This window comes from Miscanthus floridulus, chromosome 19, assembly GCF_019320115.1.
Source record: "Miscanthus floridulus cultivar M001 chromosome 19, ASM1932011v1, whole genome shotgun sequence".
NCBI classification, from domain to species: Eukaryota; Viridiplantae; Streptophyta; class Magnoliopsida; order Poales; family Poaceae; genus Miscanthus; species Miscanthus floridulus.
The window spans coordinates 104,855,746-104,927,834 of record NC_089598.1 but is presented as its reverse complement, the minus strand read 5'-3'; the positions used below and the strand labels follow the sequence as shown (position 1 = coordinate 104,927,834).

At 48.9% G+C, this 72,089-nt stretch overlaps 2 protein-coding genes across 2 annotated transcripts; both read left to right on the top strand.

Annotated features, from left to right (window-relative positions):
• Positions 1 to 46,093: 46,093 nt before the first annotated feature.
• On the top strand, positions 46,094 to 48,257 carry LOC136529548 (beta-1,2-xylosyltransferase XYXT1-like). The gene is made up of 2 exons (XM_066522626.1): positions 46,094 to 46,543; positions 46,635 to 48,257. Exons 1-2 carry the CDS (start codon positions 46,390 to 46,392, stop codon positions 47,984 to 47,986), a joined length of 1,506 nt encoding a protein of 501 aa, XP_066378723.1. The 5' UTR covers positions 46,094 to 46,389; the 3' UTR covers positions 47,987 to 48,257.
• A 2,209-nt stretch (positions 48,258 to 50,466) lies between these two features.
• On the top strand, positions 50,467 to 51,144 carry LOC136526534 (uncharacterized). The gene is made up of 2 exons (XM_066519171.1): positions 50,467 to 50,928; positions 50,971 to 51,144. The coding sequence occupies exons 1-2, from the start codon at positions 50,467 to 50,469 to the stop codon at positions 51,142 to 51,144; spliced, it is 636 nt and encodes a 211-aa protein (XP_066375268.1).
• Positions 51,145 to 72,089: the final 20,945 nt, after the last annotated feature.

Genomic DNA, 72,089 nt, shown 5'->3' with positions numbered 1-72,089 from the left:
AAGACTATTGCTTAAAACAGGCGGAAAACGAAACTGCAGGCCACCTTTACTCCCGGGTGGGAAGCCAACCCGGGAGTAAAGGTGGGCTACAGTTTCGTGGCCCGCCAAAAAAACCCTTTACTCCCAGTGCGTGTTACCAACCGAACACGCACTGTCGATGAAATATGGTCGGCAGTCTACCTAGGGGTATGCCCAAGGTAGTAGATTATCGGCAGACAGATGCGCAAGCCCCAAACAAGACGGTGACGCAAGACAGACACGAGGTTTTATCCAGGTTCGGCCGCCAAGAAGGCGTAATACCTACGTCCTGCGTCTGATTTGTATTGCTGTATGTCAATGAGAGATATTTTTTAGAGGGGTCCCCTGCCCGCCTTATATAGTCCGGGGGGTAGGGTTACAGATCTGGAAACTAATCCTAGTCAGTTACAATTGCCATATGTGGCCGGATAAGGATTCCTATTCTAACCGACCAGGATCCTGCTTGGTCGCCAAATCCGTCTTGATTCCTTGTACGGGACTCCGACCAGGTTAACTGGGCCGCATGTCATCTTTCGGGTGGACTAAACCTATCGATCCGGGCCAGCCCAAGCTTAGCCGTAAGGGTATAGGGGTTAATACCCCCACAGCTAGTCCCCGAGCGCCATGTATTCTGATGCGACACGCCATTTCAACCTTCTCCGAACAGTGAGGCTTGAGTTCTTGACATCTCCGACCACCGTTGTCGCCGGAGAAGTAGGTTGTCCGAAGAATGTATGGTGCTCTTAAGAAGAAAGAAAAAGATTTCCGTCCCGGGAAGTGTGCCCACTTGTATTTCTGAAAAGAAATGTAAGTGCGTCTTGAAGCGTAGCGTCCCTAAACATCAGAAGCGTAGGGGTCGAAAAACAAACACATTCACCGCAAGGTGAAGTGTGCCCACTTAGTCCCCGAGCCTGGTAGTAGGTGACGTAGGCACGTGGTGCCGGGGTCTAAAAAGAATCCATAGTTTAGTGAAAAACCGAATTGCCGTACAGGCAAAACATGATGCACCGGCAGGTGCATCGTACCGACGTAGTCCCCGAGCTTGCTGGAAGGCAAAGTATGAGCCTTGTAGCATGGTCTAAAGAAAAGTCTCTTAACTGTATGTGAGTACAAATCACATGTAGCCAAGGAGAACCATTATTCAAGCAGTGGTCGAGGTAGTCCCCGAGCATACTAATAATCCTCATAATCATTCAAAACATAGGGGCCGATTTAAACAAACACATTCACCGCAAGGTGAAGTGTGCCCACTTAGTCCCCGAGCCTGGTAGTAGGTGACGCAGGCACGTGGTGCCAGGGTCTAAAAAAGAAATTCCACTGAAGTTAAGAATCCAATTGCCATACAGGCAAAACAAGATACACCGGCAGGTGCATCGTACCGACGTAGTACCCGATCTTGCTGGAAGGCAAAGTATGAGCCTTGTAGCGAGGTCTAAAGAAAAGTCTCTTAACTGTATGTGAGTACAGATCACATGTAGCCAAGGAGAACCATTATTCAAGCAGTGGTCGGGGCAGTCCCCGGGTATACTAATAATCCTCATAATCATTCAAAACATAGGGGTCGATTTAAACAAACACATTCACCGCAAGGTGAAGTGTGCCCACTTAGTCCCCGAGCCTGGTAGTAGGTGATGCAGGCATGTGGTGCCAGGGTCTAAAAAAGAAATTCCACTGAAGTTAAGAATCCAATTGCCATACAGGCAAAACAAGATACACCGGCAGGTGCATCGTACCGACGTAGTACCCGAGCTTGCTGGAAGGCAAAGTATGAGCCTTGTAGCGAGGTCTAAAGAAAAGTCTCTTAACTGTATGTGAGTACAGATCACATGTAGCCAAGGAGAACCATTATTCAAGCAGTGGTCGGGGCAGTCCCCGGGTGCGGCCATGGTCAGAGCGGACCCCGAGCACAAAAGTGGTCTGGGCAGTATCCAAGCACAGTAGTGGTCTGGGCAGTCCCCGAGCACATTAGTGGTCTGGGCAGTCCCCGAGCACATTAGTGGTCTGGGCAGTATCCAAACACAGTAATGGTCAAGGCAAATCCACGATCACTTGCGCTGCTTGTACTATTATTTGGTGTACTTATTTTTCTCTATTCTCTGCCAAGGCCAGTCTGACACGTCTGGTCAAAAAAGTAAATAGGTATAGTACGTCATTCTATCTTTTCTTTTTTTTTTGCAAACAGTCGGTTGACACCTGTATTGAGGTGTGTCAGTGTGGGCCCCCTTACACCATCAACGAAGAGGCGCGTACACTGTTGACGAAGGAGCGCGTTTATTGGCGCAGATTTCGAGGTTGTGTGAACAACCGTCTGCGGCGCATGCGCACGACTCCCAATATTCTTGGGCGAACGAAACGACGGTGCTCTTTGTTTTATATAATGTAGATCTGGTAAGTTACTCATACCGTTCCCCATTGTCATCCGCTGCCGCAACCTTCTTCTTCCTCCTACTGAACCCTATTCCCCCAAAAATCATCACCAATCCCCTCAGTCTCCCGCATCCACCCACTTAGTAAGGACGAACTAATGGCGAAGAGAGACGCCCAGAAGAAAGGCGGGGTCATGGCGAAGGAATGGTGGAAGTCGCGGAGCAATGAGCAGACCATCGAGGACCTCGTCGCCATGGGAGTGCTCCACAATAAGGCACTTGCAGGATGGCGTGCACCGGAAGGAGAAAGCTTCCCCGATCCACAACCAGGTGAGATTGTGGTCTTTGAAGATTTGTTCAAACGGGGTTTTGGGATTCCAGTGCACCCTTTCCTTCAGGGTCTCTGCTTGTACTACGAGATTGGGATTTGCAATCTGCATCCCAACTCGATTCTTCTTGTCTCCACCTTCATCCATCTCTGCGAGGCTTATGGTGGCTTCCAGCCCCATTTCGACCTCTTTCGCCACCTATTCTGTCTTCAGAAGAAAGGGAGCGGTGGCTCGAAGATCGCCGGAGGCGTCTACCTGAACCTACGTGACGGCATGAAGGCTCAATACCTGCACTACCCCTGGAACACCTCATTGGACGAGTGGTACAAGAAGTGGTTCTACATCCGTGAAGAGCCAAACACCATCACTCTGTGCAATGTGGGACTGATTCTAGAGAAGAAGAGCAGCTGGTCGGAGAGGCCTGAGAACTTGGAGCAGATCACCGAACTGCTCGGGACGATCCTGTGGGGAAGGCTTGATGGCCCGAGCGTTGTCGGCAACTTCATCAGCCGAAGAATTCAGCCCTGCTAGAAAAGGATTCACCCTGGCTTCGAGTACCAAGGAGGCGCTGATCCGACGAGGACCAGGAAGGAGCCGCTCGACAAGATGGAAATCAAGGCCAGGATTGGAGAGCTGTTCAACCTGGCCGATCCCAATTATGTTGCACTGAGCGCCATCGAACACGCCTTCAAGCTGGCTCGACCTCCCCCAAAGGTAAATGACGCCTCCTTTTAACTGTAGAGTCATGTTGTATCAAGAAAATAACTATCTTTTCCTTCATTTTGTGTCTCAGTGTAATGGCCGTGACCGGGCAGGAGTGTTCGTGTCGCCTCCCCCCGGTGTAGAATGGCCGCAAGCTACCGAGCCAGCCGCCCAGACCAGCGCTAGGACCGACAACATTCACTGGGTGGTACTCGAGACCGTAGAGGATGCCTCGACCAGAGTCGCTGGCAAGCGTCCGGCTGCCAGCAAACGTCGTCAAGCCATCTTCCCCCTGTCGGACGACGAAGCAGAGGATGCGGACATCTTCCGGCTCGTCCCCCGAAAGAGGAGAAGGCAGGTGGGACAGACGGAGCAGGGTGGCTCCTCTAGGCCAGCAGTGGTCACAGCACCTACCACTGCAGCACAGAGGATGGACGAAGGGAACATGCCGCATCATACTCCGACGCCCGTATCGGAGGAAGAACAAGTCCCGGTGGAAACTATCGAGCAAGCGGAGCAGGGGCGGTCGAGGAGGCGTTCCTTCGCCACATCCTTCCACAAGTCAAAACTGTAAGTATCTATATTTTTGATGCAAGCTTTGCATTTTGCATTGGATGCTATTATCTTCTGAATTTGTGTCTGAATGCATTAGATCGGCGTCCACCGAAAACCTCGACCAGCTAGCTGGGTGCGGAACGTCCTCACCAACAACGGCTGGACAAACTGCTCAGCAACCAGCCGTGGAGGAGCCCATGGCAGGGACTCCACCTGGGCCTCAGCAGGCGGACGACCAGGCGCCAGTCCCCGAGCAGCTGGTCGAGAAGACAACCGAGCAGAATACAAGTGCTCCAAGCACGAACCCTAATGAGGCGGATAACACAGCGCCAAGGGAGCTAGATCCACCCGAGGGGCAGCAGCCAGAAGTTGCCCAGAACATGGCTGCTGACGCGACGGCTCGTGGGAAAGCCATGGTGGTCGTGGAGTCTGCGAACTCCAGACCAGTGCCGCCTCCCGAACAGGAGGCTGAAGAGGATGAAGTGGAAGAAATCCTAGGCCGTCCCCAAGATAGGCGACAACATGTATATGTGTCGCGCTATCGGAACGACGAATGGGTCATGCACGAGGAAATCCCAGAGGTCGAAGAGACCTTAAGAGTCGAACGGGCGGCCAAGCGCCTGGTGACAGAAGTCTAGGTATATTTGGCTTTAGTCCTTGACCCTGTTGTGTAGTCGAACTGTCTGACATAGCTTGTCTGTATGCAGGACTTGATGAAAACTGCAAGATACCGAAAAAGGTGCTTCGACCAGATAGAAGGAATCACGACGACCAATAAGGAGCTGACGGCTGAAGTGGAACGCCTACGGCGCCAACTTGAAGCCGCCGACCAGGAGAGGACAGACCAAGAAGCACAGAACCAAAACCTGGTTGGCTAGCTCATAAACAAAGAGCGGGAGAAAACAGGTAAGTTTTCACCGTAACATAGCAAGTGTAGGACTTTGTGTTATTTTGTTCTTAGCAGTAATAGCTGTAATGCAGGTTTAGAAGCTGAAGTGACCCGCCTCCAGGGGGAGAACAGCCGTGCGCTTGCAGAATGTGGTCGCCTGAAGGAGGACAACGAGAAACTGGCACGCCGCCAGTCGGAACTCCAAGACCATACTAACAGAATGAAGGACGACCTGAAAAGTAAGCACTCCAGACCACCATTCTCATTCGATTGCCCACATTGCCTTGTCGTGTCATCACGTTTGATGTCTTGTACTGTTTGCAGTTTTGAAAGTCAATGCCAAGAGGCACCTGGAGGCCGTGATCAAGGAGCGTGACGACTGGAAAGCACAATGCCTTAAGGCCACCGAGGAACGGGACACGTGGAACAAGCGGTGCCAAGAAATGGCAACTGGCATTGTGCCCGTCCTCGACCTTATCGATCCGGCGCTCATAGAGGAAGAGCTAAGGACGCCTCAGCTCGGACTGGTCGAGAGATGCAAGCAAGCATGGGGATGGTTCCAAGACTTCGTGAAGGAGGCGGGTGAGTACACGGGTGCCCATGTGCTAAGCATGGTGCGTGCTCACTACCCCCTGATCGATCTCAAATGCTTGGAAGCTGGGTACCCGAAGGAGATAGACCCAGACAAGGCCGAAGAGCTTCGGACGGCCCAGCTGGACTTGTCGTCAAAGATAATTGGCGATATTAACCTGTGCGGAGGTGGGACAGCACCTGTGCAGGGTATGCCATCGACAAGCCAGCTGGAAATGCCATCAGCTGCAAGCCAACCAACGAAGCCTGCGGTCTCAACCAGCCAGGCACCGGCGGGGCCATCCCCTTCAGCTTGACTAGCTCAAAAGTCCCCGAGACTCGAGTAGGGTATCAGAGGCGGCGAGCAGTAAATGCCATGTGCCCCGACCAGCCAATGTAATAGGCTTAGAGCTGTAGAAGGAGGACATAGTTGTGTTATTGTAAACTTGAGCCTTTTCAGGCAAGCTTGTAATAACGTAACTGTATATCATTATAAGCTTGTTTGTTTTATACAAAATGCACTTTAAGCTTGAAATTTTTTGTTGGTGTAACTAAGTGGGAACGTGTTAACGTTCTGTTTAGTTGTACCGTTTTGCTCGACACGTCATCCTGAAAAGTTTGTGTGGCCCTAGTCTGGCATGTGGTCGGAGTATGAGGTACTATGACCTGTGCACATGTGGACGCAGACAAGTCAGACTAGGGGGGACCTGCCGATCACCCGCAACGTAGAGAGCGGATCCCGTGCACGTGTTGGGAGGAACCGGAGACAGGGCCTGCTCCGAAAACCGTAGAAGGAGTGGTGGTCGGCTTGTACTGGCTTAAGTTAGAATAACCATAAAATTCGGAGTGACACATTAGAGTGGTCGAAAAAATCATAGTTGCTTTAGTAAAGTAAATCGAAAATACAAGTAGAGTACATATCTCAGTAGTTAAGCATAGAAGCGTCTAAGCTTGTCGATGTGCCATGAGTTCGGTACGTCCGTGTCGTCTAGATGAGCTAACCTGTAAGATGTTGGACGTGTGACTTCCTTGATCATGAAGGGTCCCTCCCATGGGGTTGCGAGTTTGTGGACACCAGCCTGGTTCGTCTTCCACTTCAGGACTAAGTCCTCGACCATGAAGAAACGCTCTTTAATGTTCTTGTTGTAGTACCTGCGCAAAACAGCAAGGTATTTGGCCATGCGTACGCAAGAATTAAGCCTTTTCTCTTCTGCGCTGTTGACTTCTAGCTCCCGTACTTTGTTGACCTTGCCTTCGTCGAAGTTCTCTACCCGTGCTGATCTGAAAGCTATATCTGGTGGGAGGACTGCCTCAGCGCCGTAAACCATAAAGTATGGTGAGACGTCGGTGTTATGACTGGGCTGAGTTCGGAGGCCCCAGACAACGGCTGGTAACTCCTTGAGCCATCTTCCAGGAGCTTTATCGTTTTCTCTGTACATCCTCTTCTTCAATGCGTCCAAGATCATGCCATTTGCCCGCTCGACTTGTCCATTAGCTCTAGGATGCGCCACCGAGACATATTTTACAACTATGCTCCTTTCATCGTAGAAGTCCCAAAAAGCGTTCCTGGTGAACTGAGTACCCAGATCAGTAATGATGCTGTTGGGCACGCCGAAATGGTGGATGACTTGGTCGAGGAATGTGACAGCTTTCTCTGAGGATGCCTGTACCAGAGGCATGTATTCTATCCACTTAGAAAACTTATCAATTAGCACGAAGACGCATGTAAATTTCCCAGGAGCTGGTTTGAAAGGCCCGATCATGTCCAGTCCCCAGCATGCGAAGGGCCAAGAGGCTGGAATCGTCTGGATCTCATGTGCTGGTACATGGATTCTCTTGGAGAAGAACTGACAACCCTCACAGCGGCGGACTAGTTTCTCTGCGTCGGCCACTGCTGACGGCCAATAGAAACCTGCTCGGAAAGCCTTACCGACCAGTGTTCTTGAGGCCGTGTGGTTGCCGCAGGAGCCAGAGTGGATTTGGTCTAGGAGATGCTCGCCTTCCTCCTGGGTTATACACTTCATCAAGATTTCCTCCTTAGCGTTTTTGCGCCATAACTTGCCATCGATGAGCAGATACTGCTTACTACGACGCATCAGGCGCTCATTTTCTGTTCGATCGACATAACCGCTACCATCTGTCAAGTACTTGATGAAAGGTGTTCTCCAGTCCGGCTCATGAGTGGTCAGAAGCGGCTCGGTTGTGCTCGGCGCCGGAACCGTAGCCACTAATTGCTGGTCTGAAACTTTGTCGGTTGTTGAATCTTTGTCTTCAATGGAAGGCGTGAGCAGGTCTTGGACGAATACGCCATGTGGGATTTTGGCTCGGGATGATCCTAACTTTGACAACGCATCCGCTTCCTGGTTCTTGTCCCGGACCACGTGTATGTACTCGATGCCATAGAACCTGCCTTCCAGCTTTCTTATCAACTTGCAATATGCGTCCATCTTTTCACTGGTCGTGTCCCAGTCCTTGTTGAGTTGGTTGATGACCAGAGCCAAATCTCCGTAGACATAGAGACGTTTAACTCCAAGCTCAACCGCAATGCGTAGACCATGCAGGCATGCTTCATACTCGGCGGCATTATTAGATGCTGGGAAATAAATCCTGAGGACGTACCGGAGCTGCTCCTTGGATGGTGATACGAAAAGAACTCCTGCTCCCGCACCGTCAATGTTGAGAGAACCGTCGAAGTACATCGTCCAATATTCGTCGGATCCCAGAGAGGCAGGCGTGCTTAAGTCTGTCCACTCGACGATGAAATCGACAAGTGCCTAAGACTTGATTGTAGTACGGCTTGCAAATTCCAAGGAAAGGGAGCATAGCTCCATTGCCCATTTGACGATGCGCCCGTTCGCATCCTTATTGCGAATGATGTCCCCCAAAGGATACTCGGTTATGACCACCACACGATATCCGTCGAAGTAATGTCTCAACTTTCGGGATGTTATCAGTATGGCATAGAGCAGTTTCTGAATCTGTGGGTACCTGGTCTTGGATTCGTTGAGTACCTCACTAATGAAATAAATTGGCCGCTGTACCTTGTAGGCGTGGCCCGGCTCGTCGCGCTCGACCACCAGTGTAGTGGAAACCACCCGATCGGTTGCCGCAATGTAAAGTAGGAGAGTTTCGTCTTCTCTGGGAGCGGTAAGTACTGGAGGTGATGTGAGGTATTATTTCAGCTGCGTGAAGGCAGCGTCTGCTTCCTCCGACCACTCAAACTTCTCGGACGCTTTGAGCAGTTTGAAGAACGGTAGTCCTTTTTCTCCTAATCTTGATATGAAACGGCTTAGAGCAGCCATGCAGCCAGTGAGCTTTTGGACATCCTTCACTTTTTTTGGGGGCTTCATGTCTAAGACAGCTTTGACTTTCTCCGGGTTAGGGCGTATGCCATCGTAACTGACAACGTTGCCGAGCAATATGCCAGAAGGGACACCAAAGATACACTTCTTTGGGTTTAATTTCCATTGGAACGTATTAAGGGCTGCGAAGGTGCGTTCCAGATTGTCAACAAGGGTATGTGCTTCCTTGGTTTTGACAACTACATCGTCGACGTAAGCCTCGACGAGGCCGTCTTTTATCTCGTCATTGAGGCAGGCCTGTATAGCGCGTTGGTAGGTAGCACCGGCGTTTTTGAGCCCGAACGACATAGTCATGTAGCAGTAGGCGCCGAAAGGCGTGATGAAAGATGTCTTGATCTGGTCGTCCTTTTTGAGAGCGATCTGGTGATAATCAGAGTAGCAATCGAGAAAGGAAAGCAGCTCGCAACCGGCGGTTGAATCTACGACCTTGTCTATGCGAGGTAAACCAAAGGGGTCCTTAGGGCAGTGTTTGTTGAGATCAGTGTAATCAACGCACATTCTCCATTCATTATTCTTTTTGCGTACAAGAACCGGGTTGGCTAACCATTCCGGATGATACACTTCTTTGATAAATCCGGCTGCCAAAAGCCGTGTAACTTCTACCCTAATCACCTCCTTTTTGTCGTGAGCGAACCGTCGTAGCTTCTGCTTGATTGGTTTGGCTTTGCTGTTGACATTTAAGGAGTGCTCAATCAAGTCCTGAGGTACACCGGGCATGTCGGAAGGTTTCCATGCAAACACATCCACGTTGCCCCTCAAGAACCTGACGAGCGCGTCTTCCTATTTAGGATCCAGGTCAGCCCCGATGATGGCCGTTTTGCTGGGATCGCCCTCGACCAGCTGGATCGTCTTATGCTCCTTGGATCTGATGTTCTTGCGCGGAGCCTCGAGCTCTGGGATCTCCAGGTGGTCGGCCGGGGTCTTCTTAGCGTCGAGCATGGTCTCGGCCATGCGAATAGAGAGGTCGTGGGCCTCTGCTATTTTGAAGCTGTCGTCCTCGCAGGTATAAGCTGCGTATACGTTGCCCCTGAGGGTTAAAACTCCTTTCTCAGTAGGCATCTTGAGCACCAGATACCTGTAATGAGGTATGGCCATGAACTTGGTGAGCGACGGTCGACCAAGAATAGCATGGTAGGTGCCGTCGAAATCAGCGACCACGAAGTTGACGTAGTCGGTGCGGAAGTGGTCTGGAGTCCCAAACTGCATAGGTAGCGTGATCTGCCCGAGAGGTGTGGAGCTCTGTCCGGGGAGAACGCCCTAGAACTGTGCCTCGTACGGCTTCAGGTCCGCCTAGGCTATTTTCAGAGCGGGCAGGCTGTTCTTGAACAGTATATCAATGGAGCTGCCGCCATCGATTAGTACCCTGTCGAATTGAACCTTGTTGATACAAGGATCGAGGACCAGGGGAAAACACCCTGGCTCGGGTATGGCGGCCCATTGGTCCTTCCTGCTGAAGCAGATTTCATGGTGAGACCACGGAGGAAGCCGCGGATCAGTGAGAAGGTTGTTGGTCTTTGCCACGTTCAAGCAAGCGCGGGCGAGCAGCTTGCGTTCTCGTTTGGTCTCAATGGACACCTTGCCGCCGATGATGGTGTGCACGCGATCAGTCGGCTTGACATATTTATGACGAGGATCTGCATCATCGTCGTTGTTATCCTTGTTGCGCTGTTCCCCCGCGTCGTTAGGCTTGTCGGACGTATCCGGAGCCTGTTGACGCGTGTAGATAGTCTTGAGGACGCGGCAGTTCTCCATGGTGTGGTTCGACTTGGGATGGAGCTGGCAGGGTCCCTTCAATGCTTTGGCGTAGTCGTCCTCGTAGTTTCGACGTCTGCTGCCCTTTTTCACAGTATTGACCTCGCCGTCGTCTTCCCGAGCGCGCTTGCTCCTGTAATCGTCACGGCGGTTGCGCCGCTGATTACGTTGATCACGGTGGTCGCGGGAGTCGTTGCACTGGTTGCGGCGGTCAAAATTGTCGTTCCGACCACGATTGCCATGGTAATCGTCGTGGTGTGGGGGGTGGTCGGAGCGTGGAACCCTTGCTGCTTCTTCAACGATTATCTTTTTAGCGTCGTCAGCGTCCGCATATTTCTTAGCGGTGGCCAAAAGCGCTGTGACCGATTTGGGTCTCTTCCGGAGGAGCTTGTCTCTTAGGGCGTCGTGGAAGCGGAGGCCGGTGATGAAAGCCTCGATTGCTTTGTTGTCGGATATTGATGGGACCTTGATGCGCATCTCCGAGAAACGCCAAACATACTCGCGTAGTGGTTCATCCTTTCGATCTCAGATCCGTTGCAGATCATACTTGTTGCCGGGTTGTTCACAAGTAGCGATGAAGTTGTCGATGAAGGCCTGCCTGAGCTCCTGCCAAGAGTCAAAATAGTTCGCTGGCAAGCTAACCAGCCATTGGTGACCTGCATGACCAACAGCGACTGGGAAGTAGTTAGACATGACGTGCTCGTCAGCCATGGCTGAGCGGCACGCGGTTTCGTAGAGCATGACCCATAATTCAGGGTTTTCCTTGCCATCGTACTTCTGAAGCTTCTCAAGCTTGAAATTCTTGGGCCATATGACTTGGCGCAGGTGTGGAGTGAACTGCTTCAGACCCGGTGGACCGTGGGTGGTGTCATACTCCATACGGCGATAGCTTTCATGGGATACATGATCGTCGGCTCTCTGGTTGATGCGAGCACGCAGATCGTGTCCACCGAGGTAATGGCGAAGATCGTTATTGCCATCGCGGCGATCTCGATTGCCATCTGGATTAGCCCTGCGACCGTGGTTATCACGGCGATTGTCGCGGTTATCTTGGCGGTTGTCGCCTCGAACATCGTGGCGGTTATCCTCCCGGCGGCGGTTGTCGTCCCGACCACCATCATGACCACCATTTTCGCCTTGACGGTTGTTTGATGGGTCGTTATTGCGTGAGCCACGTTGGTTGAGTGGCTGTGAGCGACTTGAGTATTGGCGGCTGTGGCTTGATTCGACAGAAACGGATGGAGCCCGGGCCTGGTTCATCTCTACGGTCTGAGCCATAGCAGCCATCAGGTAAGCTTGTATGTCATCACGGATTACTTGAGTCTCGGGAGTGTTGGGCAGCCGCTGCATTGTCACCATGGCTATGGCTATGTTGGCGCTTGGGGTCTTGAAGACTTGTTTGTCCCCCACCCTGTCGAAAGCATTGTTGAGGTCACGCGGTTGGACCCTTATGTGTCGTGCCTCCTGGTCTGCTTCAGCTTCGGTTTGCCGGCGATTAAACCGGTCAATATTGCGTGCTTCGCGTGCAGTCTTTTCTTGTTCTGTTTCGCCAACTGCTGGTGGCTCGTCGTTGCTGACAACATGGATCAAATCCCCTCGTCTTGGCGGGAAAGACGGAAATTGGGGGAAACTCGGGGCGTGGTCTGGTAGATCCAGATCGTATTTGACGCCTTCATCTTCGTGACGCTGAAGCTCGGTGTGGACAGATGCGTTGGACGCGATGCCGGATGAGGAGCTGGAGTCACCCTCTCGGACTGTGTGGACGGATCCTTCCTGATAATCTTCAATCCGGACCATGTTGACGATGTTGCATGGCTTCGGCCGAGATCGGTGTACAGGACACAGATCCGAGCGGTGTCGCAGGTTGTACGCGTAGCTAGAGGCAGCGTTTTGCTGGCCATAGGGCTGGACCTGGTGGTTCTCCGTCGGGGCTTCGTACTCGCAGAGTCGGAGACCCGTCGCGATGTCTGGCCGGTGATGAGCGAAACGCCCCTCAGGAGTTGATACGACCACAAGATCTGTTCCAAGTCGTACAGGACGACTGGTCCGAGCTGGTCGGATAGATCTGTTGTGGAGAGCTGTTACCTGCTCGTTAGGTTGGATTTGAATCGTACTTACCAAAGCCAGGGTTTCAGCGAGTTGGATGCCGACCCGATCAACGGAGTCGAGCAGGTCGGTGTTGTCGATCTGCTTCCCTCTGTAGCGGGGAAGCAGATGACGGGTTGTTGGCGTGGCTGTAGGCGTGGTCGGAGCCAGATGTCCCATGGCTGGAGCCAGGTCCATCGTGGTCGGAGCCGTGTTCACCGTGGTCGGAGCCGTGTTCACCATGGTCGGAGCCATGTTCACCGTGGTCGGAGCCGTAGCCGATCAGGTGAAGTAGTCGTCGGTGCAGGCTGAATCCATGCCTCCCCCGCGGTCATGGCGATGGAGTCGTCGGAGCTGGTGGTCCAGGTGATCTGGCCGACGGTGAACGTGAGGCCGTTGGGCGTAGCCATGGAGCCGGAGATGATGACCATCTTGTTTGCTTGGAGAGCAGTACGCACACCCCCTACCTGGCGCGCCACTGTCGACGAAATATGGTCGGCAGTCTACCTAGGGGTATGCCCAAGGTAGTAGATTATCGGTAGACAGATGCGCAAGCCCCAAACAAGACGGTGACGCAAGACAAACACGAGGTTTTATCCAGGTTCGGCCGCTAAGAAGGTGTAATACCTACGTCCTGCGTCTGATTTGTATTGCTGTATGTCAATGAGAGATATTTTTTAGAGGGGTCCCCTGCCCGCCTTATATAGTCCGGGGGGCAGGGTTACAGATCTGGAAACTAATCCTAGTCAGTTATAATTGCCATATGTGGCCGGATAAGGATTCCTATTCTAACCGACCAGGATCCTGCTTGGTCACCAAATCCGTCTTGATTCCTTGTGCGGGACTCCGACCAGGTTAACTGGGCCGCACGTCATCTTTCGGGTGGACTGAACCCATTGATCCGGGCCAGCTCAAGCTTAGCCGTAAGGGTATAGGGGTTAATACCCCCACACGCACCGGGAGTTAAGGTACCTTTACTCCCGGTTGGTAACTCGCACCAGGAGTAAAGACCCTTTACTCCCGGCTGGTGGCTGGCACCGGAAGTAATTCTCTCTGGTATATAACCGCCAGCGCCTGGCGCAGATCGATCCGCTCGTCTTCTTCCTCATCGAACACCGCCGCCCTCTTCTTCCTCGCGCCGCCGTCCATTCGCCTTCCGTGACACCGCCGCCCTCTTCTTCCTCGTGCGGCCTCCACCACGCGCGCCTGTGCCCCTCCTCCACGCGTGCCCATGCCCCTCCTCCGCGCGCGCCCATGCCCCTCCTCCGCGCCCTCCTCCACACATGTTTGAGGCCCTCCACTGCCAAGCTCGAGGTGATCAGTTCGTCTCTCTGTACATTCTCAGACGGTGGCCGGAAAACTTCAAAAAATGTTATATTTTGCTGTGATACCGAATAGATCTAAAACGTAGAAATTTGTTCTCCTGAACTGAAAACATTTCTCTTTTGAAAGTAGAACATTGTTTCATGAATCTAGAACATTGCCTTTGCTCAATACAAGAATTTTTTCTATCTTCATAGATCAATGTTTGTTAACGAAATTTTATCCAAATATATTCATGTAGGGTCTTTTTTTTGAAGGATTTGTTGTAGGATATATAATGGTCAAATAGGAACTCAATTTGGATACCCAGTTTGTAAACTAAGCGTTTTTTAGTTTATAAAAAATATCACATGTGATGATGTAAGCAGTTTTGGTTGGACTTGCATGCATGGCTACAGACAATTTGGGCCACAAGAAAGAAAAGTCCAAAAAGAAGATAAATTCTTATCATTTCGGAAATAGTAATGGTTATATTAGCAATAAGACACATATACTTACATTTCATAATGACTTATACTTACATTATCAGCATAGAATTTTCTCATATGATGAATGACTACATGGTTCACATGGTACATAGGATCACAACATCACGCACCGACACCGCCCCGGCCCGCCTCACGTCGTCGTCGTCAGCACACCGGCCACCGCGCCAACATATATATATACGTCATTTGTATTCATATGCATGTATATATACGTCACGGAGCACCGCCGCCCTCGTTCGCCCATGCGTTTCTATGTATACGGCGGAGCACCGCCGCCCTCGTTCACCCATATGTACAGACATATATACGGCAGAGTGGAGCACCGCCACTCTTGTCACACCGCCCTCTCTCGCGGCCTAGTCGATCAACATTCGTATTATTGTTATCGTTAACGCTAAACAATCACACCAGGGCGAACCGCGCTGTTAATGTCACCGACGTGGTTCGCCCTAGTCACCAACGCAATTCGCCCTCGGCCGTTTATGTATAGCCCTAATTCGCCCTAGTACCGACACAGTTCGCCCTAGTGTGGCGAATTGCGTCCGTGACCGAGAGGCAAGATTTAATAATGCATATTGTTTGTAGATTTTACGCATGTAAGCAAAGATTTGACGTACTATATATTGGTTTTGTTTTTTGAAGCTAGATGGCTAACCCGAGAAACATGGATGAGGAGGAATTGATGATGAATTTGATCAACACTGGCACTCAAGTTGCCGGCGATGATGGTGCTAAAAATAACGTGCAAGAGGATGCAGATGACGGGAGTCAGTACTTAGCTCTTGAACAAAATGAGCAACAACATATTGGCCAAGTATATATTTTTTATTATTAGCTATATATATTATCATATGTCTTATGTGTGCTCATGTCATTAAAAATAATGTTTATGTTTTGTAGCCCTCTGGATCGACATCAACAACTACAACAAAGAGTAAAAATGTTCGAGGTCCCAAAAAGCCATTGGAGGGCCGCTTCATCATCTCGGAGTTCAATGTGGATACAGGAGAACTGGGGGGCCGAATAAAATGAAATTTGTGCACCACTGTGGTTACCTTGTACGGGACCGGCTCTCGATTAGTACCCATGAATGGAAGAAGAAGACCAATGCTCCTCATATCAGTTTTGTCTCTGATCGTGACAAGACATTAATTTGGAAAGATGTCTTGGTACATTTCACGCTCCAAACAGATGGTTATGATGATATAATAGATGGTGATGAATTAAAGGAGCGAGTTAGGGATTGGGTAATGAAGAAGATGGCCACCCAATTTCAGACTTGGAAGAAACACCTATACACGACGTATGTCAAGAAGAACATAGCACTAGATTTTACTGTCCTAGGCCCAATCTCAAAGCAGAGGCCCTATTGGGATGAGTTTGTATAGTACAAGACTTCGGAAGAGGGTGTGAGTCGGGTGATAAAGAACCAACGTAATGCCCAACAGAAGACATACCACCATAACTTGAGATCAGGTGGCTACCCGACTGCCATTAAGAAGTGGAACAAAATGGAAGCAGACCTTCTTGCCAAGGGTATCAGACCAGAATCACTCGAGTGGGAAGAACGTGCAAAGAATTGTTTTTCGCTCATGGGGAAACACTAGACCAGGAGATAGGGAAGTGCGTTTATGGCGCAAGACTGCAAGAAGCAGTAGAAAGATTGTTTTATGCTCAGAGAGCTACTGCTAGTGGTGCATTCAGGCCCAATAGAGAGAAGGATGAGCTGACATACGCCATCGGGACTATTGAACATGGTGGCCGAACTAGAGGCAAAGGAAGTGTCTCGTGAGAGCATGAATTCCCTTAGGATAGACCTTCCTATAGAAGCCGCCAGAGAAAGAAGGAAGAAGAGGCACAACGGCTCTAGAGGTTGGAGGAAGCGATGCATGAAGCACAGGAGCGGGAAAAAAACCTTGAAGCGAGAATGCAGGAGGAAATCAGAAGGCAAGTGCAAATAGCAGTGAGTGCAAGCAAATAGGCATCAGAGCCAGGAATCAACATTAGCCAATCTGTTCAGTTGAAAAGCAGCTGCGCTTCCACGGAGATACCAAATGAAGGGGACATAGGACCACACTTCCCTATGGATGACGTCACTGAACCTTGTACAACGTGTGAGCTACACATTCTGAAGGGGAATTCCACAATCAAGGTGGCTATCGATCTTGTTAATCCTATCGACCGAACCAAGACACCAAGGATTCATGAGAATATAATCCAAGAAGGATATGCTACCATCTCGGTAGATAAAGCTGAAAAAGGTTTTAGTGATTTGCCTCTTGACATTCCTGGAGGTGATGGCGAGAAGACTCTAGGAGAAGTGGAGAAGACATTCATTCTATGGCGCAAGCGCTACATCATCATTCCAGGGATGTCGGCTCCACCTCCTCCTAAACTACCTCACCATAGGTACGTGCGGATGAAAACACTACATCATTAATTTGTATTGGCTTAAATAATTAACAATCTGCTCATAATAATATGTCATTCCTTTTTTGTAGCAGATCCTCTCCCAACCTAAATCCAATTGTTCAATCGCCAGATCATAATAGTGCTCTGTACGATGACATTGTGTTGGAAGGCGAGGCTGCATCCACACCATCTCCAAGGAGGTCTCCAACGCCGCAGCCGCCACCTCCACGGAGGTCTCCAACACCTCCAAGGAGGTCTCCAACGCCTCCCCCGCCTCCACCTACTAAGAAGCCTAGCAAGAGGCCAGCCCCTCAAACAAAGAACCAGTCCCCGCCTGCAAAGAAAGCCACCGTGAAACCAAGGGCTATTCCCAAAATAATATCTGAGGAGAAGGAAGAAGAAACTGATGCATATAAAAAAGATATGTCTAGATTCTATGACAAACTTAAAAAGAATCAAGAAGCAAGGAGAAACCCGGAGAAACCATACTTCTTCGTAGCTCCAGATATTCTAAGAAAAAGGGTGGCTTCTTACCAGCAACAACAGCGGGAATCTCGTAAGCCGTCCAAATCAATGTTATCGGACTATGACCGCACTCTCACCAAGTCAATTGAGGCGGCACAGAAAAAGAAGTGGGCAGGGAAAGGAGTTGCCCAACTTGGACAACAAGTGCACCAATCAGTCCCCCCGCTAGTTGTTGGTAATGAATATGGTTCGAATTTAGGATTAATGCATCAGGCAAACATACCTCCGGATGTCGATTTGGATCACCTTGGTGAATTTATTGATGAGACTGGTCTCGACCTTTACCAGATGTTTGGTGATGGAAACATTGAGAGTGCGGCGGAGGTTGATATTTGGAAGAAAAAATTTGTACTAGGCCAGAGTCTATACAACCCTCAAGCCTTATCTGATCTGGGGATGCAAATATACCTGTTAAACAAGTGGTACATGCAGGCATCTACCGGTGGAGACTTCTGCATTGGTGTCAGAATTAGAGACGAACATTGGTTTCGTGGCAATGATGTTATATATGTTGACTTTGCAGAATTTCATCAACTATGCCACCTGACCTCTCTGGACAAAGTTATCATTAACTGCTATTGCCTGTAAGTAATAATTCTTTTTGATCTATTATTAAACTCATCATATGTGTGTATATGCATATAAATTATCCTAACAAGTACTATATATATGTAGATTTACAATGACAGAGCTCAGAAAGGAAGGCTGCAATGAAATTGGTTTTGTTGATCCCCATATAGTATTCAAAGACCCAATTACTCCAAAGACTAATTGGAAGTCTGAGTCAGAGAGTAACCTCATAAACTTCTTAGTGAACCAACGCCACAAGAAGGATATACTCTTTCCCTATAACTTCAAGTGAGTGTTAATAATGTCGATAATCCTTAATGGCTCATATGTTGATTCTAGTTAATTAATGAGTGTTATGCGTTATATCCTATAAACACATGCAGCAATCACTGGATATTGATGGACATCGATCTGGTGAAAAGTCACTTGATAATCTATGACTCGATGAGAAAACCACAATAAGACTACCAAGATATGATAGATATTATCCAGAGGTAATTTCGGGATCTCTAGCAACTATATATACACACAAACATGATGATTAACTATATCTAATGACGTGACAAATTTTTTATTGGGCAGTGTTTGGAAAACCTTTATTGAGAAGCAACACATGAAAAAATGCAAAGCGCCACTGAATGTAATCCCTTTGAAAGTAAGTCCCCTGAATCGCATTATCTTTATTAATTAAACATATAGCTTTCACCGGATCACCAGATTGGATGACAAATCTTTTTCTCGTAAAGTGGTGTCTGAGGCAGGAACAGGGGAACAACTACTGTGGTTACTATGTTTGCAAGTTTATCAAGGTGGTCTCCCAAAGAACTCCTACAGAGAGACTCAAAGTACGTTAAAAATATACTATATATTCATTTAATTATTATTATTGATTGTGTTACTATGTCTTTATATATATATATATATGTACATATATTAATTTATTTTCCTTTAATTCAAACCTGTAGACTCGATGGTTGGAGGAAAAGGTCATACGGCAAGACCAAATCAAAGCAATTCAAGAGTCTATAGCCGGATTTTTTAATGAGCAGGTCATCGATTCCAAGGGCGAGTTCTACTTCGACCCAACACTGCCATGGAAGCCAAGCTAGAGGATGAGAGGAAACTTGTTATATCACAACAACTGTAATGCAATCTTTTTGTAATATATGCACATGAAATAATATAATGTAAAATACACATATGCATGCATGCATGTAAATATATATATGATGCATGCATGCATATATATATATATATATATATATATATATATATATATATATATATATTCTATGCTTGAATTGTATGATTTAATACGTTCATTGTGCTTGAACCGAAACATACTATGCGCACGTATAAATGTATAATTAGCAGCATACAATACGACTTCGAAAACCTATTTTGAAAAGAAAAGAAAAAAGGAATAAAACCTTTAGTCCCGGTTCGTATTACCAACCGGAACTAAAGGTGCCGGCCATCGTGGCATGTCAGGAGGCACCTTTAGTCCCGGTTGGTAATACGAACCGAGACTAAAGGTCCTCCTTTAGTCCCGGTTCCTGACCCGGGACTAAAGGACCCCCCTTTAGTCCTGGATGCTTGCTCCCGGGTGGGGAACCGGGACTAGAGGGGTTCCCCACCGGGAGTAAAGCTCTGTTCTCTACCAGTGGGCCGTGCGGGTGCTGGCATGGTACGGAGGCGGGCCGCTGGGCCATGGGCCGTGCTTAGGCCTAGGAAAAATCTCCCCATGCCATTCGGCATGACCCAACATGCCGAGCGTGCCTAAGATGCTGGGCCCAACATGGCCCGAAGCACGAACAGGCCATGCCGTGCCGTGCTAGCCTAGCCCGGCCCAAGTCCAATCGGGACCCTCATGTACATACATCTGTAATAGCAGGCCGGCGGTCGTTGGGGAGTGGCAATGGAGAACGAGCCACTGCACTGCAGGACCCGGGCCCACCCCGACGACTGCACGTGGCTCCAACCCATGGAGCAGCTGAATCAGTCAGAGCACCGACTACGCCTGCCATTGTAAGCGTCACCGCTTCCTTTGTTTCTTCTTTCGCTTGCTTGGCTCACTCGCTCGCTACCATTCTTGATTGCTCTCTGATTTGAAGGAATAAGTTTCGCCCTCAGTTTCATTTAATGTATTCAAAAATCTGATTTAGCAGCAAGATTTAGGCCCTGTTCACTTGTCTTATGAGCCATACTATTTCAGCGAGTGTTTTTCTCTCACAACAAATCAGCGAACAGTATTTTCAGCCATGACTTTTCAGCAAAGCCAATAGGACCTTAGCGCTCATATCCAAACATATGAGAGGGGTAAACACACCATGCCTTTAGTAAGGCTGCATTTTTCTGCTAATTTTCTTTGTGGGAGTTCTGATAATTGGTATGGGATTGTCAGTTGTCAGCACAAGTTGCATGTGAGCTCTGAAAATTCAGCAGCTGGTACGAGACGACGATGGCCGTATCTCCTCAGTGTGGTACTAGTGGTTTTCATCTTTTTTACTGCTCTACCAGACACAACTACACAAGCATGCCGAATTTTCGACATCCATCCATCTTTTTAAGCTGCTATTTAAGCATAGAGAACGACATGATGAAATGTAGTGCAGCACCACCAAACACCCAACATATGAAGCCAACCCGGTCGGCACCTTTGTACATATAATGCACTAGTCCTTCCTTCACTGCATGCATGGTTTTTTTAAAGCGGCAGGAGCTCTGCTATTTAATTAAGAAGGAAATAGTTTATATTTACTAGAGGAGCAAAGGGCGCAGGGCACACCCAAATCAACCATAGAGACTGTTAGTCACTGCACAAGGCCTAACATGAGCAAAGACCAAAAATTCTAGCCACTAATGAGTTTGAAAATAGTGTGCCCTTTTATGGAGATCTACTATCTCTTTCATCTTTCCCGCGATTTGGAGGGTCGTGGAAAGGACGTTCTCAAATATCCTTCGGGTTCGCTCTTTCCAAAAGGTTGCATGCATGGCTTTCATTCAGGTGTTCACACCAACCATGATTAGATCATGTCAAGGCAGATGATCAACACCGAAAATTTTATTAGAGTGAGAGGTGTGTTAGTTTATTCAATCATAGACTAGGCAGATGCTCAACATTGAACAATTTATTAGTGAGAGGGTGTTTGGTGCAGATTGTTGAATTTCTGAATTCCCTTACCAATAAAAAAATAAAGGGCCACATGTAACTAGTATTGGGATGAGGAGCCTTATGTGCATTCATAAGTTACACTATGACACTATAGAGACAACATCTGAAATTTGTTGGTACAAGCTTCAAAGTTAATCTCTCCAATATGTTGTACCAAGCCTCAAATGATGCTTGACTCCTCTCAAATATTCTGTACCAAATCTCTCACAATTCGTCACCAAGAGCAAACGTAACTATGGCGACAGTGTGAGACGATCTGATGATGTTGCGTTGCAGTAATAATAAATTCCGCATGATGAGCTGACACGTAATGATCAAGTATTCCAGTTTCCTGCTAAAATGTGCCAATCCCTTCTCCGTTCTTTTTTTTAAATACGTAGGTAGCTCACTCGCTTGACACCATAATGCAGACCTCTATGCTGTGGCTGTGCTCGGCCACCGCCACAATTGCAAGATCGTTGTGCTCATGGGCTCACAGCTCACTGCAGCTTGGATCATTGAAGGTCCTTCCCTCTATGTGCACTTTTCTTTTCTTCTCAAGAGTTAGCTGTCTACATTAGGCATATCAATTTGTTTCATGGTCACGTATGCATGGATGCTCGATCGCATTACATTGTCGATTTGGTTTTCAACATCTTTTTTGTACAGCATGGGGTTAATATAAAGGTTGACTTCAATGCTGACAACGGTTCCTGTAGGTAGATATAACGATCTGTATGCAGCAGCCCACCTGGTAAGGCTTTCTTCCCTCTGGTTTTTTTTTCCTTTTTCGATTATCCTCTTTCTTTCCGGTTGACAAACTTAACCTATGCTATTGTTGTGTTTACCTAGTGTATCTAGACCGAGAGGGAGCTTATCAGGCGCTATAGTGACATTCTCCCTGTTAGACCTAAAGCAGGATCTCTAGGCATAAATCTCGCGAGTTCTCTTTACTGTGAATGCAATATCGAGGTTAGAGGGATAGAGGAATAGAAGAAGAATGTGTCGAACCTGACACTGCAGAGGGAGATGGTCCAGAAGCCGCCATCTCATTCGTCGGTGAAGTATACGCACGGGCAGCGACGTTTGGGGAAGAGGGCGATGAAGTCGTCGACGTCGGTGGAGCAGGGCGGCGCGGTGCGGCTGGTGGCTTCCCGTCACTGGCTGCGCCCCTCTCTGATTGGATTAGGGTTTAGATTTTGGTGGAGAGCTCGGCTCAGGCAAACCTCGTACTCAGAGCCATCGCCCCCACCTCTATATATAGTGCAGTGTGATAGGGACCCTCTAGCCATAGTGAGTTGGGCGCCCCCAATCAGGATGCGGATCAAAGGCCCAACTGAGCCGTTGGGCCCCATTTGGGATTAGAGATCAATCTAACAATCTCTCCCTTGATCTCCTACCATCTTTCAATTCATATCATTTATTTTTGTTCATTCCATTACAGATTAGCGCATAGAGCATGTTTCATCGTCACGGTCAATTATCGATAGATTTAACAACTACAACACACCATTCTGTTCTGAAATAGATACTTAACTGTGGGCATTCTTTTATCTAGGAATTATAGGCTTTCCCTTAAACCCATGTCGGCTACATGTTCTTTGAACACTTTGGGTGGTAAGCCTTTTGTAAGCGGACCCGCGAGCATCTTTTCGGTACTTATATGCTCAAGACTTATGACATGATCCCAGACTTTATCTTTTACAATATAATACTTTATGTCAATGTGTTTGGCAGCACCACTTGACTTATTGTTGTGAGCATACTGTACTGTCGGATTATTATCGCAGTATAACTTAAGTGGTCTATAGATGTCGTCAACCACCTTCAAACCGTGTATGAACTTCTTTAGCCAGTTCACCTGCCCCGTTGCCTCATAACACACTACAAACTCGGCATACATTGTGGATGATGTCGTGACGGTTTGCTTTGAGCTTTTCCATGAAATAGCTCCCCCTGCGAGAGTGAATACATATCTAGACGTGGATTTTCTATCATCTCCTGTATAATCAGAATCTGAATATCTCAATATATGGAGTGAATCTGATCTTCTATATGTCATCATGAGGCTTTTCGTTCCTTGCAAATAACGCAAGACTTTCTTTACTAATTTCCAGTGTTCTGTTCTAGGATTGCTGTGGATTATGCCAAGTAACCCGGTAACAAATACCAAGTCAGGGCGCGTACATACTTGAGCATATTACAAGCTTCCGACAGCTAAAGCATATGGAACCATTTTCATTTGATCGATCTCATACTGATTCCTGGGGCATTGAAAATCCCCATATTTGTCGCCCTTGACTATAGGAGCAGATGAGGGACTACATTTGTGCATATTGAATTTCTTTAAGATCTTTTCTATGTATGCCTTTTGTGACAGTCCTAATACCCCTTTACTTCTATCTCGGTGAATCTCGATCCCTAGAACGAACGAAGCTTCACCAAGATCTTTCATATCAAATTTTGAGAACAAAAACTTCTTTGTCTCCAGTAGTAGACTGACATCACTACCTCCAAGTAAGATATCATCCACATACATGACAAGGAGGATAAACTTCCCATTCGTAAACTTTGCATAGACACAATTATCCTCTACATTCTCTTTAAACCCAAAATTCCTTATTGTCTGATCAAACTTCAAGTACCACTATCTTGAAGCTTGTTTTAATCCATAAATGGATTTCTTTAGGCGGCATCCCATTCGTTCTTTTTCTTCCATGACAAAACCTTTTGGTTGTGCTATGTAAACATTTTTCTCCAAGTCCTCATTGAGAAATACCGTCTTTACATCCATCTGATGTAATTCTAAATCGTAATGTGCCACTAATGCCATTATGATTCTGAAGGAATCCTTATATGAGATTGGAGAAAAGGTCTCATTGTAATCAATGTCTTCTCTTTGCGTAAAGTCTTTTGCCATAAGTCGCGCTTTATATCTCTCTATATTCTCTTGAGAGTCAAGTTTTGTTTTATAGACCCATTTACAGCCTACTATTTTGACTTCTTTAGGAATTATTTCCAAGTCCCAAACTTTATTGGCATTCATAGATTTTATTTCATCTTCCATGGCCTCAAGCCACTTTGATGAATTATCACTTCTCATGGCTTCTTCAAATGAGGTGGGATCATCCTCCATTTGAAATTTCTTAGTGTTGTATACTTCATAGTCAGCAGGAATAGTTGATTTTCTAACTCTTTGAGACCTTCTAGGGGCCTCCACATTTGGCACATCTTCTGTTTGAGGCTGTTGTTGCTCCCCATCATGTGTGACAATAGGTTCTATAGGATCCTGAAGAACAGGTTCCTCATCGTCATTCATTATTGCCACAGGCGAAATAACAACAGGTGCTGGCACCATAGTATTTTGCATTATCGGTGCAACGACAGCAGGTAGTGAGAAAAATAGCTTATGAATCATCGGAGTGGGTGCATACACCCGCTTCTCTTCAAGGTCAATTTCTCGAGCTACCGTGCTTTCCCTCATCATTTCATCCTCTAGGAAGACAGCGTGTCTCATTTCTATAAACTTTGTATGTCTGTCGGGACAGTAGAAATAAAAACCTTTTGACTTTTCTAGGTAGTCAATGAAATAACAACTTACTATTTTAGGATCTAGCTTCCCAATGTTTGGGTTAAATACTTTAGCCTCAGCAGGACTCCCCCCCACACGTAAGTGGTTTAATGAGGGTACTCTTCCTGTCCACAACTCATACGGTATTTTGGGCACCGACTTACTTGGTACTCTATTGAGAATATGAATGGCGGTTTTTAACGCCTCTATCCACAGGCTCAACGGTAAGGTGGAGTAATTTATCATACTACGCACCATATCCATCAGGGTATGATTATGTCTTTCAGCTACTCCATTCTGCTGAGGTTCGCCCGATGTAGAATACTAGGCTACTATGTCATTCTCCTGTAAGAACCTTGCAAAAGGTCCAGAAACTTGGCCATATGGGGTATGCCGACCGTAGTACTCCCCCCACGGTCCGACCTGATTATCTTAATCTTAAAATTGTGTTGGTTTTCAACTTCTGCCTTAAATATCTTAAATTTATCCAATGCTTCTGTTCTTTCTTTGATTGAATAAATGTAGCCATAACGGGAGTAATCATCTGTGAATGTTATGAACGAATCATAACCATCCATACTCTTTACAGGAAACGGACCACAAATGTCTGTGTGAATAATCTGTAAAATTTCTACGCTTCGTTTGGCATCTTTCTTAATTTTTTTATATACTTTCCTTTTATGCATTCTCTGCATTGTTGTAAATTTGAGAACTCTAATGGAGGAAGAATATCATTCTTAACTAGTCTTTCTATTCTCTCCCTCGAAATATGGCCTAAACGACAGTGCCATAATTTTGACTACGCATCGTGAGCTCTCTTTCATTTTCTGTTTACATCCACAGACGAGGATGCATTCTCATTTGTCGCACGCAATGTTCCCATCATCGCATACAACATTGACATCATCACTCAGTGATAACAAATAAAGTTCATTTTGTAAGATAGCAAGACCAACACATGCATTATTAAATGTTATCTTACATTTGCCATTTCTAAAATGGCAATCATATCCATCATTGTCCAAGCATGAAACACTAATCAAGTTTCTCTGTAAAGAGGGAACATAAAGTACATCTCTAAATAAAAGTGTGAAGCCATCAGCAAGCTCTAGAGAAAGATCGCCAACGGCTTCAACATCTGCTCAGATTAATGGCTCAAAGAAAATAGAAAAGAGATTTTTTCTATGGGCTCAAAGAAAATAGAAATTTTGCCACAGAAAAAATCTCTTTTCTATTTTCTTTGAGCCATTAATCTATTTCTAGGAAATAAACATTTACTAGAAAAAGAAAAACAAAAAACTGATTCAATTCTTCACTGTACGCTCGGTCCAGCAGCAAAAGCCGGTCGTGCCTGCTCTGCTTGCGCGCGCGCTGTGCCTCCCAGGCAGCAACCTAGGCCTGGGCCGCCAAAGCCGTGCGACTGCACCCGCCCGCCTAGGCCGATCATTGGCCTAATCGATCTACGCCGTCCATCTTAATCCGACGGCCACGTGCGCGTTTCGCTCGAAATAAAAGCCGATGCCGCGGCGACCCCGGGGAAACCCTAACCCATTCTCTGCTGCTCTCTCTCTCTCTTTGCCTCACTCTGTTCTCTCCTCAGCGTAGCAGCCGCGAGCACCAAAGTGGTTTGGGCGGCGGTGCCCTGATCCCCTCCAAAACCCTAGATCTAACTTGGCCACTTCTCCTCCTCCTCTGTCTCGGTCCCGCGACGGCACGGAGTGAGACGATGACGGCGCCGTTGCCGGCGCGCGCACTCCCTAGCTGGTGAGCGCGCCACCGTCGAGTGGCCTGGCCATGGCGCCCTTTGCCCGAGCACCCACCCGCGCGCCGATGAGGCGGCAGCACGGTGCGGCGGTGAGGTAGGCCTCTTCCCCTTCCCCTTTTCTTTTCTTTGATTTTTCTTTCTTCTCTTCTCGGATCTATCCGATTTAGGGTTGAGGATGGGGTTAGGATCGAGATTAGGGTTTGGTTAGGGTTAGGGTTTTGTTCACTATTCTTCTTCCCCGAGTTTGATTCACGGGTTAGGGTTCGGCTTCACGTGCCGAGACCCTTTTTTCTTTTTCTCTGTTCTTCACCCGATTAGGGTTAGGGTTCGGTGACCCTCTTCTCTTCCCAGATCTAGACAGATCTGATCTCTTTCTTACCCCTGATATGATCTACATCTAGACATAGGGTTCTGATAGGCTAGATCTACACCTAGTTAGGCTCTGGTACCATTGTTAGACCTAAAGCAGGATCACTAGGCATAATCTAGCTCTTTACCGTGAATGCAATATCGAGGGTAGAGGGGTAGAGGAATAGAAGAAGAACATGTCGAACCTGACACCGCAGAGGGAGATGGTCCAGAAGCCGCCATCTCGTTTGTCGGTGAAGTCTGCGCACGGGCAGCGACGTTCGGGGAAGAGGGCGATGAAGTCGTCGATGTCGGGGAGCGGGGTGGCGCGGCTGGTGGCTTCCCGTCACTGGCTGTGCCCCTCTCTGATCGGGATTAGGGTTTAGGTTTCGGTGGAGAGCTTGGCTCAGGTGAACCTCGTACTCAGAGCCGCCGGCCCCCACCTCTATATATAGCGCAGTGTGACAGGGGCCCTCCAGCCATAGTGGGCTGGGCGCCCCTGATCAGGGCGCGGATCAAAGGCCCAACTAGGTCGTTGGGTCTAGTTTGGGATTATAGATCAATCTAACACTCCTCTAGATTGTTGGTTGAGCCAAGAAATAAAGAACTGCGCAAGGGTTCTGATAGAATCAGACGGTGAATATCCTGCTGCAGCTGCAGCCTTGCTGGTATGTTACAAACTGTACTACTCATATGTCTTACCAAACTGTATGTGCATGGACTATCTAATCTAATCCTGATAATAATTGTTTGTTGATGTTAACCCTTTTTTTGTGTGTGTACACAACTGCATGCCAATGATGGTTCCAATGTACTTTTTATCAGGCCATCACGGCAGAGCCTAAGCTGTTGTGTGAGATGTTAAGTCATGGTGTTGAAAGATATGCAACACCACTCTTTTTATCAGGCCGTCTGATTCGGCTGTCTGCCTTCGGTGTTATGCTCTACAAAGGAAGTTATCAATCTGTCGTCTCCGCTGTGGTATGCGCCTATTCCTGTCTCTGTCTTAACAATAATAAAGCTAACACTCCCTCTATACCAAAATAAATACATTTCTAGCTATGTATATAGACAAATGTTGTCCAGTTACATAGCTAGAATTACATTTTTTGAATGAGCCGGGAGAGAGAGAGAGAGAGAGTATATACTTGCTCAATTTCTGGTATTATTATCCTTTTTTATTTGATGCTGACACACTTCTTGTAACCAATTGCAAACATGATGTGTTCAAGAATCTCACATTGGCGTCTAACTTCCTTCTTGACTCATTTGGTCCACGCCAATGCGATACTGTGAACATGATTAGTTTGCATCATGTTTATGCGAATCGGCTACGTGTTGCAAATGATTTTGCTCGCGGAACTACTGGTAATGCTGGCACTTTTACTACTGGCTCAACGGAGGAACCAATTGGGCATGGTCTCAGTAAAAAAATCAATATATATTTTGTTCCTCCTCTTGATGCATAAATTGTTGCATCAGATTAGTGACGTTTGATTGAGTATTGTCTTCTGTTGATTGGTCTGGTACTGTTGGAGAAGACCTATTGCTAGCATACAATGCCGAGTTCTGGAAGGATCGGAGTGTCAAACTACTACAAGAACTAATGAGGGGCGTGAAAGTGAAACTTATCTTATTCGTCGTCAGCGTCTTGCTTTGTGTTTGTGATGACTTCTTAAGAAAGAAGTATGGGCATGTTTGGCAGAATGTTTGAGCATGAAGGCCAATCGTCGCTGGCCTACGTGCCAATTCAGCCAGTTATGGCTACAATAAGTCGAAGTTGGCGTAGTTGTAGCTCAGATTCTTAAACCTAGATCTTGGCTGTTCGCACGGAGGGAGGTTTTGTGGTATCATTTTTTGGTCACCTTCCTAGACCCTGTGCGCTCAGTGTGAATGCAAGGGATGGATTTTGTTTTCAAACTTGATAAGTATCTGAAACTATTGTAATTTTGTTGTTTTTTAGTAATGAAATTCGGTTTGTACATTGTGGATTTTTTTTGGCAAAATGATATTTTTTTATTGAAATGTAATTGGTTTACATGTGCAAATTCGTTTGCACAAAGGACTCGGTTGTTTCTTTTCTCATTTGGAATAATTAGCTGTTTGGGTAACAGAAAAAGAACAAGTGCTACAAATTCATCCAGCATTCCTCCAAACCATCCAGATTCCTCCAGAAATGTCAGAAAATGGACATAACAACGCTGCTGAATACGCAGCGCCTTACACTGCTCTCCCAAATGGTCCATGAAGACTACAGTGACTACTAGACATAGTCGCACTGAGCCAGTAAGCACAACCATCCCGTGGAGCACTGAAACTTCAAATCAGAACTTGAAATTGGCACAATGGAACTCCTCAAAGCTGAACAAATTTCATATCCAATCTCGGTAGGAGCCAGAGAAAAAGTTTTGCATGTCAGATTATTCTGTTTTGACATGGTTTCTTTGAATAGAAGCCAAAAAGAAAAATTCACATGCTCAGATTGTTCTCCTGCTCGAGTACAAGAACACAAGTAATGTTTGTAAATAGTTCATCATCAATGGTTCAAGTAACTATTATCAGCAAACGGTAGTGTGCCACTTCATACTCCTCGGCCAATAAATGCTTCAGTTTCAGTTTTGCAAGGTCTTGAGTCTTTGACACATTGCAGGTAATAACCTACAAAATATAGAGTTATAAAATACACGGTGTATCATCTAAAGCAACATACTTGGTTATGGTAAAACATAAGTTCAATTTTGCTTGCTAGATGTATTCAATTTTGTTTACTAGATATAGATGTATTCACAGTGTATCATCTAAAGCAACAGACTTGGTTCTCGAAGGCAAACCAAACAATGGTTAGAGGATCCCCCGGTGCATCCATGCGAGTGATAAGCCTGACACTTGACCTTCCAAAAAAAAGCCTGACACTTATAAACCTTCCTGGACTATGCAGTACTAAAAAATGACAATGCAGAACTATATGCATGGTCAGTGTCATTTTCTTTTTTATTCCATGTGCAGAATTACAGAATGACAATGTAGGTTGTCATTTTAGTTCAGATATATGCATGAGTTAGACACTAAAATAAAATCCAAACTGTATGTTCAGAAATAATGGCGATCTGAACAGAGCTATGATGGGAAGATTTGGGACCTAACGTGGGTGAAGTTAGATACAGTCGTATGTTCAGTTGATCGGGAGCACCTCTTCCCAAATTGTTTTCTGCAACTGAAAGAGTGCTTCCTCTGATGGCTCAGATCATTGCACTTCTATCCAGATCAGAGTAGAAAACAAACAGTCCTGCTTGCGGACATGGCCAGCACTCCTCTCCTGATCCCTACTTGCATTGTTTGCAGAAGGTCAGAACGCTGCATCGATCGACGCAAATTCATAATCGTGGCCACTTGGCAAATGGTGATACAGTACTTCAGCTACTACTCTGACACCCCAGATGCTAGTCAAACTTCCTATTCTAATCGTCGTCAACCATACAATATGATACTGCAAATTTGACACAAATAAAAGACTACTCCTATCACACCTGTTTTAGTTTATGTTTTAAAATAAAACTCCACTGCATTGCCGATGGCTGAGGGGCTCTACTCTCTAGAGCCAGCCAGCAGCAGGTACACGCGCAGGCCGCTAGCTGGATGTGTCTCCATGTTCATCCAAGAGTTTTTTTTTGTGAATCATGTTCATCCAAGAACTTAGAGCTTTATCATCTCTTAATCCTAAATTCCTAATCCCATTTGTGTTCTTGTGCACGTCATAGCCTGTCGGTTCGACTGTGTTTTTTCGGCTTTTGCGAGCTTTGCTCATCGGTTTTGTAATCTCTCGAGATAGCTCACTGTTGTTTAGAATTGTTGTGCTGTCATGGCCGGACAGGCAGCAAAAGACACAGTTTCGAGTCGTAATATATGTATGCGGCGAAAGGGACGAGTGAAGAAGCCATGTACAACCACTATGATGACGCAAATCACACTTACTCGCTACTTAAGTAATAGGCCATTAGGCCTAACTAATACTAGTAGTAATTGACAGGTGCTCACTCCTGAATGATAAGCTGCCAAACACTTTGGCATAAAGTGTACAGTCCTATTTGGGAGAAGAGGGGAGTGTTTGGCTCGACTTGTCTCAACTTGTTTCAGCTTATTCTCTCACAGAACATTATTAAATCAGCCAAAACCAGCCGGAACAAACTAGTACACAATAGTCTTGTGTATCAGCTGAACGGGCTGATAATTGGTGTTGAAACTAGAGGTTTCAACCTGCGTGGCGAAGACCAAGGCCTCCGTCCGTCTGACGGCCGGCCTCGGGCGGAGGCTCGGGGTACGAACGACAGGGGGGATAGTGGTGAGTAAGGGGATGATGTGAAAAACTATGGTTTCATTAACTCGTTCACCAACCATCCTCCATGGTTACAAGTGTCCCCTATTTATAGGACTCAACTACCACATAACAGAATTTATTACAATGCCCCTCAACTGCTACAGTACATTCCTGGAATATTCTGCTGCTAGCCTCTTATTCGCGGGGCAGTCCTGCCACACCGTTTCCAAGTAATGGGCCTCCATGAGCAGTCGGCCCACTGTAGCTTGGTCTTCGGCCCAAAGGCCTGGCTCCCCGGCGCCGGCCTTCATCCCCCATGGCGCGCCGCTCCCTCGGCGGGTCTCCGCCGGACGGTCGGAGACGTTCTCTGCGGGTATCCGCCCGGCCGCGCGGGGGCCATGGTTCTCGTCGCCGGCCTCCGCGTTCATGGGCGTGCCGTTGCCTTAGAGAGTCCCCGCCGGTCCGGGCGGAGGCGTCACCAGCTGGTCTCCGCCGTGCCGCTGGCCTCCGTCCTCAGTGGCGCGTTGTCGCCTTAGAGGATCCCCGCCGGTCTGGGCAGAGGCATCACCAGCAGGTCTCCGCCCGGCTCGGGGGCGCGCCGTCGCCTTGGAGGGTCCCCGCCGGTCCAGACGGAGACATCATCCGTAGGTCTCCGCCCGGCCGCACAGGGGCCATGCTGGCGCGCTTGCGCTGACCGCGAGCACCCGCGCTTGAATACCTGCGCACACTTAGGCAAGATCGTTTGTTTGATTAGTTTAGAGATAAGGCCGCCTCCGCCCGTAATACCGGAGACGCCCGCCTGAGCAGTCGGCGGGATGCGTGCCTGGCCTTGGCGGAGTCCGTGATGACCCCTCGAGCATGGTCGGGAAATTTCCTAGTCAGCGCCCGGTCTCCGCCCTGAGACGCTCGAAGATGCCTTGGCGACACCCCGCTGCCAGGGGCCTTCGCCACCCGCCTAAGCCATGTTACAACAGTTCCCCCCTTTTGAGACCATGGTTCGCTGGAGCGCGCCGTGAGCTCAAAACGCCTTAGCCGAAGGCGTCTACGGGGGCGGAGGCCGCCTTCGGTGTCTTCGAGCGAGGCCTCGCTACTTCCCCCCTGGCCCGCTCTGGCATAGCCGTTGGTCTCGTCGAGAGTAGCCGTTGGGTGGCAAATGTAGCCGTTGCCCAACGTCGCGGCCGTTTTCGCTGTGTCAGTGTCCGTTGCGTTCCCCATGATTTTTTCGGAGATGACCGTTGTGCAGCGGGCGAAACTTCTGGAGATGACCGTTGTGTGGCGGGAGTTGGGCCGCCTGCCCACTGCCTATATAAGGGTGCTTTTGGCGGCGGGGTCCCCCCCCCCACACCGCTCACTCGCTTTCATTGTGTTCGAGAAAACGCTCTCTGCCCTCTTCGTTTTCGCCTCTTGCTGCCCTTGCTCGTTCCGTCTTTCTGTTCGTGTCTCGCGCTTAGGTTGCAGTCGCAGTGGCTTTCCTTTCCGCCTCCGCCCAAACTCGTCGGCCCGCCTTCTCCGGACCCTACCGCCACCTTCTCGGCGTTAGGGCCATCGGCTGGGGTGCACGCTTTGAGGAGTGCATGCTAGCCTCCGCCTCCATGTTGGAGTTGGAAAAGCTGGTGGAGGAGGACTTGGGGAGCGTCTCTGCGTCTATCAGAGACCTAGTCGCCACGGACTCCGGAGACATGGCGATAAAATCTTGGGACTTCGGCCTGTCCTCTATTACTAAGGAGGCAATCACGGAGATGCTGAAGGAGTCGTGTTTTCCTTCTTCCAGGGTGAAGATCCCTCCGCCGGGTCAGACTGTCCTGGAGCCAGAGGAAGGATACGCGGTGGTCTTTTGGGACTTCTTCACCTGCGGCCTCCGGTTTCCTTACATTCCCTTCCTTCGCCGGGTGTTGGAGACCTTCAATGTTCAGCTTCATCATCTGACTCCCACTGCTTTCCTGACACTTAGCAAATTTTGCTAGGCATGCGTCTCTTATGGAGCCGAGCCGGATGTGGACACCTTTTGCATGTACTATGAACTACAGAAGCAGCCGAAGAAGAAGAAGGAGGTGCGAGATGGTAAGGAGGTGGAAGTGGCCTATCAGTACGGTAGTTGCACTTTCATGTCTAAGAGGAACCAAGGCGTGGACCGCCTGGAGATCTCTTTTTGCCAGAAGGGCAAGTGGGCCCATGTCTGGCTCGAGCAATGGTTCTACGTGAAGACTTATGGGGTCCGCAGCACAACCGAGGATGGCGAGGAAGTCTCGGAGTATCCACTGACTTCTCGGATGGAGGAGATGGTGCCACACACGCGCGTGGATCCGCCGGAGGAGGTGTCTCCGACGTGGGAGGCCTGTGATTGGGCTTTTGTGGCAGCATGCCGCTACTCTGGTGGTCGCGATCTAGTGGAGGAGATCATGGCCTCCAACTACTGGCCCTTGGGCAAAAACAACCTAGCTTTTCAGCTGGAACAGGTCAAGGTTCCTATTTTAGGGCCGGAGGCTAGGATTCCGTTCCCCCGCCTCGGTCGGTCTTTGGGGGAGGGGGTGACGGAGGACGGTTTCATCTCCAAAGTCGAGGAGGCCACCATAGGATTGGTTGGCAAGATTTCCGAGTGTGAGTACACGTCTCGGATGGCCGTGGTAGGCACCATGCCACGGCTCAATCAAGTTTTTGAGGAGGTCGGTATCATATACCGAGAGTGTGAGGTTCCTGCTAAGGTCCTGGCCTCGATTGAAAAGAAGAAGAAAGCCTACGCAAAGAATGTTACAACGGAGGCCGAGTCCAAAAAGAGAAAGGGCGCCGCCGTATCTCGGGTGCTTGCAAAAAAGAAAAAGAAAAGTGGAGCCCCGCTGATCGCGCCGGCCTTGTCTTCCGCTGGCAGTGTGGGCGCTGCCTCCACTGGCAGCGAAGACGTTGAGACCTCCTCCGCCCTGTCAGCGGATGCTCGAGTTGCGAGCGGAGGGGATCGTGGCTCTCCCGTAGCTCCGGTGTGCCCGACGAGCGTGGCGGTGAGCGGTGCCGGGCGTCCGGAGACTGGCGTTGTCCCGGCGTGCTCCTCGCATGGTGCTACGAGCGTCGGCGAACGGCCAGAGGATAGCGCTGCCGAGCCTATGCTTGACGTTCTTGGCGGGCTATGCTCAAGCTCTAAAGAGGACACGGAGGCCATCATGCGGCGTGTTCCTTCGCCCTCTACCACTGTCGCGCTTTCGCCTGCACTTGCGGCCGACGTAGGGCGGCCGGAGGCCGCTCTTGCTGAGGAGGCTCTGGTGGCTCAGCCTTCTTCGAGCCCTCCGCCCACCGGGCCACTGGCTAGGGAAGTCCGCCCCCTTGGGCCTTCGTCACACGATACGGCGGAGACTTCTGCTCAGAGGGCACGGCAAGCTGCTCTACCCGAGCTCTTTATGAGTAAGCTCGTTTGGTGCACATCCTTGTGTTTATTGTCTTCGCCCAGTTCATTCCTTTGCGTGTCGTGCTAAGTGCCAATACTATGCACCTGCTGCTTTGCAGGTGATGTCATGGCTGGACTTCTCACCCCAGAGGAGCGAGCAACCGCCGCTGGTGCTAGGTTCGGTCCAGGGCAACCGGGGCTGACGGCGCCAGGTCCGAGTAAGTAAAAATGTTTTCATTTTGATCGTCATCTGGTCTATTTGTGATTTGCCCTCCGACCTAAGCTGCTGTTGTGTGTTTTTTTTACGTAGGCTCCTCCGACACTTCTATCTCAGGTTGGGAGGAGTGTTATCTTGCCGTTCTTGGAGACGTCGGAGGTGGTCTTTGGCTGTTGGTGCGTTTAATGTGAGATTTGCTTTTCTCACCTCATTGTTTCTTGTTTGTTTGTTCTTCTTTGAACAGATCGCTTCAAACAATGTCTGAGGGATATGGATTTCTTCCAGCTTCTTCGCGTTCACCTGGAACACTAGAGCCTGGTGCGCCACCGGTGGTTTTGTCCCTTTCGTTGTTTTATTATTTTTTGTGTACGCTCGTTTCTAGACTTGTTCTTGATTCCGCTGTTGATCGCTTTGGGTTTTTTTTATCGTAGGGGTATCACACGGGCGTTGTTATGGAAGAGTGTTGCACCCGCGAGGTCTCCAATCGTGACACCGCGATCAAAGCACTCAAGGTGGAAATCGAGCGCCTGGAAGGTGAAAAAGTGGGTCTGTCGGACTCTCTCACAGCTCTCCGCCTGTCTCTGACGGAGAAAGAGCGAGAAAAGGATGGCTTGAGGGTTGATCTTGCCAAGGCCTGGGAGGCGGAGGTTTTGTCCGCCGAGCAGGCTCGTAGGGCGAATGAGCTGGCCGAGGGTCTCTGGCGAGAGCTTGCCTCCGAGAAGGAGTCCACAGCAGCGGTGAGGGAGCAACTTTCTCTGACGACGAGGCGTTTGGACTCGGTCAAAGGGGTCCTTGCTGCGACCGTTGGTCACTACCGGGCCACCGTTGCCGAGCTTGGAGGCGAGACCTCCGCTCCTCTGGAAGAAGACAACGTGTACGCCCTCGCTTCCTGGCTAAAGCGTCATCTTGCGAAGCTCCCTGGTCTGATCAACGGTTGCACGAACTATGGGGCACTAGCGGGAGTGGCGAACTATGCCAAACTTTTGGCACGCGGTGGGTGTATGCACACCAAAAATATTCCGGAGGGGGCGCTGCCTGGTCCGGAGGAGCTCGGTGAGACCTCTCTTGGCTTGCGAAAAACCTTGAGAAATTTCATCGGGCATTTTTGGGCTCCATTTGGGAGATCTGCTGCCCGGAAATTGGCGGAGGACAAGAGGGCGAAGGTACTTACAGTTTTTGTAGTTGACCTTTTTCTCCTTTTTTTCATTGCTTTTGCCCCTGACATTCTAGCCTACGCTGCAGGATGCGCAGAAGGGCCTTGCGGGTAGGCCTTCGTTGGTTCCACGCTCGGCGACTGCGGTTGGTGCCTCTGCCGCTGGTGGCACTCCGGGGGGATCTACCATCGGCGGAGTCGGTGGTCGGAGGCCGCAGGCACCGTCTCCGCCCACCGCTGATGTGAGCTCCGCTCCAGGGACTTCCGCCGCTGCTGATGCGCCGGAGGTCTAGGCTCTTTGTAGCATTTAGATGTTCTGGCGTGTACCTCACAGTCCAACTGGGCTTTTGTGAATAAAGTTTATTTTATTCTGAATGGTTTTGTGCAAAATTTTAATCTTGCGTAGGTTCCGAATCGGGAGCCTTCGCAAGATGTTGCTCCTTTGACTCTCTACAATGACGGTATTTACGTGAGCGGAGAGCTTTGGGAGTATTGGCGTTCGGCCTTCCCCCGTAGTGTTGCGCACGATGTATTTGAGTCGGTTAGGTTTGACATAGACGATGAGCGCACGGGGTTTACTCGCGCGCTCGCTTGGCGCGGACCTCCGCCACAGTAGTTAAGATTTTATTTCAAGTTGGTGTCCTGTAAGAATGTTTCTCGATGCTTTATGGAATGCAAGACAGGTTCACTTTCTTGATTGTTTGTGCGGTGGCTTGAGCCCGTCGTGGTTGTTTACATATCTCGTCTAGTCCCGAGCTCGCGCATCGTTGTCCTTTGCTTGGGCGATGGAGCGTGATACAGAGGTGGTGGCCAGGACCTTCGCCCCATTTTTCTCATTCTCTGTGTTTGCTTGATGGCCGGGGTGGAAGTCTCCGCAGCTTTTCGTCCGGCGGAGGCGTACTTGAAGTCTGCCTGGCGAGGTTTGCCGATTCAACGTTTGATCCGGCTAGGGGTTTGGCGCAGCTTGTGCAGACGGCGGAGACTCTAGATATTTCTTTAGCTAGGTGTTTTAGCTGTCTGGAGGCGTGGGTCTCCGACGCTGCACACCCGTGGGACAAGGTTGATCTTTGGAGATGGCAGGTTAGGTCTCCGGTGTCAGGGGGATGTTACGAATTTTCGTGCGATATCCCCCTGCTCCCATAGGCCTTTGCTGTTCATCACCGTGCCATGGGCCCTCTCTCTTTTCCCATTGTCTCTGACTGTCTACCATTGCCTCCGATTTTATGAGTTTTTGCACAATATCTATGGCCGATTTGGGTATCTAAGGAGACCCCTGCCTCCATGGCTACTGCTTTTGCTTTTTCTTGCACTATGCCTTGCTCCCCCCTTACGCTCTTGCGCCTTATGCTGACTGAGTTTCTTAAGGGCACGGGAGGAATCTGTTTTTATAATGGGGGGGGCTTTCGGGCGTTAGCATTTTTGTACATTGTTAGGTGGAACGTATCTTGGCTTTAATGGCCTGTATGTTGCCTGAATTAATCGTTCTTCTTGAGATCTTTGAAGTAAAGAGGCCTGGCGCCGCAGTGGTGGCAGTGTTTTGTCAGGCACTTTCTGTTTTTCCTATTTCGGATAGCGGAGACCTTTTTCCTAGTTCTGGCACCACAATTTTGTTTCCCCTGACGCTAGGTTTTTTTTCAAAGGTCGGAGGCCTGTTCCACTGAGGTTGTTGCCTTGATGCCTGAGTTCGGTCAGGTCTTTGTCAATGGTCGGAGGTCTTTTTGGCCGAAGATTCTTGCCTTCATGCCTGACTTTGGTCAGGTCTTTGTCAAGGGTTGGAGGCCTTTTTGGCCAAGGATTTTTGTCTTGATGCCTGACTTTGGTCAGGTCTTTATCAAGGGTCGGAGGCCTTTTTGGCCAAGGATTTTTGCCTTGATGCCTGACTTTGGTCAGGTCTTTGTCAAGGGTCGGAGGCCTTTTTGGCCATAGAGGTCGTTTCAAATTGCCCTTACCTATGGCTGGCGCTTTGAAAGGACCTATTTTTTTTTGTTTACTGAATATTGCGGCGCTAGAGCTGGCCGCTTTCGGTTTTGGGTTTTTTATGGTGTTCTCTTGGGGAATTACCTCTTTATACTTGTAGAGGATTTTTACATTGAGCCTGCCTCGTTAAAAACCTCAGCTCCATTTGGAGTTCCCCTATGAGGAAAAGAGTGTAGGCTCTTTTACATTTTGTTTCGAATGAAGTAAAAAAAACTAAGGTAATTGCATGTAGGGGCCTCCGCTTATATTTTGCGGAGGTTGCCCTTTGGTACATTGCCTAGATGTAGTATCTGTGAAGGCTGTCGATATTCCATGTGTGGGTTGTTGTGACACCTTCGCTGTCGGTCAAGTGGAAAGAACCAGGTCGGCCTGCTGCCGTTGCTGTGTATGGGCCTTCCCATTTCGGTTGCAACTTACCGACAAGTTGTGCGTTTGGTTTTCTCCTGAGTACCAGGTCTCTGTGTTTTATGTCTTTCCTTACCACCTGAGAGTCTCTCCACTTCTTGGTTTGTGACTGATATTTTGCAATGTTGTCGACTGCTTCTAGTCTGGTGGCTTCTATTATTTCTTTTGCATATTCTTCATCTTGCAACATCTGCTGACTTGTTATGCGGAGGCTTTCGTGCTTTATTTCTTCTGGCATCATGGCCTCTTCTCCATAAAGCAGTTTGAATGGTGTGAATCCTATTGTTCTTGAGACGGATGTATTGTGTGACCAAATAACTCTAGGTAGTTCATCTATCCATCTTCCTTTGCGTAGGCCCAGCAGTGTCTTTGATATTGCTGAAAAGACTATTCTGTTTGCTCTTTCCACTACTCCATTGGACTCTAGGTGGTATACAGAGGCGAAGGCTAATTTTGTCCCTATGCTTTTGCAGAATTCTTTGAAGTTCTCTGAATCGAATTGTTTTCCATTGTCTGCTGTCAAGATCCTTGGTACACTGAATCTACAAACGATGTTCTGCCAGAAGAATTTTTTGATAGTTTTTGAGGTTATCTTCGCCAGCGGCTTTGCCTCTATCCATCTTGTGAAATATTCCACTACCACTACTGCAAATCTGTTTCCTCCTTGGGATGGAGGTAATGGGCTGACCAGGTCCATCCCCCATCTTTGCAGTGGCCATATCGGAGGTATAAGCTAGGTCTCCATCGATGGTTTTGACTGTCCTGGAGAGAAAGTTTGGCATGCTTTGCATGTTCTGACTGTCTGCTATGCGTCTTGTATGTGTGTTGGCCAATAAAAGCCTTGCCTTATTGCCTTTGCTGATAAAGCTCTAGAGCTAATGTGGGACCCACAAATTCCTGAGTGTATTTCTTGAAGCAATTCTATGCCTTCGCTCTGCGATATGCATTGGAGGAGAGGCTGGACTACTCCTTTCTTGTACAGTACGCCATTTATGATTGTGTAATTTCTTTCCCTGGCCTGTATTCTTGCTGCTTTTGCTTCATCTTCTTCGGTTGTTTTGCCTTCTAGGAATTCTGTTATCACCTTTCTCCAATCTTTATTTTGCAGGTGTAGTATGGGTTTTGGTGCCTTCGATGTCTCCGCAGTTGCCGGAGCCTTCAAGATCTGGTAAAAAATGTTTGGAGGCAGTGGCAGGTTGTTTGTCGCAGCCTTTGCCAATTCATCTGCCTCTGTGTTTTCTGATCTTGGGATGTGCTTTAGGGTGAAACCCTCGAATCTCCGCTCCAAGTTTCTAACAACGGATAGGTATTTGATGTGTTCTGGCTCTCTTGCTGTGTATTCTTTCTCTACTTGGCCAGTGACCACTTGAGAATCTATTTTGACTGTTAATGTTTTTGCCCCTAGGGCCTTTGCTTTGCTCAGCGCTAGTATCAGGCCTTCGTATTCTGCTATGTTGTTTGTTGATTTGAACTCTAGCCTTGCTGCGTATTTCAGTCTAACACCGAAAGGTCCCGTTAGGACAGCGGAGGCTCCTACTCTAGCTTGGCCCCAGGCTCCATCCGTGAATGCTATCCAGCCTTGAGCTGTTGGTTACGTCTTGGGCTCTGTCGGAGATGTCCAATCTGCTACAAAATCAGCTAATGCTTGTGATTTAATTGCTGTTCTGGGTACATATGATATTCCAAACTGTGATAGCTCTGTAGCCCATTTGCCTATTCTGCCAGAGGCTTTTTTTATTTCTGAGCAAGTCTTGTAGTGGCAGAGATGTTGGAACTGAGATTTCGTGGGCTTGGAAGTAATGCTTTAATTTTCTTATTGCCATCAGCACTGCGTAGGTGACTTTTTCGACCTCTGTATAGTTTAGCTTGGCTCCGGACAGTGCTTCTGAGATGAAATAAACTGGTTTTTGAGTTTTGCCTGATTCTTTTTCCAGCTCGTGGACTAAAACTGCGCTGACTACATGGTCGGAGGCCGCCACATACAGCAATAGGTGGTTGTCCGATTCTGGGACGGAAACCATCAGTGAGTTTGCCAGATACTCTTTCAAGTCATGAAATGCCTTCGACTGCTTGGGCCCCCATTCAAAGTTGTCTCCACCCCTCAGGGCTTGGAAGAAGGGTAGGCTGCGTTTTGCTGATTTTGAGATGAATCTATTGAGCGCTGCTATTCTTCTCGTTAGCTTTTGTACTTCCTTCTTGTTTTTGGGCTCTGCCATTGCTATTATTGCTCTGGTTTTGTCCGGGTTCGCTTTGATGCCTTCGCTGCTTATGATATAACCAAGCATCTTCCCTTTTGTAACTCCGAATATACATTTCTCTGGGTTGAGGCGGAGGCCAGCTGTCCTAAGGTTGGCAAAGGTTTCCTATAAGTCGGAGACATGATCATCCTTGTTCTTGCTCATGACGACTATATCGTCGACATAGGCTATGATTTTTCTATCTAGCTGTGATCCCAAAACCTCCTTTGTCATTCTGGCGAAGGTTGCTCCGGCGTTCTTTAGTCCCTCCGACATTCTAGTGTAGCAGTATGTCCCGAATGGGGTGGTGAAACTTGTCTTGTCTTTGTCTTCTTTTTTCATCCAGATTTGGTGATACCCGGAGAAACAGTCGAGGAGGGAGAACCTCTGGCATCTAGCTGCCTTGTCGACGGAGGCATCTATTCCTGGCAATGGGAAGGGCTCTTTCTTGCAAGCTTTGTTCAGATCTGTGAAATCTATGCACATTCTCATTTTGCCATTTTTCTTTGGTACCAAGACTACGTTTGCAAGCCATTCTGAATACTTGACTTCCCTGATCACTTTTGCATCTAGCAATCTTTGGACCTCCGCCTTTGCTGCCAGGATTCTATCCTTTGACATTTTTCTCTATTTTTGCTTTCTTGGTCTCATGTTTTCGTTGATATCCAGTTCGTGCTGTATGATGTCCCTGCTGACTCCCTGGAGGTCGGAGGCTGACTAGGCGAAGATGTCCTTATTTTTTACTAGGGTTGCCATGAGCTCTTCCTCTTCTGCCTTGCACAATTTTGAGCTAATTGTTAATTTTCTGTCCGATAACTCTTTTTCTAGAGGGGTCAGCTTTGTCTCTTCTTGACCTGCCATATCTGTTTCTCCTTTGGGCATATCCGGAGGCTCTAGTTCTTTGTTCACCGACTCGACTGCATTGATGTTTCTTTGGGCTCTGTAGATAGCTTTCTCTATGTTTCTTGCTTCTTTCTGGCTACCTCGAACTGTGATAATACCATGGAGTGCTGGTATTTTCATGCACAGGTAGGCCATATGCTGTGCTGCATTGAATTTGGTTGTAAATCCTCTACCCAAGATGGCATTGTATGGGTAATACAGATCGACGACGTCGAAGGTTATGTACTCGGTTCTGGCATTTGCTTGGGTTCTGAACGACACTGGGAGTGAGATTTTTCCTAATGCTTGTATTTGCTTGCCTCCGAATCCTATTAAAGGGGATTCGAAGGGTTGTAGTTGATTTCTGCTGAGCTTCATTTGGTCGAATGTATTTGCGAAGATGATATCTATTGAGCTGCCTGTGTCGACCAGTATTCTGCTTATCTCCCATGCTGTTATGTTTGTCTTGATCACCATTACGTCTATGTGAGGATAGCTCTCTAGCTGGAGATCTTCTTCTGTGAAGGTGATTAGGACTCTGGACCAATCTGTGTGTTTCGCCGGGCCTTGGACTGCTACATTGTTTACCAGGCGGAGGTGATCTTTTTTCTGCTTTTTTGTTTGAAACTCCATCGATGATCCTCCAGCAATTGGCAATATCATGCCTATTGTTGGCAGTGGTCCATGAGGGTTGACTTGGTTTTCTAGGTTTGGCTTGTTTTTTGGTGTTGCGGGTTGGTTGTGTGGTGGTGGCGGAGGTAGTTGCTGCATGTGGTGCTGTGGCTGCGGAGGCTCGAACCTTATTCTATTTTGCTCTGGTGGGTTTGTTTCGAGGTAGGTTATATGGGGAGATTTTGGATTTATGTAGGTCAGGCTTGCCTCCGACCTATAGTTGCTCGCCGGAGGCTGCTGCGAGGGTGATGACCGCCATGCTAGTAAGAAGTTTGGGTAATAGGCAGAGGCCAGTGTGGAGGGATGTATTTGGGTTGCGTTTAGCGCTGGGTACATTGGGCAGTACTGCTGGTGGCTAGTTGTGTATGTGGTGTTGACCTCTCTTGCACTCTGCTGTGTTGGAGGTTGGGCAGTCTGCTTGTTCTTCATCCTTTCTTGTGTTTCTTTTGTCTCCAGACAATCTTTGGTGTTGTGCCCTACGTTTTCACCGTGAAAGACACAATATGGCTTGCATTGTTTCTGGCTTTGGTTTCTGTTCCAGTTTTTCCTTGGTAACCTTGGCGACCTTGGTTCCTTGTTTGGGTCTCCAGCCATGTTGGCGCTGGCTGTTGCCCTTGCTCGTGTTAGGGTTGACCCTCGATACTGAGCACTTGCCCCTGGCCTGGCTTCTGATTTGATACATTCTGGTTCGTATAGGTTTTCTAGGAATTTTTGCTGCTGTTTTGTTGTCTGTTTTGACCTTGCTCCTCCAGCCTCTTGTGTAGGTCATTGTCTAATCTGTAGTACTTCTCAAACTCGTCATACAACTGCTGAATGGAGGTTGGTTTCTCTCTTGCTAAGTGTGCTACGAACGGCCCAATTCGGAGGCCTTTGATCGCTGCTTCAATGGCAATCTCGTCTGGGACATCTGGTGCCTTCGCCTTTAGTTGCATGAATTTCTGGAAGTAGTCATGTAGTGTTTCTCCCTGCATTTGCTTGCACTAAAACAGATCTGTGGAAGTTAGCGACTGTGCTATTAGCCCTTTGAAGTTTGCCAATATCTTATCCCGAAGGTTCTCCCAAGAATAGACTGTGCTTGGTTTGAGCATAGAATACCAAGCCAGCGCGTCGCCTTCGGCTGCAATGACAAATGACTTTGCCAAGACGGCATCGTCTCCACCGGCGGAGGCTACTGCTGCCTCGTAACTCATAATGAACTGATGGGGGTCAGTCTTTCCGTTGAACTTGGGTAGTGTGATTGGCTTGTACGATGTTGGCCATGGCGACTGTTGTATGCCTTCAGATAGTGGGGACTTAGGATCGATAGGCCTCCGCATTACCGGAGATGGCATTGTCAGCTAGCTAATCACTGGCGTAGAACCTTGAAGCATGGCTGCAGTTGGTGTTGCTGCGGAGGCTAGGAATGCAGAGGTTGTTGCTGGTACTGCATGCTGCATACTTAGCATCTCAGCATGTAGGACTACCAACTGCTGCCTTATTTCTGCTGCTTGTGCTGACGCTTGAATAGCTTGCTGATTAGCTGTGAATGCTACTGCCATTCTATACCTCTCTTGTTGCGCTCTTTGCAACTATGCTTGCAGCTGTTGCAGTTCTTGCTCGGGTGCTATGGCTGAGTTTGGTTGGGCCTCCAGATCTTGAATCTCTTGGTCTTGGGGTTCCGGTGGTTGACCCTGGGCGTCTGCTCTGGTGTCATCCTCTGCTGGCGAGGTTGCGTAGGCGCTACGAATGTTGTGCCTAGGCCTTCCTCGCTGACCTATGGTCGCTGCTGCTCTGGTGGTGGTCTTTCTTTTCCCTGCCATCGTTGGTTTTCCTTGGCTCAACCACGGTGGGCGCCAATGTTGAAACTAGATGTTTCAACCTGCGTGGCGAAGACCAAGGCCTCCGTCCGTCTGACGGCCGGCCTCGGGCGGAGGCTCGGGGTACGAACGATAGGGGGGATAGTGGTGAGTAAGGGGATGATGTGAAAAACTATGGTTTCATTAACTCGTTCACCAACTATCCTCCATGGTTACAAGTGTCCCCTATTTATAGGACTCAACTACCATATAACAGAATTTATTACAATGCCCCTCAACTGCTACAGTACATTCCTAGAATATTCTGCCGCTAGCCTCTTATTCGCGGGGCAGTCCTGCCACACCGTTTCCAAGCAATGGGCCTCCATAAGCAGTCGGCCCACTATAGCTTGGTCTTCGGCCCAAAGGCCTAGCTCCCCGGCGCCGGCCTTCATCCCCCACGGCGCGCCGCTCCCTCGGCGGGTCTCCGCCGGACGGTCAGAGACGTTCTCTGCGGGTATCCGCCCGGCCGCGCGGGGGCCATGGTTCTCGCCGCCGGCCTCCGCGTTCATGGGCGTGCCGTTGCCTTGGCGAGTCCCCGCCGGTCCGGGCGGAGGCGTCACCAGCTGGTCTCCGCCGTGCCGCTGGCCTCCGTCCTCAGTGGCGCGCTGTCGCCTTGGAGGGTCCCCGCCGGTCTGGGCGGAGGCATCACCAGCAGGTCTCCGCCCGGCTCGGGGGCGCGCCGTCGCCTTGGAGGGTCCCCGCTGGTCCGGGCGGAGACACCATCCGTAGGTCTCCGCCCGGCCGCGTAGGGCCATGCTGGCGCGCTTGCGCTGACCGCGAGCGCCCGCGCTTGAATACCTGCGCACACTTAGGCAAGCTCGTTTGTTTGGTTAGTTTAGAGATAAGGCTGCCTCCGCCCGTAATACCGGAGACGCCCGCCTGAGCGGTCGGCGGGATGCGTGCCTGGCCTTGGCGGAGTCCGTGATGACCCCTCGAGCATGGTCGGGAAATTTCCTAGTCAGCGCTCGGTCTCCGCCCCGAGACGCTCGAAGACGCCTTGGCGACACCCCGCTGCCAGGGGCCTTCGCCACCCGCCTAAGCCATGTTACAACAATTGGCAAAGACACAAGATGTATTCCCTCGGTCTCAAAAGAAAGGAACTCTCAGCTTCTCGAGTAATAAGTAGCAGTAGATTAATTATGAAATATCTTTTGATAATAAAACTATCTGAAAATGTGATACTATTTTCTATAAATTAAGTTACATTTGAAATTGTTGAAATCCTCTGCCAAGTAACTATTCGGCAGTCTGTATCTGGCTTATAAGCTTTGGCTTATCAACCAGCTAACAGTGTTTCCCTCTCAGACTAAATCAGCCAGTAGTACTTTCAGCCGTGGCTTATAAGTCAATCCAGCCAAAATGAACCGGCTAGATTTTCACTCTTTTTTGGACGCAGGGTAGCACAAGCACAAGCGCAGTGTGGTTAATCTAGTCATTCTGTTGCTGCCTGCCTTTGGTCATGTGATTCCTTCCCTTTCCTTTGCTACCGGACTTCCTCGTGCCGGAGGCCGGAGCAGCCTCCAGGAAATGCCAAACCGATAGATCAGAGAACAAATAAGCAGCCTGTTCGTTTGGTGGTAAGTGGCTTATAAGCAAAACCAGTATAAACGAACAGGACAAATAAACGGAGAGCACGTATCACTCACGGATTCACGGTATCGGTGGCATCATCACCTGCTGTCGTGGCTTGCAAACTCCGATCTGACCTCTGAATTCTGAATTCACACGGTTTCCAAGATGCCATGCGATCGTCGTCCCACATGGCGCGCGTTTGACCTCACGATCCTACCTGCAAATGTGGCAGATTTGCCGGCCGCATTCGAATGCATGCATTCAGCGCAATCACGGCGGCGGTGAGATGGCTGCAAAAATCTGAAGGAGGTGGAGATGGAGATGGAGATCCTCGACAGGTTCGCCGGCTCGTTCCAGCGGCTTCTCGCGGGGTCGATTCTCCGGAGACAAGGAAGGCGACGAGCCGGAAAAGACGATGCGACGTCAGTCCGCATCAGTTCGTTCCCGTGATCATCCTGATCATCAATCAAGGCAGAAAGAAAAAGTTTATAAAGAAAAAAAAACGAAACGAAAGAAAAGAAAAGGGAAGGGAAAGCGGCGACGAAACGTGGTATCCATGAACTCGCGCATCCCAGCTGGTCTGGTTGGTTTCTTTCTTTCAACCGACGAGCGAGAGCGAGCGGATTTGTTTCGAATAATTTATGAAACCCCTATCTGCCTGCCTTTCAAATCGTGTTGTCTTCTCCACGGCCACTACTACCGCCCTGCCTCGCTGTTCCCGGTGATTAACAATGCATTTGTTTAATTCCGCCCTGCTCGTCTACTCATAATTAATCGCACCGTACTTCTGCGGCCGGCCGGCCTCCCCCCTGCTTCAAAAGCGTTCCGTCGTTCATGAGTGCCGCCGCCGTCGTCAGGGTCAAGCACAGCGTAGCGGCTCTGCGGTTTTTATGGTTGTAAAGCTGCCGGTGGTGGCGGTGGAGCAGCAGCAGCAGCTGCTGAAGAAGAAGAAGAAGATTCGGAGATGAAGCCGCCGGCGCCGCTGCCGAGGAGCGGGAGCAAGAAGGGCAGGGCCGCCGCCTTCTGCAACCTCCCGCTGCTCCTCCTCATCGGCGCTATCCAGTTCCTCGTCATCTACTCCCCCGCCATCGATCGCTACATGGTCATGGTCACCAAAGGTATGCCTGTTTATTTGGGACATTTCATTTGATCGATCATCACGCATTGCGTCGCATTCACTGATTTGATGGCGAATTTGGTGTTTTCCAGGCAAGCCCGGGTTCCCGTCGCTGCTGCTGGACGGCAGGAGAGGCTTCAAGCTGGTGGAGGAGGAGTCCATCCTGGAGCCCCGTGTGCGGTGCGACTTCGCGGACCCGAGGTCGGACGTGTGCGAGCTGGAGGGCGCCATCCGCATCCGCGGCAGCACGTCGGAGGTGTTCGTGGTGGCCCCCGCCGGCGCCGATGGTCTGCTGGCGGCGAACGTGACGGGCCTTGCTCCCGGGATGAACGCGACGAGCTGGACGATCCAGCCGTACACGCGCAAGAGCGAGGCGCGCGTGATGCGGAGCATCGCGACGCTGACGGTGCGCGTGGTGTCCCCCGGCGACGCGCCGCCGTGCACGGTGCGGCACGACGTCCCGGCCGTGGTGTACTCCAACGGCGGCTACTGCGGCAACTACTACCACGACTTCAACGACAACATCATCCCGCTGTTCGTCACGGCGCGCCACCTGGGCGGCGAGGTGCAGCTACTGGTGGCGCAGAAGCAGGCGTGGTGGTTCCACAAGTACCGGGAGATCGTGGACGGGCTCACCAACTACGAGGCCGTGGACCTCGGCGGCGGGGACAGCGATGGGGAGGAGGTGCGGTGCTTCCGCAGAGCCACGCTCGGGCTGCGCAGCCACAAGGACCTGAGCATCGACCCGCGCCGCGCGCCGCGGAACCTGTCCATGGTCGACTTCAAGCGCTTCCTCATGTGGCGGTACGCGCTGCCGCGGGAGCACGCCATCCGGACGGACGAGGAGGAGGCCGCCGGGGCCGGACGGCGGAGGCCACGGCTGCTCGTCGTCACCCGCCGGTCGCGGCGGCGGTTCGTCAACCTCCCGGAGATCGTGGCGCTGGCGGAGGAGGTCGGGTTCGACGTGACGGCGTCGGACCTGATGTCGGCGTCGTCGGCGACGGCGTCGGCCAAGAACAAGGCCGCCGGCGGGGTCGGGGACGAAGGGCACTCGCGCATGGCGGACGCGTCGAAGCTGGTGAACTCGTTCGACGCGATGGTGGCGGTGCACGGGTCCGGGCTGACCAACCTGGTGTTCCTGCCGATGAACGCGGTGGTCGTGCAGGTGGTGCCGCTGGGGCGGATGGAGGGGCTGGCCATGGACGAGTACGGGGTGCCGCCGCGGGACATGAACATGCGGTACCTGCAGTACAACATCACGGCGGAGGAGAGCACGCTGTCGGAGGTGTACCCGAGGGCGCACCCCGTGCTGCTGGACCCCATGCCCATCCACGAGCAGAGCTGGTCGCTCGTCAAGGACGTCTACCTCGGGAAGCAGGACGTCAGGCTCGACGTCCGCCGGTTCAGGCCCGTCCTCCTCAAGGCCATCCAGCTGCTCCGGTGACGCCGTGACGGTGACGGTGACCCACGCCGCAGCCGCCACAGCCCCCGTCCTATTAACTGACATTAATTGCCTCGCCACCGCCGGCTGGCTCTTCCTCCTGCCATGACCAATGTACAATCTCCACTCCAATATGCGATTAAGGTAGATGACATGTGACTACAGAAACATGATACTCCCACATACATACAGTGATCCAATTCACGCCATGTTTTCCTCCTTTCTTTTTCTTTTACTTTCTCTTCGATAATATACAGTAAGTATATTTTATCTTTTTTTTCCTCACACGGCGACATGTAAAATTTCACAACCGATCGATGAATTAGCTGTCGTTGTTGCTCAAAGCAACGACGTTTTTTTGTATGAATGGAACTCCTGTACTATACTTTACACAAAAAAAAGAGGAACTCCTGTACTATACAAGCAAGCGTGCGCCCCCCTGTGATTGTGGTGGTTGCCAACAAAGAGAACAAAATCATGTGATGCACGATGCAAGTAGCCCGTGCGCTTGCCAAACAGAGGTTCGGTGCACCGAGAACGAAGCACGGGTCGGGCCGGCGGCCGTCGGTGGGGAAGAGATTAACTGGGCTGTAAATGGACGAACGGCCCGCCAAGCTAGATAGTGGGAGCGTAGTGGGTTCGAAACCATAGTGGGAGGTGGCGGTGGTGGCAAGAGCGGCGGCGGCAGTGGCGGAGGAAAGGGAGGCGGCTCTTACTCCGATGGAGGAGGTGGTTGTGGCAAGAGCGGCGGTGGGTACGCCGGGCATGGTGGTGCAGGGAAGTTGGGCGGTGGATCAGGCGGGGACGGCATGGCGAAGGCACCCGGAGGCGACGGCGCCTACATCTCCTGCTCCGGCTTCGAGTCCAACCCGCAGGGCTACTTTCAGGGCCTCAACCAGGGAGGAGGCAACAAGTAGAGCCAGCGAACGACGCTTCGAATTCCGCTTCTGCTGGTTGACAGTGTGTGATCGTGCATGGATCGTCAGTGTCGTTCATAGCTTCTAAATAATGTAAAAGTTGCAGCGTTGACCGCATGCAGCGGTGCAGCCTTGTGCACTACTGCTACTATCTATGAATCTACCCCGTCGTCGTTTCATCTTAATTTATTATTTATTTAGCCGCTTGTTTCAAAGCAGTGACCGAGATCATCTGCTGTATGGAACGTGAAATACATTCTGTTGCTCCCCTGTACACGCGACAGGGGCAGGCGTCGAAAAGGGCTACCTTGCTACAGCCGTGGCAGGAGCAGGCGTCGAAAGGCTCCCATGCCGCACTGTAGCCACAGCAGAGGCAGACGTCAAAGTCGGCCCTGCTGTCACATCTAGTCACTGTAGCAGCATGACAATCTGATATATTTGTGCACTAGAATTAGATGGGTAGAGTTGTATATATAGCTTCCCACTGTAGAGCTCTGGCCAACACTGGTGCTTGTGTTGTATGTATGTTCTGTTCTCCCTTCCTTCTTCTGCTCTAGCCATAGTGTATGGTCGGTAACGCCGGTGAGCGGTCGGCTCACCCGTGCGAGAGATCCCGCTGCCAACAAGTGGTATCAGAGCCGTAAAAGCGACATCGCCGGACTAACCATTGGCGATGACGAACTGTTCGGAGATAGACGACAGCAGCGGCGCTGCTGTGGCTGGTCCGCCACGATAGGAGGTCGTCGTGCGCACGGTGCGGGAGATCAGCGGCACCAGTTGGCCGACGCTGACTCGCACCAACTATGGCGAGTGGGCGGTGACCATGAAGGTCAAGCTCAGAGCCCGACGGCTCTGGAATGCTATTGACAAGGGCACCGACAACAAAGAAAATGACATGTCAGCGTTGGAGGCTATCCTCGTTGCTGTGCCAGCGGAGTACAAGGAGCCGTTGGGGGTAAAGAACTCTGCTAAGAAGGCGTGGAAGACCATTGCAGCGATGCGCGTCGGCTCCGACCTCGCAAAGAAGGCGACGACCCAGCTACTAAAGCAGGAGTACGCCACTCTTAAGTTTAAGGATGGTGAGTTGGTGGAGGACTTCTCCCTCCGCCTGTAGTCGCTCATCAGCAAACTGAGGAGCCACGACGTCACCATCGATGAAGAAGAGGCAGTCTCCAAGTACCTCCACTCCATGTTGATGAAGTACATCCAGATCGCTCTCTCCATAGAGACGATGCTGGACTTGTCCACCTCACCATTGAGGATGTGATAGGCCATATGCGGGCGGTGGACGAGTGCATAGAAGACAGCAGCAAGCTGCTGCTGATAGAGGAGGAGTAGGTTGCCTGGATGAAGAAGTCTAGGAAAGCATCCTCCAGCTGCGGTGACGATGGCAAGCACTGCGGCAAAGCTTCTTTAGAGAAGAAGAAGAAGAAGGTTGACCCCAACGCCTGTCGGCGCTGCGGGAAGATGGGCCATTGGGCAAAGGAGTGTCCAAATCACAAGCATGAGAAGAAGGTTGAGGCTCATTTAGCATAGGCTGATGAGGATGATGAGGCCACTCTCCTGATGGCGACATTCTATGCACTGCACGATGTTGAGGCTAAGGAGAAGGGAGAGGTGATGGTGGTGAAAGGGCACGATAAGGCTCTGAAGGCTGTCAACCTCGACGAACCACGCGCCCAAGTCTACCTCGGATGTATGGGTGGCGAACAGGATCAGCATTGGTACCTAGACTCTGGTGCCAGCAACCACATGACGGGCTCTAAGGAAGGCTTCTCCGAGCTCGATGGTAACATGACCGACACGGTGAAGTTCGGTGACGGCTCAAGGGTGGCCATCCGAGGGCACGACACCATCATCTTTAGGTGCCAAAATGGCGAGCACAGTGCGCTGACGGATGTATATTACATCCCACAGCTGCGTTCAAGCATCATCAGCATTGGCCAGCTGGGTGAGTGCGGATGTGATGTACTGATCGAGAGCAGGATCCTGATGATTCGAGATCGGGAGCGGCATCTTCTCACGAAGGTAAAATGCTCATGTAATTGATTGTATCTGCTCAACTTGAAGGTGGAGCACCCGGTGTGCCTGACAACACGGCACACCAAGGAGCCGTGGCTATGGTATGCCCGGTTCGGCCATCTCAGCTTCAACGCGCTTGGTCGGCTTGAGAAGATGGTCCGAGGGCTGCCCCACATCAAGCACACAAGCGAGCTGTGTGACAGCTGCTTGGCCAGGAAATAGAGGAGGCTATCATTCCCAAAGGCGGCCAAGTATCATGCGGCGGACACTCTCGAGCTCATCCATGGTGATCTCTGTGGGCCAATCACACATGTCACAAACGGTGGTCGATGGTACTTCCTCCTGCTCATGGATGATTGTAGTCGCTATATGTGGCTGCAACTCCTGACAAGCAAGGACAAGGTGGCGGAGGCAATCAAGAAGTTCAAGGCACGTGCGGAGGCAAAGAGCGGCAAGAAGCTACGCGTGTTATGGATTGATCACGGCGGCGAATTCACTTTGGTGGAGTTCGTTGCGTACTGCACAGATCAGGGTGTGGTGCGACACCACACCGCATCATACTCGCCATAGTAGAATGGCGTGGTGGAGCGGTGGAACCAGACGGGGGTCAGTATAGCTCGATCCATGATGAAGGTCAATAGCATGTCGGCAAGGTTTTGGGGTGAGGCGGTGACCACAACGGTGTTCATCCTCAATCGTGCACCCATAAAGGCCCTGAAGGGCATGACTCCATTCGAAGCTTGGTATGGGCACAAGTCGAGCGTGTCCTTCCTTCAGACATTCGGCTGCATCGGCCATGTTAGGAAGACGAAGCCGGTCCTCACCAAGCTAAAGGACAGGAGCACACTGATGACGCTCCTAGACTACAAGGAAGGTACCAAGGTGTACCGGTTCTATGACCCATGTAGAGGCAAGGTGGTTGTCTCATGCGACGTCGTGTTCGACAAGAAGACGTCCTAGGACTAGGACAATCTAGGCATGGGGGAAGCTGGCGGCTTCACCAGCACCTTCATCATCGAGCACTTGGTCACCCATGGTGGTGGAGACACTGGAGAGGAGGTGTCGACCACTCCAGCAACAGAGCCGAGCACTCCTAGGGTAGTGCTGAGCACGCTGGAAGGGGTGCCAAGCACTTCGGGAAGGGTGCCAAGCGGTCTTGTAGTGATGCCGACCACTCTAGGACATGTGCCGAATGCTCCCATAGCAGAGCTAAGAGGTCTTGCAGTGGTTCTGACCACTCTAAGACTAGTGCTAAGCACTCCTGCAATGGTGCCAACCACTCCAAAAGTGGTGACAAGCGGTCCAGGAGTAGTGCCGAGCACTACAGCCGGGGTGCCGAGCACTCTAGGTGCTATGTCGACCCCTCCTATGGAACAAGGGACTCCATCGATGCCGATCAAGTTCACCTCACCCTCAAGCGACATCACAGAGTTCGTGGATGCTTTCCACAATGGTGAGGAGGTGCGGTTCTATAGGCTAGACGACATCATCGGTGGCACAGGGTCCTCAGGCCTGGTGGGTTGGCTACTCAATGACTCAGAGCTGCTTCTCGTCAGTTCAGAGGAACCACCCACGTTCGCACTGGCTGTGGCAAAACCGCTCGAAATAGCATGCTTACAGAGGTGCTCGTCTCCCACCAAACACTAAACACCCCCAAAAACAGGCTACAACGAGCGGTATCCATCGGGCACACCCCAAGGGAGAACCTGAAAGATCCACATTTTTCCCAAGGATCCAATAATGAGAATGAGTTACAATATAGGTTCATTTCATACATCAGAAGTTCTTAAAAAGTACATTATTACATTACCAAATGTCAGAGTGTGGAATGATAAACAACGGAATTTAAATAAACATCTAGCGATAGAAACAAGGATTCCGTTTGAGCCCACTAGAAGAACCCTCCACACAATGGTACTTCTCATGCATCACCTGCAACAGGGGTAAATAAACCCTGAGTACACAATGTACTCGCAAGACTTATCCGACTAGTGGGAATAGTTTCCTGACTCCAAGGAATATGATAAGCTTTATGGTTTGATGGTTTCTTTTGGGTAGAAAGCAATACTAATAGTGAGTCCTTACTTATGTTATTATTATTAGCTACATTAAGTTATTAGCTATCCAATCTATATAAGCACCTGTTCTACTTTCAAGCAAGAGTTGAGCAATCAGTTCCATTTCTTCTCCTTTCAACTTTCAGTTCTTACTACGGTGCTAAACCGCAGACAAGCCTTGCCGGAACACCGGCGATTCATAAATCAATGCCCTTAGTTGGGTGCCCCAAGACACATGCCCTGCTTGTACCCCAGGCATAAGTAGGACCAACCCATCATTCTCCTATCCTGAGTGTCTAGGTCCCCATCCAAACTTGGACTCCAAGCCCCCACTCCTGAGTTTTGGACTTAGGGCGGTGCAAGGACCTCCACCATCTCTACCTCCAATCAGTCAGTCCGGAAAGAGCCAGATCCACGACAAGAGAGCAATAAGTCTTCCCTACGCCCATACCCAAGTATGTGCTCGGGACAATAAATCTATGACTTGCCTAGAGCCATATGCAATGACCGGTTCTTAATCGACACAGACAAGGAAAAAGTGTAACCGAGCTATGCCCTGTTGGCCGCAGGACACAACCCTTTACACCCACCAATACCCAAACTATATCCCTACTCGGTCACCATTCACCTTTACCATATTTTACCAGGAGTGATCATATTTATCACCTACTTGTGAGTAACGGCAGGTTACTCACGCTACCGATATCCTGAGCATAGCGGCTACTTGCCCTATACTAGTAGGACTCATAGGTAGATATATTTATGCATGTGGTTTTCATAAAATGCCTATAACGTAAATACACATCATATATATATTTAGTGATCATTTAAAATAAAGGTTATGCACCGAGGCTTGCCTTGGGCAGGTGACGGGTTAGTAAGGTCAGCACCAAATGGCTTCGGGGCTCCCTCCTGCATGAGGATCTCCTCCTCGTACTCCTCAATCACCTTGTCATACTCTTGCTCATCGACGGGCACGAAGTCTACCAGCTCATGATATACATGCATGAAATGATGATGCAATGCTTAATAATATACAATAACAACTCTTAAAATAAAAGTATATATGTTTAACTACTAAGCTAGTACTACCGACCATGATACTAAGCTATCTATTGTTATCGATAACAAGTTTGAAGTATGAATTATTATTATAGCAACTATAGGTATTCTTACTCCTAATGCCAATTTACGCTATATACGATAAAGCAAGGGTAATAGCTACTCTATTTATCATCCTACTCTAGGGCTACAAAATTTACAGCAAGTACATAATAATCTAGTGAGGCTACTGTAAAATTTTCATAGCTATAGCTATCATCAATTTTCCACAAATATTCCTACAATATTAATCTACATAATACTAAGCTCTTTAGTTTGAATTTATGAAACTACTATCGTCATAGCTAACTTTAATCTAACTATACTAACAAGTAGATGGTAATTTTGCGAACCTAACAAAATTGGTTTCACTTCTTTTTGTACATCTACACGATTTACTGCAATTTATTAAAGTTTAGATCAAACTAATATTGAATAAATATGCACAAAATTTACAGAAAAATAGAAAACTGATTTCTAACTCTACGGCCCATGCGAGCGATCCGGCCCAACCCATGACTCTCGCATGCGCACTCACGCAGTGCACCAGTGTTGCCCAGCTTGGCACAGCCCATGTGCGCCAGCGGCCCACGAGGAAAAAGACCCACGCGCACACCACATCATGCAAAAGAGCCCTCGGGTTCCCATCAAATGGCAATGTAGTCCATTTCACTATTCCCTCCTCTCACTGACTCTAGCACTTAGCCCCTTGGTTTACTTCAAATTCACGTCACGACATCCCTGGCTAGACTTAATAGAGCCGTGACCTCACCGGCCAAACGTCGATGAGCACCAACCACTCTGACACACACCAGCATCCCCATGAGCTTCCTCGTGCCATGCACAATGGATCAAGGTAACACACGCCTAGAATGGCGCACCACGCAGGTGTGGCCACATGCCGCGACGGTGTCTAGTCATGGTAGCCCGACGCCGGTGAAACCACCTATTCGAACGCCTCTACTACTCGGTGACCATCTGCAGACTACATTAAATAATGTAGAAGTCCTAATTGGTCTGCTAATACCTTCAAACATGCTAGCCATGGAAACAAAATCTACCCACATCCACCGAGGATGGCCACGCGCACTGGCAAACTTCTGCCCTAATCGAGTCAACCAGCTACTCTAGGAGTAAGAGGTCCTCACTAGACGCTTGACGGACAGACTAGGCGAAGGCATAAGGCTCGGTAAGACAGTCAACCACAAACATAAGGTGACTCTGGTTCCCGACGAGCATAGCGCCGGTGTCTCCGGTGACCCATGGCTCCACCGGCGAAACCACTACACGGGCATGATAACCAAGTCAACTATTACTCAAGGCACATCCCAATTGAAACGGCGAAGCACCACACCACACTCTAGCCATGCGCCCGCTCTGGCGGCCATGGTGGACCGCCACGAGGGGAACGCCCCACCTCACCTCACTCTAGGCTAAACAAAAGCCTAAATGACTTCACTCACACGCTAACTATTCGGGCTCATAGTGGGCACAGCTAATTGGAAAATGGTGGAGTGGGTGAGGCCAATTGTAGTGGCGACGCCTAAGGACTTATGCGGCCAGCGATGGTAGAATTTCAAATTGGTGCCCCTCCCTTGTATCACCACCACAGTGACCGGTTTGGCATGGTGTCATCCTTCCACTCGACCACCACATGTGCATGATACACCAAAAAGGACCAGCGCATCGATTCGGCTTTGGCGTGGCTTGGCTGGTGACCTTCCAGGCGACGTGACTGGCACCTTTGGTGTGGCCTTGAGCGCAAGCGTGAGGACAAGACAAGCAGGACGAGCCCACGTGCGCACACAGTCGATGTCAACGAAAGTAGTGGCGGGACGGCAGCGCTAGACGACACGCAGTGCAAGCGACACGACACGACGCGACGACAAGCAGCAACCATAGGCAGACATGCTGAAGGAGGAGTGGAGCCACCAGGCATGGCCGAGCCTAGCGAGCGCGTGTGCCGTGTGCCAGCGCACGACAGCAGGAGACCCAGGCCGTTAGTGTGGGACCAACACGCAGGCATACACACGCAGGCGCGACGGTGGCCGGTGCGGGAGCATACGTGGCATGCTAGAGAAGCAGCGCAGCATAGCCAGAAGGGTGAGGGCAGTGGACAGGATGGCTAGTGCGGCAGCCTACGCATGGTGTGCCCGCACAAGCGCAGTAGTGGCAACGCGACTGGCTCGATAGAGCTCATTGGCGTCCAGCGGTGGCAGCAGTGGTGCGAGGCAGAGGCGGTGACCACGGCTAGCGCTAGCTTTGGTTGAAACTATGTGATGTGCATGCTTTTTAAAGCTGTTGCAAAATCCTACCCGATGGTCCAAATGCCAATCCAATTCTTCTATACGCAAGAGGGTACATAGGGCTATCAACCTAAGCCATGACATCTTGCCACTTCCTAAGCTGATCGCTCTACAAAAATTGCCAAACATGGCTTCGTTGACCCAATTATAGACTTAACGCGAAATGAATAAACCTCGAACGGTTTTGCGTCGAATTCCAATTCTGAGCTTCTTGACATATTAGCTAGTGAACCTCGTCTTCGACCACACGCATTTCATTGTCGCCTATGAAGTTCGTACTACAAACTTTATCAAAGTTCGCACAAACGTTCTATAGCATTTTTGTTCAATAAAAATTCTCTTAGAATACTAAACAATATTAAGCGACATAAAGCGTAACATTTGTTTCTTGTTTTGGAGGAACATTTCAAGTGTTGTACATTGATTTATACTTTATGTTACACACATTTACACATAAGTATGATGCTCATGCAGTGTTTTAGCAAAAACTGTACAATGTAACATCGAGGGTGTTACACTGGCGGAGCGTGATGCAAATTGGCGACGGGCGATGCTGGAGGAGATAAAGGTGGTTGAGGAAAACAAGACTTGGGAGCTCATTGGTCCACCTCCAGGATGCCGTCCGATCGGCCTAAAGTGGGTGTATAAGGTCAAGTAGGACGAGCGTGGTGCCATTGTCAAGCACAAAACATGCCTCGTCGCCTGAGGCTTTGTCTAGCATGAGGGCATCGACTTCGAGGAGGTCTTTTGCGCTGGTAGCGCGCATTGAGTCTATCTTACTACTGCTGGCTTTGGCAGCAGTGAAGGACTGACACGTCTATCACCTAGACATAAAATCAGCCTTCCTTAATGCCGAGCTAGTAGAGATAGTCTTTGTCAGGCAACCACTGGGTTTTGCCATCAAGGGAGCGGAGCACAGGGTGCTCCAACTGCACAAGGCGCTCTATGGGCTATGGTAGGCCCCACGAGCATGGAACGCCAAGCTTGACGCCACGCTGGGCGAGCCTAGGTTCACATGGTGTGCAACCGAGCACGCGCTCTACATGTGACGATGGGTGAAAGGTCTTTGTGTGGTTTTGGTAATTAAGTGACAACTGAGGTGGACTAATTATGTTTATGTGAGATACATAGGTGATTAGTCCACAAGTATATATGTGTGAGCAACATATGCCATGAAGGTGGAAATGGCTCAGAGATGTTGCAAAGCTCACACATGTGATGATAAAGGAGCTCATTGCACATGAGACATGACATTGAGTCATGTGATCAAGGTGGAGAAGATCAAGACATGACTTGGCTTGATGAACCAGTTGCAAGCGTGAAGGGCAAGTTGGAGGCTTTGGAGCAATGGACCACGTGGCGGTGAAGCTTGAGCAAGACTTGGCACTGATGGACGAAGGCAACGGTGAAAAACAAGTGAAGTCAAGATCGATGAACCAATATGATCACATGATGATATTAAGTGGATCATATCATTGTTGATCGTGTTGGTGCATGTGTTGCATCGATATTGGAGGAGATGGAATGGAATGCGCAAGGTAAAGGTATAACCTAAGGCATTTCATTTCACCGGTCATAGGTGTGTAGAGAAGTTGATGACCAGGTTTAGAATAGATGGTCATACTATCAAGAGGGGCAAACTTGTTTGCATCTCGGTCATCTAGTGCCACTCGAGTGATCTAACTTTGCATCGTCGCTAGGATCGAGTGGCATAGCAAGTTGAGTGGCTAATCCTTTGGAAATGGTTATGAAAATGCTAACACACATACACATGGTGGTGTACACTTAGTGGTTTTGGCACATTTACAAAGGAGAAGAAGTTGGAGTTGATGTGGATCAACTCGGTGAAGAAACAAAGGCAAGAAGAGGTCGCTGTGAGTGACTGGACGCTGGCCTCGGTAGGATTGGCGCGTCCGGTTAGTGGCAGTAGTTGTGCGTGGTCTCGGTCATGTGACCTGACGTGTTGAGGCTGTATCCGATTAGTCATGACATACGCTGATGTCTTGGTGCGAGGAGCAGCAGTGACATGTGGCAGGCGGTGAAGGACCAGACTCAAGTGCTGCGTCTGATCGTGACCAACCTGACGTGTCTGGACGCAAAATAGAGGCTCAGGGAGCTCTCTAGAAATGACTGGACTCTAGCTGGTCTATGTCTGGTCATGCAAGAGTGGATGCATCTGGTCGCAAAATAGAGGCTCGGGGAGCTCTCTAGAAATGATCGAACTCAGGCAGTGGCACGTCTGGTCTTAGCGCAGAGGTGTGTCCAGTCATCACTTAACCGTTGGCGCACGGTATCCGACCGTTGAGATCAAGCGACTAAGGTTGAACAGAGGCAACACGTGGCATGGATCCGTTGACCGGACGCTGGCCGAGTGCGTCCGGTCGATCTAACCGGCACGTTTGGTCACCCCAAACAGTGCCTAGTGAAGGGGTACAAAAAGGATCAAGATATCCAAGAGGTGAATTGGGCTAATTCTAAAATTCTTTGCAATAATTAAACCCTACACTTAGCCCACTTCACCCTTGTGCCTAGAATGTGTTCCTATTGATCCACTGCACAAAAGTTTTGTACCCTAGATTCCAATCCTACTCTAGCATGACAATTCTAAGAATGTAAAGGCAAGAATTGAATTGCTCAAATATAAATGCTTAAAGTAAAGAGAAGAGAAGGAACACGGTGATGTTTTGCTGAGGTATCGAAGAGTCATCACTCCCCACTAGTCCTCATTAGAGCACCCATGCAAGGGTGTAGCTCCCCCTTGATCTGCGCAAGGATTAAGTGATCTCTACGAGCTGATTCTTCAACACTCCATCATGATGAATCACCTACAACCGCTCACAACTTGAGTTGGGTCATCCACAAACTTCACCAGATGATCACCAAACTCCCAATCACCACCAAGCCATCTAGGTGATGGTGATCACCAAGAGTAACAAGCACGAACTCTCACTTGACCACAACAAGCCTAATGAGAAGGGTGGATGCACACTTGCTACTCTCCTTACACTAATGAGGCCTTAATCTTGGATTGTCAAATCTCAATCACCTCACTAGGCTCTTGCTCTCCTTAGCACTCTCAAGGGTGTTTCTCAGCTGAACAAATGGCCAAGAGACCTCCCTTGGATGAATAGAGGAAGTATTTATCCGGTTGGTCAAAACATCAGTCCCAGCTGAACTTATACGGTAACCATAACCCAATTCTATGCATAGTTGTCATGTTTTTGTGTAAATGCTTGACTCATAAAAGAATGCAATGATCCAGAATCAAATAGAACAACTGTAGGGTTTTCATTGATAGGAAACTTACCAGCAGTGACGGGCTCTCCCTCAGGAATTTCATCCATAGTCATACTATGCACCCTAGCATTATAAGTCTGCTGCTTCTTCTTGGGCGGATACGGACAAAACCTCGAGAAATGGCCGGTTTGATCATAGTTATAGCAGGGTCCCCTCACTGTCTCAGCAGATCCCACAGCTCCCTTAGAACTGCCTTGTACTGCAGTTGTGACTGCTTTGTTGGGCTATACTGCCATCTTGTAAGGCTTCTGGGGTCCCCGGAAATTCTGACTTCTTTGCTGAGGTGGCCTGAACCTAGCGCCAGGTGCCGATGGGCGATATGGAGGACGACCTCCCATAGGTGCTCTAGCTTAAGACGGACCACCTTCAAGGGCTCTCTTGTGTGTCTTGGCTATGGTGCTGGCGTTGTTATTCTTCTCCTGCTTCAGACAGTCGCTGATGAAGTCATTGAATCTGACGCGGTTGTTGGTACCAACATGCTTCATCATTTTTGGATTGAGTCCCCTCTTGAAACTAGCTATCCTCTTAGCATCTGTGTCAACCATGTCAGGAGCATAGCGACACAAGTTGTTGAAGGCATGCAGATATTGCGTCACGGTCTTGGTGCCCTGATTTAATGCCAAGAATTCTCCCAACTTCATCTCGATCAGCCCGGGTGGAATATAGACTCCACGGAAGGCCTTAGCAAACTCTCTCCATGAAATCTGAGCATTTGGAGGGAAGGTGGTGCGATGGTGCTTCCACCACATTCCCGCTGGTCCTTGCAACTGAAGTGCAGCATACTCCGTTTTCAGCACCTCAGTCGTCCTCAACACACGGAATTTATCTTCCATCGTGTTGATCCATTCCTCAACATCGAGTGGCTCTGTTGCTTCCTTGAATACTGGCGGCCTGGTGTCCATAAAATCTTTGAAGCTGCTATATTGGTTCACCCCAAGGCCACCACCCTGATTATTACCACGTTGAATGTTGTTGGCGATGGTATGTAGAAAATCCTCCATATTCTTCTAGGATTGTTCTGCATTGCGCTGACTCCCGAGCAACTGTGCGAGGAACATCTCAGGGGTAAACGGGGGAGGAGGTGGCAAATGCGGTTCATAGGGAGGCTCATTGTTGTTGCCATGGTTTCCACCACCACCACCACCGGTCCCCGCACCGTTAGCACCAGTCTCAGCGGCCTCATATATGGTTCGGCGAGTGTTTGTCATCTGCATATTTCAGCAACAAGTAATGATTGAGTGAAGCTGTAATAATTGCGAGTGAAGGAAAAATTATGCCGTACTAAATTTACTGGAGAGAATAAATTCATATAATAAAACAGAGGCATAACAATCGCATCCCAATTAAAATAACAACACTTAATCAAATTACTTCAACAGCAAACATCGTGTCCATACAACTAAATTGCTAGCATACATACACTAGACTTTTTATGCGTTCAGATATCGCATTCAAAATCAAGTTCCAACCACATGCCAAGTCTCATATGTTCGAAGCAACATACAATAGGTTACATGCCAACAAAAGAAAGGTCATCGCGACAGGACCTAGATACTAGCGCAAGGCAACTAGCCTACTCCTCGGGGCCATCGTCGGGATCGAAGACGTCACCATCGCCCCCAGGTGAAACTACAGGCTCGTCCTCGTTGTCGTCGTCGATGTCCATGCCAGCGACGTCTGGTGGAGCATATGGGCCAACCCCATTGTAGAGCGCGTGAAACTCCTCGTGCAGGTTGCCATTGTATTCCTCTAGCTCAACGACCCTCTGTAGCAGAAGGTCCCTCTCATCCCAGGCTTCATTCCTTTCCTGAACCAACTATCCAATCATGCGGTCTGTATTGTTGTTGGCTTGAGTCAACGTATGCACTCGCTGCATAGCTCTATCACCTCTCTCAACCGCCTGGTCTCACTGTAAGTTCATATCAGCCAACTGTTCCTGCAAACTAGCTATAGCACGTGCCTGTCTCTTCTTTTGCTTTCTCCCCTTGAGCTTATCCTGACCACGCAAGCCAGTCAAAGTCCAGTAGGTACTCTCAAGACCCTCATATGCTCTGATGGCGGCAAACATAGCACTCATTGCCTAGTTGTCGCTAGCCTATCCTTCAGCTGGACCTCTGACTAGGGTGCTTCCCTGAGGCTGAACCCAAATGGCATCACGAGGATCATCCCTATGAAAAGTGCCAGCTAGAGCTGCTGCAAGCTCACTGGGAAATCTGCTCATAATATCCCTGATGACATGGAAGGCTGCTCCCTCGACACCCTCAGCTGGAGTGTGACCCTCAAACTCCAAGTGCCAACCATCCCAATCTGGAGCATCCCCGAGAGCAAGAACTATGATTTCTACCACTGTGAGTCCATCCTCTGCTAACTGGCTCTCATTCTAGGAGTACACCGGCTCTTGACCCTCTGGGTACCCCACATCATGGAGCACTCTCCAAAGCAAAGTCGGCATGCCAAACTCGCTCAAGAAGGTGTCTGTGGTGCGGTGCTCCCTTAGGGCCAACGGACGTCGAGGTGCTCTTCCTCCGGTGGACTTACGGGTGGTCTGCTTCGTGCGGGCCATCTGTAGAAAAAGTTCTTTTATTACCCCGGGGAAACATATTTTAGGTGATACAACTTTTATCAAAATGAGATAATCAATTTATAAGGGGAGGAATACATGACATGAATGAAATGCACAAGTAATATGATGTATGTACGTGCCGTACGTTCTCACAAACTTATGAAATAAATAATTTCTAGCGACGAATTTGATGGCATACAACGATATCTCAAATACGTAATTAATACGTTCTACACGATAGCATTGTTATGTACCTGCAGAAGATTCATTTTAGCCCAATTCCCAATGAATGCATAAAAGCAGTAAATTTTATCTACACGTTCTACATGAATCCCCAGATACATGTACAACAGTAGTAACTACCCAAACCATCGTCCTATTGACGGCATCGCCTCAACAGACGGAAGACCCATACATGAGATACCTTTGTAAAATATGCGTAGAACATGTAATTACTCCAGCATAATATAAGCATTCACCCTAGATCAGCGGTGTATCCGATCATGCTCTCACAACTCACACTTACCGAGGCATAGAGGCAAATGATCCATACATTACCACTCAAACAAGTGGCACTCATACAATAGCACGCCGTATGAGCGACGAAAGAGAAATATGATGCAAGAACCCCAGTCAGTACTTAATTAAGCCACCTAAAGTCCTTAACTGGGCATAAAGGATATGATCACTAGCACACTTTATAGTTTGAAAATCACGTTTTTCAAATGCCTTTTTGTTTTAAATACACTTGTAAACAGTAACATGCTAAACCATGCTCTGATGCTAGCTATAACAGAACTGACCAATTATATGAAATTAAGTAAGAAAATCATCTGCCAGAGCAGACGATTTAGCAAACTTAAGCCCGTATAACCCGGTAGTCCGTGAAATCATGAAGGATTTCAAACCAACTTCCATTCCAGCCAAGATCATAATAAGTTTAGTGGTCACCATCACATATTACATAAAAGTTTGCATCTCAGATACATCAGAGTTTAAACATAGTTATTACAAAACAAGTTCGAATAAAAGTAGCGGAAGCCATTTGTTCAAACCACACACACACACTCACACGGAGTTCAAATACAGTGCCAGTGAATGATCATCTCTAACAAAAGCATCAGACGAGACGTAAGGAATGACCATGCCCATGGTCCTAAGCATCACCCATCGCAGGATAAAGGCAGTTGATATAGTAGCCATAATACATCTGTCCATCCGCAACAAGTGGGAATAAAACCCTGAGTACAAGAAGGTACTCAGGTAGACTTACCCGACATAACCAAAAATAAGTGACACCAAGGATTATGAAGGGCTTTATAGTAGGGTAGCTGACTCATTTGCAAAAAGAAGCATTTTTAGCATTTCAAGACCCTTTTCAAAAGCATTATTGTCAAGTTAATTGTTATTAACCTGTCGACTAGATTTGCACCTATACTAGAGCAAACACGTGATTAAGCAGATAATGTCAACCAATGACCATTAAACAACTTCCATACTATCATATTCATTATAACTATCCAAGTGTTCCATAAACATTTACTACGATGAAGTAACTCAAGTCAAGTGCTCACTATCCAGGAGCGATGGCGATTCGAATCAATTCCTAACCAGCTGGTGATTTATTCCTTATACAAACCTCACTCACCCGCTAAAGTGAGATATTGATCACCGAGTCAACTATCCTGGAATCTCGAGTTTGCCAGGAACCACATATACCCGGGGGCCGACCGACTGCACTTTGGTCTTATCATCTCGCCCCCGTGTCCTACCACACCTGCTTCGGCACAGTGCGCTGCGGGCAATCTACTCAACCCGAATAATCTCCCAGCTTCGTGGTCAGAAGATACTTTATTCGGCCAGCTAAATGTAAGGCATGCGTTCAACATGACTCGAGGCCCAACAACGGTCGGTCCTTAATCGACACAGACGGAAAGCACTACAGTCCAAAACTCTGCAAGTCTCCGTTCGGTCTCAACTTCATTTAACACTTAGTTATACCATGACTTCATAGTCATCCAAGCAGATCCAGGTAACCACCTATAGCTCGCAGGTGACAGGAAATCACCCGACTTCTACCGGTCTAAGCCAGCTAAGCATTGACTTGACTGCAGATACCAGGGTAACAAGGATATACTATAACAAAGTTAAACAAGGTATAATGCAGCAACGGTTGCAAACAACTCCTGAACGTAATGCATCAATTAAAGTAAAGCATTGAATTAATAATTGCAAACTGGGAGAAAAATGCTCTGGGACTTGCCTCTCTCGAAGGAGCTCGGGCGGTGATCGGGGCACTCCGGAAGTTCCTCAACGTCCTCCTCGTCGGCTTTGGGCACTTCCTACGGCTGCACCTCGAGTTGCTCCTCGGGCTCCTCGGGTATGACAACTGGGTTCTTAGTTTGTGATCCTGTATGATGCAATGTACGTAAGCGCTTATGCAATCGGTGCATCGAAAGAGATGAATACAATGGATATGTTTGAATGCAAGGTAGTCAACATCATCCAAGAACATATACTACAAGCACATGTCATCTACTGCATTCTCTTCTACTACTAATATGCTAAATCAACACATCTTATTAATTGCTTCAAAGATACACCAAAGCTTTACTAATTTCTTAATCACACAAAAAAACAACACTTAATTAAACCCTAATTAATAATAGGTTTGAATAGCAACATCTATTTTTATTGCTTAGAAAAATCTTAGAAAATTACTACAGCATAGTACTACCCTAAGTAGTCTACTATCAGATTTTCATGGTATTTGAATGAGTGGATTAGTCTACACAAAAATAACAAGCTATGGTATGATTATGAATATAAAAATACTTTGTACTGTGAAAAGTGTCAAACAACAGAGTTAGTATTTTTTCTATATTCTTTATAGCATACAATTACTGTACAAAAATTATCACATGCATGTTTTATACAAAGTTTGCTCTCTAGCTAAAATAACAAAAATCAGCCATTAAAGGTACTTGAACTACACCTCAAAATTTTCCCACAGCACATGCATGAAACATATTTTTCCTAGGAAGTACATTACATAAGAAGATCAACAAACTTAGAATCATATTTTTCTAAAGCATATAGGTTTTTCTACATATTTTTCAAGTTATCAACAATATCCATGATTAAATAAAGTTCTACAGAAAAGTATCTCAAAAATGACATGCAATAATTTTCCCAAGTAGATCTGGTGATAAGGAACCTAGAAAAATTTATTTCAATAGATTTGGAGCAAATTTGAGTATCCAAACATTTTTCAAACCATTTCTATTTTCAAATAATAAAGAAAAATTGAAAACGAATCCTCCTATTGCTACTGGGCTGGCCCGCGGGAATCAGTCGACCCACGGCCACATTTGGCCTGCGCGGCCCGAGCGAAGGGAAGGGGGAGGCGGCCTGACAGGGCGTCAGCCCATGGCCTCATTGGCCCAGCTTCGGCCGAGGCGAAGCCACGCCGGCGTTGTGACACCGCGGCGGCGCGGCTCGGCCAACAAGACCGGCGGCCATTGCCGGCCATGACAGGGTGAGCTAGCGGGCGCATGCGGTTCACGAGAAGCTGGCAAAGGTGGGAAGGTAGCTAGGCAGGGTGGAGAAGAGCAGGAAGGGTGCCTTCCACGGCGGCGCCATGGCCGACGGTGGCGAGGCGTGAGAAGGCGCTACCTGAGCTCTGAGCTCGACAGTCGGCACAAGCGCAAGCACCATGTGCCGGAGAGCGAGGTAGAGCTGTGGGCGCACAATTGCTGGCCGAGGTGGAGGAGAAGCGGCAAATTTGGCCGGCGGGTGCGGTGGCGCGGCGAGGGGGAGAGTGGGTGAGCTCGGCGCTGGCGGAGAGGAGAGGCAGCACGGGAGAGTGCAAGCGAGCACAGTGGCTTCAATAGAAGTAGGCGGGAGCATGGGCGCAGGCCAGCTGCGACGCACGGCGGCGTCGATGGCGCATGGCCGCCACGCGGCGAGCGTGCTCTGCCACGGTCGGTGCGTGTGCGAGCGGCGAGCAGGGGAACAGCGCGGGGCTAGGCCGAGGCAAGACGCGTGCGGGATGGCGTGGCGCATGGGCCGGCACGCGAGGTGGGCTGGCGGGGCGCACGGCAGGTGGGGACATGGGCTAGGCCAGCTTCGGCAGTGGGCCGGGAAGCTGAGCGGCGGCCTGTTAAGCGAAATGAAATTCTTTTCTTTTTATTTCTCAAATAAACAGAATTAAATTCCCATTTTTGAGCCATTTAAAAACATTTTCACAAATTGGTACAAAAATGAAATTTGTTCCATTTTTCAATATCTACAACTTTGATTTTATGACCAAAGCCAAATTCTTGATAGATTTTGAATGCTAAAATTAAAGTCAATTTTAACTCAAAACCTTAATTTTGGAGAATTATTTTTAAAGCAAAATTTTGAAATAATTTGAATACAAGTTCACTCCAAGAATTGAACTAAATAATCCTAGATGATTTACAAGCATAACCAAAGAAGTTCTACTAACCTAGTAAGCAAAATCAGGGCAAAACAACTCTAACAAGTGTATGCAACATTCAGGTTTCACAACATGTTTCATATGTTTTGAAGCAGTGTTTCAGTTGTTCTTTACATGATTAGGCATGTATGATTTGGATGCTTGATGATGCATGATATGCATGATTTACAGTGCCTAAATACTGACATAACACCAGGTGTTACAGCAACATCCTCTAATCTAGAGCTCTAAGCTGTCTGACTCTCTATCGCTGGAAGTGAAGCTGAGGTGGTCTGGGTCAGCTCTGGGACTGGTGTTGCATGTGACTCTACAGGTATCACTACAGCAGGTGGCTCTGATGATGCAACAGATGATGGGAGCATCTCTGTAGTCCTAGTAACTAGAGCGACTGTGGAAGATACAGGGACACATAGCTCTGGCGGTGTAGGCTACCCTATAAGCTCACTAAAAGTAGCAATGAGGCTCCTAGAAACTAGAGTGTTAGTCACAAGCACCGAGGAACTCTGAGTCGGTGTAAAGCCCGTAATAATAGGTGTGAAGTGCAGACCTTGGGCTATCACTAATGAAGCAAACCACTAGGACACCTACTCTATAGGTGAAGCAAACTAAGTAGCTGGTTGTCCCTGACTCTAAAGCCCACTAGGCTATATAGCTAGAGTCACTGAAGTGGTGGCAGGTTGGCCGAGCTGAGGTGTAGATGGTGGCAGAGGAACCCCAATAGCAGTGATAACATGCTACATAAATCCAAGTAAATGCTATTGCATCAGGAGCTACTGGTGCTACATGACCTGCTGCTGCTGCTGTATGGCCTACTACTATCTCTGGAACTCGTCTTGTCTTGCCTGAACCTGTGCAAGTGCAGCTACAGTCTCCTAGGCCTGGCATGCCTGATCCTGCCTCATCCACTCAAGAATAGCAAGAAGAGCGGGGTCTATCTGTGGTGGCTATGGAGCTGAGCTAGAGCCACTGGCCTCTCTATCATGTGGTGGAGGAGGCATATGAGGAATAGCTTGATAATCATCATCTAAACTATCACTAGTGTCATTCTCGACCACACCCTCCTGCTAAGCATCTAGCTGCTCAACCTCTATCGCTGCAATGCCCCTAATGATCTCATCCTGCTGGGCTATAGTCTCTAGCACCTCTGGGTGACAGCATGGCTGGCTAGGTGTCCTTGCATTGCTGTGATGGACCATCTAGGTCATGTTGTATGAAGGAAACTCAGTAGTAGCACCAGTATACTCTGCCATCCTCTCTGGAGACTTCACTATAACTGCCTTGCTAATCAAGAATGTGATCTAGTGAGCATAGGGTAACTGACGATGGCCTCTGAACCCCTCTACAAGAGTGTCCTCCATCTTTGAAAGAATAACATCCTAAATATCAAATACTATCTACTACACCAGAGAGTTCACTAACCATAACTATATGCAAGTCAATCCCTTGCGATAACCCATCCTTGGGAGCAAGGTCCTCCTCATGATAGCATCAAGAATCCAAGCTGTAGGAGTAAGGTCTCTAGGTGTCCTGCTCGACCCCTTGCCAAAAGGCTCTATGAAGCAAGGTCAGACTAGATTTGTAGGAGGCACAAGACCACCGTGAGGGCATCTAGGAGGCTTTGTCTGACCATAGCAAACCTCATGAAGGCGTATGGGTGACTCTGGAATCCTAAGAATCTCTCTGACCCTCGAGTTTTGCAGCCTGTAATCACGGCCTCTGAATGCAAAGTGTATGAACCTATGCTTTGGGTCAATCCAAAGTGAAGAATAGAACTCATGGACCCATGATGGAATATATTGGCCAGTCCGTTGAAGGGTCGAGATGGCGGACTAGAGGGGGGTGAATAGTCTTTTCTAAAAATAATCGCGTCGGCTAACCGAAACAAGTGCGGAATTATAACTATCGGTCTAACCAAGACTACACCCCTCTATCTATGTTCTCTAGCACCTTCCAAAGATACTAATCAAGTAATAAAGGTGCCGGGCTAGCTAGAGCTCACCTAACCAATGCTAGGAGCAAGGTCACACAAACCTATGCCTCTAGTACTTTAAGCAACAAGGGAGCTCCTACACATGCTAGTAAGCAAAAGCACAAAGCCAACTAAGCTCACTAGCAATGCTCAATAACAAGACAACCAATGCCAAATTAGAGAGCGCAAATACTTAGCTACACAAACTAAGCAATGCGACTAACAAGGTTACTAAAACCAAATTAGCCACGCAAGGGAGCTACTTCTATGCTACACAAGCAAGAAGGTAATTAGCAAGCTACACAAGCTATCTAATTACAAGAGCAACTACACAAGCTTAATATGTATAAAAGTAATTGCAAGCTTGTGTAACAGGGATGCAAACCAACGGGAAGAATAAGGTTGATACGATGATTTTTCTCCCGAGGTTCACGTGTTTGCCAACACGCTAGTCCCCGTTGTGTCGACCGCTCACTTGGTGGTTCGGCAGCTAATTAGCATCACCCGCTAAGCCCGCACATCGAGTGCCACAAGAACCTACCCCTTGAGTGAGGGTAGCTCAATGACACGCTTTACTAGAATTGCTCTTTGCGGCTCCCGCGGGGCGAGCACAATGCCCCTCACAAGCACTTCTTTGGAGCGCCGCACAAGCTTCTTGCGCGCTTCGACGGAGACCACCACCAAGCCGTCTAGGAGGTGGCAACCTCCAAGAGTAACAAGCACCACCGGCTTGCAACTCGATCACCTAGTGCCACTCGATGCAACCTCATGATGCAATCGCACTAGAATTGCTCACTCACACAATCGGATGATCGCTATCAAGTATGTGTGAGATGGAGGGCTCCTAAGCACTCTCAAGCATGGACACAAAGTCCCCCAAGGTGCTCCACACCAGCCATGGCCGAAGGCCACTTCTATTTATAGCCCCAAGGGCTAAACTAGCCGTTACCCCTTCACTGGGCAAAAATCGGGCCGGCCGGACGCTCCGATCGTGTTGACCGGACGCTGGACCTCAGCATCCGGTCGCCTGCAGATGACCACATGTTCCGATTCCAATGGTCACTTGACCTGACTAGATGCAATAGCTTTTAACTGACCGGACGCTAAACCCCCAGCATTCGGTCATTTCTAGTAAGGTACCGACCTCGACCGGACGCGTCCGGTCACACTTGATCGGACGCAGCCCAGCGTCCGGTCACACTCTAGCTTCTGCGTCACCGTACGTCAGCCTGACCGGACGCAGCTTGCCAGCGTCCAGTGCTTTTAGACCCAGTGTCCAGTCAGTTGACTGATGCCAACGTCTTCGCGACCAACTCGTTTTCACTTCTAACTTTATCACCCTTGCTCCAATGTGCCAACCACAAGAATTTGCATCCGGCGTAATAGAAAACAGGCATTCCATTTTCCCAAAAGCGCCAACACTACCTCCATTGTAAATGTGCCAACACCACCAAGTGTACACCACCATGTGTATGTGTGTTAGCATTTTCACAATCATTTCCCAAAGGATGTTAGCCACTCAACTTGCCACGCCACTCAATCCTAGCGATAATGCAAAGTTAGATTACTCGAGTGGCACTAGATGACTGATATGCAAACAAGTTTGCCCCTCTTGATAGTACAGCCATCTATCCTAAACCCGGTCATAAACTTCTCTACACACCTATGATCGGTGAAATGAAATGCCCTAGGTTATACCTTTGCCTTATGTATTCCATTCCATCTCCTTCAATGTCGATGCAATACATGCACCAACACGATCAACAATGATATGATCCACTTCATATCATCACATGATCATATTGGTTCATCGATCTTGACTCTACTTGCTCTTCACCATTGCCATCGTCCATCGGCGCCAAGTCTTGCTCAAGCTTCACCACTACGCGGTCCATCACTCCAAAGCCTTCGACTTGCCCTTCACGCTTGCAATCGGTCCATCAAGCCAAGTCTTGTCTTGATCTTCTCCACCTTGATCACATGACTCAATGTCATGTCTCATGTGCATTTAAGCTCCTTCATCATCACATGTGTGAGCTTTGCAACATCTCCAAGCCATTTTCACCTTCATGGCATATGTTGCTCACACACATGTATCTATGGACTAATCACCTGTGTATCTCACATAAACACAATTAGTCCACCTAGGTTGTCACTCAATTACCAAAACCAAACAAGGACCTTTCATTCATCTAAGTAGGTCTGTTAACCTTGGTAGATAAGAGAGGTGTGGATGGATATGCTCGCCTACTGCTGCTACAAGTGCCTCAATAAAACAAATCCTTTGTGATCTAAAAGCAACTCCACTATTAAGATATGCCTGATAGAAATCCTCCTGCAGTGGTGTATAGAAGTGCTCTAAAGCACACTCATCCTGCCTCGGCAGAAACTAGTCCTCAAACTGCACAAAATAGAGCTACTGCACCTGCTTGGCTATGGTTGCCCTCAAGTCAAGGTGAGTCACTGGGGGTGGACCTTGTGGTCTAGGAGGTAGATGAGAACCCCTCCTCTTTGTCTCAGCCTCGGTGTCACCTGAGCACGAGTACGACCAGAGCATCATAACTATGGCTGAGGTGTCGACTCTATCTCCTCGGTCTGCTCTGCCTACTCATTCTGCTCAGCCTACTGAGTATCCTCTGACTGCATTGGTGGCTGTGTCTACTGCTGTGGCTCCCCTTGAGGCTAAATCTCCTCTAAAGTGACACACCGTCCTCCAAGCATGATAGTCCTAGCTGGACTACCATGAAGACTCTCAACCCTCTTGATGGTGGCCCTCTGAGCTGGTGATAGCTGATCTATAATATAGACACCACTCCGAGCCCCTCCTCTCTCTACATGCTCTACGATGGCTACCACTGCTACTGCTCTTTCAGCCTCCACATCGACGAGCTTTCACTTCTTTGTCGTAGTCTTCTTGGCCTTGCCTTTCGCCTCAGCAAACAGGCAAGGCGGAGGCCTCGAATCCTCATCACTGGGACCACCTCCCGCATTCTTGAATCGTGCCATTGCTAGAGCTAAAATGAACTACTGTCATGGACAAGAATCAACTACCAACTGACACTTGTGAGCCTTGGCCTCTATCCGTACTCACAGGCTTGGCCCCAAGTTAACTAACAACTGCCAAAGCAACCTCAAAAACACTGACTTGCTGCACGATAGAATAGATCAGATATATAAATAATCATAATATACATCTAGAGATGTGAAACACTAAGAAATAAGCAATGGATACAAAATTAGAGGTGATGGCTTGCTACCTTATGAACCGGTGACCAAAGAGCAAAGGAATGGATCATGGAGCACCACAAGAAAACGCCTAGGGTTAGGGTTTTGGCGCAAAGTACAGCGATCGAGAAGACGAGGTGGCTAGGGCAATTGGCAGCGTAGGTGA

Coding starts and splice junctions, on each gene's coding strand:
- LOC136529548 (XM_066522626.1), top strand. CDS start 46,390: ATGAAGCCGCCGGCGCCGCTGCCGAGGAGCGGGAGCAAGAAGGGCAGG. Junction 46,544..46,634: donor CATGGTCATGGTCACCAAAG/GTATGCCTGTTT, acceptor GGTGTTTTCCAG/GCAAGCCCGGGTTCCCGTCG.
- LOC136526534 (XM_066519171.1), top strand. CDS start 50,467: ATGGCGACATTCTATGCACTGCACGATGTTGAGGCTAAGGAGAAGGGA. Junction 50,929..50,970: donor AGCGGCATCTTCTCACGAAG/GTAAAATGCTCA, acceptor CTCAACTTGAAG/GTGGAGCACCCGGTGTGCCT.